The 72,089-nt window shown below is 35.6% G+C and overlaps 2 protein-coding genes across 2 annotated transcripts; both read right to left on the bottom strand.

Moving 5' to 3' along the window:
* Positions 1–7,451: 7,451 nt before the first annotated feature.
* Positions 7,452–12,563, bottom strand: LOC135157970 (uncharacterized). Its single transcript, XM_064115185.1, has 6 exons — positions 12,554–12,563; positions 11,286–11,486; positions 10,498–10,692; positions 9,734–9,931; positions 9,010–9,142; positions 7,452–7,692 (listed from the first exon to the last, which is right to left on the bottom strand). The coding sequence occupies exons 1-6, from the start codon at positions 12,561–12,563 to the stop codon at positions 7,521–7,523; spliced, it is 909 nt and encodes a 302-aa protein (XP_063971255.1). The 3' UTR covers positions 7,452–7,520.
* A 30,162-nt stretch (positions 12,564–42,725) lies between these two features.
* LOC129282847 (uncharacterized) lies at positions 42,726–70,429 on the bottom strand. The gene is made up of 8 exons (XM_064115184.1): positions 70,396–70,429; positions 70,027–70,131; positions 68,887–69,081; positions 46,796–46,996; positions 45,773–45,967; positions 45,011–45,208; positions 44,281–44,413; positions 42,726–42,966 (listed from the first exon to the last, which is right to left on the bottom strand). Exons 1-8 carry the CDS (start codon positions 70,427–70,429, stop codon positions 42,795–42,797), a joined length of 1,233 nt encoding a protein of 410 aa, XP_063971254.1. The 3' UTR covers positions 42,726–42,794.
* Between the last annotated feature and the right edge of the window lie 1,660 nt (positions 70,430–72,089).

Raw genomic sequence — 72,089 nt, 5'->3', positions numbered from 1 at the left:
ACACCATTTCCCCCTTTTAAACAGACCTGTTCTGTTAAATTGCAGAAAAATCCAGTTTTATGAATTTACAGAATGATTCTGTTATTGCTTTCTGCAAAATCTTCCTTTTTTCTGTAAAATCAGTTTTTTTTTAGTGTACGATATCATTACAAATAATTCATGAAAAAGCACTACAAAAGAAACTGTAGTCATCAGCTAGTCTTCGCCCAGGATTCAGACAGTGATGTATTGTTTTATAAACGAGCAAAAAAAAAATGAATCAAGTGGCCCATCAGCTATCAAATACATCATCAGTTTTGTCTCCTTCTTTGCATGATTGTGATCTAGTGAAGGATTGGGTAAAACATGTGAGATTAGATTATTGACGGATCGGTTTCCAAACCGAATATAGTTTGTAATCCCGGAGTGTCCTTCCCCAATAAGGACATTAATTCTTACACGAACTTTAAATCCGCCATTGAAGTCATCAATGATGGATTACCTTTTGTTGGAGGAACTGGGCAGGATACGTCTGGTCCACTCCACAAGCCTTTATTGTGACATTGCAGAGTGAAGCTAGATTGGTCTGCGTCGCAAGTCACAGTCACTCTGTCCCTGAATTGGTAGTTCAGGCGAGGATTTTGGATTCTGGCGTGGTTTGGAACGTATGGTGAACTACACTTCAGATGGCCTGCCGAATGTAGAATAAAACTTAGTAACAGGGTTAGCGATTCGAACATAATTGAAGAAGATACTGGAGATCTTAAATGCTTTTCTGCAACATTTTGTTATAGTTCTTTCGCGAGATATCAATATGTATATATTATTGCATTTAAGATGAAGAGGTTTTACAGGCTCGCGTCCCGACTCATCGACTGACACTCCGTTTTGTTGACAATCAGCCATGCATGAAGTCTTTTGTTATCCGTGCGATATAAAAGTTGTGTGGGAAACCGGTGATAACACGATTATTTAATGAAATTATGGAAATACAAGCATTGTTTCGAGGGAACATACATTTTTTACTTCTCGATGAAATGGTCAAGAACATTAAATAAAAAAATGTATTAAATAGGGAAATGCATTAATGATGAAATTACATAAGCTCTCAATCAAAATGAGCTATAAGCCCAATAGGTCGTGCATTACAAAATTAAGATATAAGTATGTTAATAATTATGTAGGTTGTATGTCTATCCCCGACGACTACGACTTTGTAATTTCATTTTGGTTTTAAGAGAGCAACCATGATCTTGCTGTCACCTTGCTGAACACCCCCCTGCACTATTCATGTGATTTCGGTTAAAAAGTTTACTATACGAGAAAAACAAACACTCCGATTTATCATGCCATTAGTCAGAGCATGGACCTATTACAAATAATAATTAATTTTAATAGGTCCATGGTCAGAGTGAAGCAAACTTGTACGTTTGACAGTTGAAGTTGATTGTGCGGCTGTGCACAGAAAAAAAGGTATATACTGTTGGAAAATTTGAACGATATGTAGCGCGCGCAATTCCCAGACCTTACTTATTCACGTTTTTAGCTCTCTTGAAGTCGCCAGTGCTTGAACACCACTAACTAACACTAACACATGATGCAACCGTCTCACCTGGTTTGTGGCATCCGAAGAATACTATATTTGTCACTGAAGTATACGTGCAGCTTCGGTGGTAGCAAATCTGTAAGCACATCTTTTGTGTTACTTTGGTCATACCGACCGAGCCGGGAAATTTAAATCAAGATCCAACCATTGCGCTTCATTTCTAGCATTGACGAGTACGTATACTTTGATTCTTACGGATGTTTACTCATTCTTACGGATGTTTACGGATTCTTACGGATGTTTACGGATTCTTACGGATGTTTACGGATTCTTACGGATTTTTTACGGATTCTTACGGATGTTTACGGATTCTTACGGATTTTTACGGATTCTTACGGATGTTTACGGATTCTTACGGATTCTTACTCATTCTTACTCATTCTTACTCATTCTTACGGATTCTTACGGATGTTTACGGATGTTTACGGATTTTTTACGGATTCTTACGGATGTTTACGGATCCTTACGGATCCACGTTGGAATGGTCATTCTAGCGTGGATGAACATATTTTCCTTGACATTATATGAAAGCATTGATTAATCCGTAAAAATCCGTAAACATCCGTAAGAATCCGTAAGAATGAGTAAGAATGAGTAAGAATGAGTAAGAATCCGTAAGAATCCGTAAACATCCGTAAGAATCCGTAAAAAATCCGTAAGAATCCGTAAACATCCGTAAGAATCCGTAAAAAATCCGTAAGAATCCGTAAACATCCGTAAGAATCCGTAAACATCCGTAAGAATCCGTAAACATCCGTAAGAATGAGTAAGAATGAGTATAAGAATGAGTAAGAATCCGTAAGAATGAGTAAGAATGAGTAAGAATGAGTAAGAATCCGTAAGAATCCGTAAAAATCCGTAAGAATGAGTAAACATCCGTAAGAATCAAAGTACCTTCGCGCGCGTTTCATGATTACGTATAATTACAAGTTTGAACGTTAATTTTCTTCATTTCCCAACAAATAATCATCGAGTCAGCATGAATACATTGGATATGTCCAACCGTTACGCTTGTTCACGATGCGATAAAACTTTTAGTAGGAAATATAACATGCAGAGGCATGAACAAATTGAGCATGATACTGGAGAAGAAACGAGTGAAGATGAAGAATCCGACCCATCCTCTCAAATGCAAAGAGTTGAAGAATCCAACGGCGATTCCGAAACGAGCGTATCAGAAAGCGATGGACACGAATCGTCAATGACAGCAAACATGGAAGAAACTGAAGACAACCTCGCTTATCGAGGATGGTTAGAGCAAGCCATGACGGCCACCAAGGACTTGAGAGACGAAAAATATCAGAAATACATCTCAGAAGGAATGGAAGAAGAAGACGCTAAAGCAAAGGCTCACGTGAAACTAATGTGGGCAGTCAAACGCATCTTTTTCGATCTGTACTCTCAGTTCTTGCAGCAGAACGTGTACCTCGAAGACGCTGACATCAATCGTGAAATCGTGTCCGATCTCACGGGAAGATTAGAGAATGGCATGGAATTCCGGAAAGCCGTACAGAGAGTGTTAGCCAGGCATGGTTCACAATTCGATGGTTTATTCCAGTATCAAGGTGACGATGACGATAATGATGATGGTGGAGAAGAAACGGAGGGTGAAGATGGAACCTACAACTAAAGGCACAAACATCAGCTTGTCGAATAATCCAAGAAAACGCCGTCAACATAAATGACAGTTTGAACTTCATTGTGTTCATATTTTCTGAATGCCATCCATAGACATGTGTTACAATCCATTAAGTTAAGCGAAGAAATAGAAAAACGAGAACTTCACTTTAATATTAACAATGAACAGTTAATTATTTTGTTGTGACAACGTAATTTGAGAACATATCTTACATTATTTTTACCTTTGTATCAAAATCTGCTGTTTATACACTATCTGAACCTATCTACATTGAAATGGAATAGAATAAATGATAGTAATAATAAAGAATCATCCTTGACTGTATAGTGTTTCATGTTATCACCATCTGTACTGCGGATGAATGAAGTTGATTGAAAGGAGTCGTCTACGGGTTTCAATATAGTATACTTTTGCGAGTCAGAGAGCCGTGCAGGTCATGTGAGTTAAAATGAAAAGTATGGAAGTATGTACAAAACAGTATGGAAAAGTCAGAGAGTTTTGATGGGGGAAAGTCTGGAATGAATAGAGCTTGAGATGTCGCTGTTATCAGGATTATAATCACATGTTGGATTACCGATAATTGTTGTAATACGAGACAGAGAGAGCCGGCTTTCACCTTGAATAGGATATCCCAAGTTCAATGACGCGTTGGCCGTGCATGGGGTGATCGATTCGTGAACAGCGAGGCATTTGAAATATCTGCTGGTAGGCGGAGAAAGATAACTTTTTCAATAGGAAACTGTGTAGAAATCATACGTCTGTTTCGTGCATCGTATCCTATACGTTGCGATTGCGCCACGGTGGTGCAATACCGGGTAAAGGGTAATTCCCTGGGATATGACATCACGGTGCTTGCGTAACTGTGTCGTAATACCATTTCATATGGCTGGCCGGAAGTCTGGGTCAACCATCGGGTCGTGTGGTCAAAGGCTGACCGGGCCAAGCGCTTCATTATCCAATTAAGATGGCGTCCCCACGCGGAGTCATTATCCAATTAAAATCGCGTCCCACGTTTCATTATCCAATTAAAATCGCGTCCCCACGCGGAGTCATTATCCAATTAAAATCGCGTCCCGCGCTTCATTATCCAATTAAGATGGCGTCCCCACGCGGAGTCATTATCCAATTAAAATCGCGTCCCGCGCTTCATTATCCAATTAAGATGGCGTCCCCACGCGGAGTCATTATCCAATTAAAATCGCGTCCCGCGCTTCATTATCCAATTAAGATGGCGTCCCCACGCGGAGTCATTATCCAATTAAAATCGCGTCCCCACGCGGAGTCATTATCCAATTAAAATCGCGTCCCGCGCTTCATTATCCAATTAAGATGGCGTCCCCACGCGGAGTCATTATCCAATTTCCTGTTTACCGCGTACCCAAAGGTCAAAGGTCATGATTGACCGGAAGGTGGGGTCACGGGGTCAACAGTGACCGGAAGTTGGGGTCAAAGGTCAAAGGTCAAAGGTCAAGTGAGCCCAGGTCTATCCATTAACTACTGACTTAATTGGACATTGTCGCACCATATCTGTTCATCAGAACTGTAATATCATTTGCGATTGGAAAATATTATAGTTTACACATTTTTATTATTTCAATATACGATATTCCGATGTATTGTTTTCCTATCGAAACCTTCAATGTATAGCCCCTTTGCCACTAAAAAAATAAAGTAGCATTAAGAAATGTCTACTATTACATCCATAGTGACGCCGCCGACGCACTTGGAATGATAACATGTCGGAGGATACCAAAAGTTAAGCTTTAATAACGTAATTTAAACAATTAAACGCCTTTTATTCTAATAAGCCTGGGGGTGAGTTGTTCGGAGCACATGGCTTTATCATATCAAATAAACATGCATTTGTCCTCCTTACAAATCATTGGATGAACTTTTTAAATTGCATATGTGTAGGAGTGAGTAAGTTTTCATCAGAATGAATATATTTTGTAGTAGGTTCTTATTTAAACAAAGACTCAAATAATGAAGAGATGCTTACAAATTCGTTCATCAAATAATTTTATTTTGTGTTGCAAGAAGATTACAGACATACTGATTTAAATCGTAAGTATCTTTACAAATAGCCTACGCCTAAGTACATTACTGATTTATAAAATCTAAATGCGTTTTCTTCTGCGTATTGTATTATTTTCCTCTTCTTTGTCTTACCACTAGAGTTCGTAATTTCCGATAAATATGTTAAGTTCATTCGGGGAAAGAAAGCGCAAGAAGATAAATATCTGGAGCAAAATAACCAATGGGATTATTCGGCTATGCGAAATAATGGGGTGTTTTTAAATTATATATTAACTACAAATTCATTACCATTGATATCATTGATATTATTTCAAGAAAAATATACATTGCTCTGACATCATATTGATTAGAATTACTACGTACTAATAACAATTTTGTGATCCATATTTTGAATAATAATAAAAATTTCCACTGTCACATTACACAAAAAGAAAAGAAAAAGATAATGAAATAAGATAAAATAATGAAAGTACTAAACATAATGATAATAATATATCGTTCTAGCATATTGCATTGACTGATTTATAACACAAACTAGAATACAAGAATATTTCAAAAGGAAGTTCACGAGTTCCGAATAATCAGAAGTGTGACTGCTTTTTGTGGAATGTTTCAAATCTCCAGTTTTATTCCATTTGTGTAATTAAATCAACTTTGAAGAAGTAATAATTTGCCTTCCAGGTTCGGTATTATTTGTTTTATATTTCCTGTATATTACCCCTTTAGTACATCAGATCTTTCCCACTTTTCCCCACTTCTGTTTTCTGTTATATTGTTTTCGTTTTTTGTTTAATTTATTGTGCCTTTGTTATATCATCTCCTCATTTGATAATTTTTTTTTCATTTTCGTTTTGTGTACATCATAATGGATTTTTGCTGATATATAGATATAATTAATTGAATTAATAACTTGTATGAACTAAAGTATACTATTTGAACAAATTTTTATGTTGTGAACAATGCGTTTGCCAAGACCAAAATACATGGTTTCAAAAGAATGTAAGGCTGTATTCAGTGGCGTACTTTGTTTCTCCCCAGATACCGACACTTCAGTAGTCAACCGGGATATCAAACGAAAAAAAAATCGAAAATAATCCCAATACTTAATTCGACATTGCTTGTTGAGATGCCTATTTGAAAAATGATTTAATACAAAAAAGGTATGAAAAATTACCATATCCAACGTACAGTGCGCCACAGAAAAAAATGAAACCGGAATTCCCATGTTTTTATTTTTTATTCAAAGGAAAGTTAAGTATGATATTTCACGAATCTTCGTTTCTTATGTAATCTTTGTTAAGTTCTCTCATTGATCTCTGAAATGAGAGTGGATTTAGATTCACACGCGAGTTTCTGCGCAAATCACTTTGACATGCCTAATCTTTTATCGTTTGCAACCTGCAATGCGCGAACGATGTGCTCAGATATTGGACTTTAATTAAAGATGGGATTCCACTTTCGCAATAAATATTGAATTTATAATAAACACATATTGATTAATTGTGAAATCTGTTTCTGAAAACGGGTTTCCTTTTTGGGGATGCACTGTATATACAATCAAAACAATTCATGACAAACCGTAGTTTTTTTTCAATATAAGTATTACATTATTCTCACGTATTTAATTTGTAATGAATTACTTTCACAATAACAAAGTAGTAGTGAAAATATCAAACCACTGTGTATCCACTTGTATACATTACATATACCTACATTTATTAAGCCCCGCGTGGCTGATATATCAACATGATCAATATGTTAGCTTAGTTGCAGTAATCGTAGAAAATTTATTTTCATTATCAAATCCGGTTACCATGGTTACAATTAAATAAACTTGAATTACAGTCATCATACGCCATTCACAAGAAGTAATTCAAAGTTTTGATACATGGTATGCATGTTATACACACCTGAAGTTTGTTATCCGTAAATTTTTACAGAATTGAATAAGTATCATATTTTATAAAACACATTCAATGACAACGGGTGAGAGTGTAGTTCCAAGGGCTATTGCACTGTAAAGAATGAAGTGCCAATTTAGTACTTCGTTTAAAGTGCTTGTACAGTGACTGCACTACGAGTGCTGATTTTCTAGTTTAAATTTGAACTAAAAATCAGCTCTCGTAGTGCAGTCACTATGCAAGTGCTGAATTAGCACTTCATTGTTTACAGTGTGGTTGGGTATTAGACTTCAACATTTCAACTTTCCTGATCGAAGATTCCGGTTTCTAGTTTCTTACAACATAATAGTATCGTCAATTACATTGGCTTTTCGTAGGTCTCATATCCATGTGGAATGCTGCTTGGTTTTAAGTATGGTTCGGTGTACAGAGACTTTTCTCCTACAAGATAGTCCGCGTATCCTCCAGGAACATCCGGGAGTGGTCCTCGGTCGGCGTTTTTATCATCTTTGGCTGATCCCGAGTGCCACCTGTAATTAAGACGTTTGCAAAAAAGCTTCATATCTTGATGAATATGTACAGTGTAAGAAATAATTCACTGCATATTGTGAATTACTGATAACATTAATGTGACCATAAAGCCATTTTCCGAATTGGTCAAGAGATGGGGCGCATGATAGTATAATTGAGAGCTGAAAATGCAACTAAAAAGAACGGGGAATTACAATGTTGCACGAAAAGTTGGTGAAGTTAGTTCATTCAGATACCAAATGGCCTTTGCGTTGTTAACTACTAATCTGGATGGAAAGTTAACATTTGTTTTTAAAACAAAAATAAAATGCATGAGGGTGATAAAAGTGAACATTATGCAGATTAACAGAAAGGAGTTATGTAAAGAATATTTTCCAACTTGGAATTTCTTGGAATTACTTGGAATTTCAATCGTTTTTGCTATACACAGCCAGACATAAGGGCGTTCCACAGTTTAAAGTAAAATCCATGTAATTTTTACAAAACTTCGCTCGTAGATACTTTAGCACCTGAATATTCAAAAAATGCAGAAATTAACATGGGTCCATGTGCTTGATCTTTTGCTATAGAGCTTTAAAGTTCACCCAAAATGGATGGTCATAAGAACTGTGCATTAAAAAAGATAAGGAATGTTTAGACCCCACGAGATCAAAACGAGTTTAAACCTCTATTACTCAGTCAAAATCCGTGACAATTTCATTAAATTTCGCAATGTACAGTAGAAAATAATACTTAAGATGAAGAATCTATTTATATCGCTATGTGTTTGCTGTTTAAAGTCCAACAGCACTGTCAGTTCTTAAATATGGTCAGATGGTGTGAAAGATAATGGAAAACCCAGTCTAAAAAAATGTGAAATAAAAAAAAAAAATTGAGAAGTACAATAAATGCTGCACTTTATCCAAAACCCATGTCATTGTCACCAAATTTTGCAAGGTTGTAGAGGAAGGTATACCTGATAGGTGTAAATGTTAAGCAATAGGGGTTTCATGTGCTTGTTTTCAAACTATCAGCAATTTTATTAGAGCAAATGCATTTTTTAAACGCGCCAAATGCCTGATATGTATGCAGGGGAAATATCCAAACCACTCTACCATTTATTCAACTTCGGGGTCATATTTGTCATACTTTGGAGCACTGCCGAGTAAAGTATTTTGAAATTGTAGAGGTATTAAAAAAAAAACGGTCCATTGACTAATTCCAGTTAATTATCTTCATAAAACAACACATCCATTGTGACGTCAGCGCGCAGAGAGTAAAATATGCGCAGATCATGATGCGCACAAACATGTATGAAAGGGGGGCGTTCTTCTTACCCTTTGAAAGATATGGAGAAGGCCACCATGGACATCAGTACTAGGACAAACATTATCACTGCTGCTACTAGGAGACCAGTAGTTATCAAATCTCGTCCGTGCCACTTTTCTACAGGCTTTTCTCCAACTCTCCCTGCATAGAAATTGGCAAGAAGGATTTTCATGTCACAATGTAATTCACATTTTGTTCATGAACAGGTGAACGTTTGTTACGCAATAATGTTTCATTTCTTTTTTAAAAAAAACTTGGCCATTTCCCTAAACCGTTTTAGAGCGTCAGGGCAATTTGGCGGATTTTTCATTCAGGACAAATTGGAGATTGACAAAAGTACCACACTGTCGAAAACTGCCCTTCTTCACCATTTTCCTTGTTTACTTTATATCAAGCATGCCAACTGCACGATCTCTTTCTTTTTATTTCAATTCAATTCGGCAGGAGCTGGAGGGGCGACTTTCAGGATGAATATTCCTTACATTGTAAAAATATTACATATTTTTTATGACATTAAATTGAAATCATAAGTTTGGATAGAATAAAGGCTACTGTGCTATATTTTGAAGAATATTGTGTTGCTTACCAGTTACTATGGATGAAAATTTGCATTTATTATCCATTGGCAATATTACACATCAATTTCATCGACTTGCTTTTTGTCTCATACATACATGTAAAATGCTGCAAATACTTTAGTATGATCAGTGTGGAAAGTATGCCCATACACACCTGCAGCATCACCGGATGATATAGGTTGAGAGACAGGGCAGCGAATCTCTGGTCCGCGCCACTGACCATCTTTTTGGCATTCCCAAAGAATGGAATCAAGGGATGTTTGACATGTGATGTTAACCACCTCGTCGACCTTGTAATGAGACCTGTAGGTGCCCAGCGATGAAACGGCGGGTATGATTGGTTGGTTGCAGTCTGTTGATCGTAGAACAGCCAAAAATTACGAATAAATAAATAATGCAGAAAATGGGTCCCCGAATTAACTTCGAGCTAATCACGAGAAGTAGCCTAGGTATTTATGAATTTCGATTTTTTTTTTCATTTATATTTGTTTTACATTTGATATACATTACAGACCTGTAGAATTCTCTTCCACAGAGTTTGAAAACCCAGACTTCGGTGACCACCTTCAGGAGCAGCCTGAAAACATACCTGCCTACATGTAAAAGTGTTTTTTGATAGACATCGACTTATTGTTCAAACATGTATTACATGTAAATTGTTTTAGTTGTTGTTCTTCCCTGAAGCAGCTTCAGCATCTAATCAAGATGTAAAGTGCGCTATACAAGTATTATCCTTATCATTATTATATGTATTATATCTTTATATTTAAATTCATTGGGTAAAAAGAAAAGGGAAAGCAGATCCCAGTGGTTTCATGAGATGCCAATACCTTTAAGACATAAAGATATTTTTCCTATGAATATACCTAATAAATTATACAATATAATGTAGACTGTGATATGTCAATATGTAATTACCTATGGTGGGCTTTGGGCAGACAATATTCTGTCCGATCCATATTCCGTCAGAACATTCCAAAGGGTACCATCCAGAACCCTCGTTACATGTTACGTTGATATTGTCACCTTCTTTGTATGAGAGACGTGTGTTCTGATTGGTTGAGTGAGGTGGTACGGCTGGGGCACTGCAGTAGGCGTGGCGATGGGCGGTAACTGCAACGAAATCATTAAACGGGTGCTATAATTACAGAAGCTACAACTGGGCGTTGTGGCGTGCGCCTGTAATCCAAGCTATGCGGGGAAGTTACAATTTGATGCAGAGGTTCGAGCCCTGGTCACGTCTTTCGGATGGTGACGTTAAAGGTCGGTCCCAGACGTAAATAATCATATCTGATTGATACACGTCTGACAAAACTCAAATACACACTTTAAAATGATTGAGGATGTTACTTTTCAAACATGTTTTCGAAAATGATTCAGGTCACACTCTTTAAATGTCAATACATTGTACATCTAGTAAGCAAAAAGAGTATATATGTTGATAATTACAATTACGAAGATGGTGATGATGATGATAATTACATATAAGGCCTCCAGCAGGAGAGATAGTAATTACAATAACACTACCACCGACAGTAGCAAAAACAATGATAATGTAAAAATAAAATAATAAAAATAATATTAACGACAGTAATTCTGATCATCAGAAATTAATGATAACAATTTGAAACTAAAGCCAATGATGTTAACAGAAAATGCAATAGGACAGAAATGCTGATGAAAAGGGGTAAATAAATCAAGAGTACCTGCAGCGGGTATTGTTACGTTGGACCTTGGACAGGAAACGACGGGTCCGCTCCACAAGCCTTTGTTATGACATTGAAGAGTAAAGTATTCATCACTTGCATCACAGGTCACATTAATTCTGTCACCAAATGCATAGTTGAGACGAAGATGTTCCACCGATGCATCGTGAGGAATGTATGGAGCGCTGCAATTGATAGCTCCTATAAAGGGTGTAAACAAAATAAGTAGGGGTTCGTGAAATATAAAGAAAAATCGCATGTTTCAACACAGAAATAACATTAGAAAATAAATAAACTGAATAGAATAAACGAAGGAATGACATGGGTATTCCCGTGGATCGGGGATAATATAACGCCGTACACTATGCAGTATAATTATACATGTAACTTCCTGCATTACATTTTCTTCTTTTTGTTGGATTGGGTTGCATTACATTTTCACGTTATGGTTTTAGTTATGGCTTTATTTAGAACTTTTGATTACTGATCATAAAGAGACCTACCCTCGGAGAGTTGGCTGACTAAATAGTACTTTCACTTTTTTCATCAAACTCTGAGAATTTCTGAAGTATTTATTCTTTTATTACATTTTTTAAATCAGGTAATTAATTATATGGTCAGTTTCCGCTATATACAAATGTCTTCATTAAGCGTCTGAGCAATATCTTTATTATATTTATTTTTATTGATCATCATCTTAATTATTATCCTCCCTGCTCATGGCATGGTGGAGAACCCGGCAATTAAGATTTAACAAAACCAACAATTAGTTGATAACATTCATACACATTACACCATACTACACAAACACTACATGTATATATCCAACGCACATTTTACAAGAAGTAATGGATGGGGATATACCGTACACAGGCAACAAAACTTCAATGGAGAATGGTATTAAAATGTTAAAGCAGTTTGATGAGTTAAGTTTTGTTCGCACGAAAACCTCCTGCCTGTTCACTTCGCTCCCTTGCCACAATAACTCACCCCTACACAAACCTCATGTCATTATAACGCACGGTTACATGTAAACCCACTGAATGAGAGTATGTTTTTATATTTTGTCCTCATACCAGCCGATTTAAAAGGGGAAAATGGTAAGGTCAAGGGTTACTTTAAGTACATTAATATAATTGTGTCAAGGTGACAAAAAGGTAACTTCATCTATTGACATATAGCTTTAGGGGGGGGGGGGACAAAATCGAAAATTGTCTCCTCTATAATAAATAGGGCAAATACAGTTGGGGTGGTGATACTCATCCAACCTTGAGGCATTTTGCTACATATATATAATCCACTTACTGCACATACAAATGCTCTATAAGAGGGGTAAACATCTGACAAATAAAATGAAGTGATGAAAGGATTGTACGACTACGTATTTTAGTGAAGAAAAGAAAATGAACACAATATCTTTAGGATATTTCCACTTTTTGTTGTAGGACCAGGAAGTTACACTCTCGAAAATCTTACATGTGACGCGACAAGTAAACCCCGTTCTTAATGGTAATTAAAAAACTCTCTACCGATAACATGGATTATGTTTTAAATCCGAATGCCGCTACTCGAAAAGTGTTGTATTGTTTAAACAGCAATCATTACCACTTTTTTTTGGCGCTAAAGCATTTAAGTGGTTCCTTTCAACCAGGTACCCATTTATTACACCCTGGTCATGCTGGTTGAGAGTGGTAAATGGTAGATAAACCTCTCGCCAGAAAAAAAAAAAACGGTCATTATCTTCATTGTTCCCCAATATTTAACCAGACGTCTCACCTGGTTTGTGGCACTAGTTCAATGCTTGGTATTGCTTGGTATATGGAGAAAATGAACATATTTTTGGAGTTCCGAAATAATAGGGAACTCTGCACCATGGTCATAGTTAATGAGTTTGTATGTTTTCAGTGAAATGAAGTAAATAATATCGACTAAGTTTAGATGAACCAAATCTTAAGTGCTCATTGCCAATATCCTTTTGTTAGTATGTTTTTTCATCCAAGTATTTATTATTATAATTATTTCGGCAGATAATACAAAAATATATTTCAGTATAAACAATACAAAATATGAAATACCGACCATTGGAACGCCAGGGACGGAAAAAGTTAACTAAATTACTGTGGCATGAAGCCTCCTGTCCCAATTCAAATGGTTGATTTACAATATATATTAATAGCTAAACAATAAGAAAGTACTCGTAACATAAAGGGGGATCACCCAAGTGACATTGGTGATCATTTTCTACCTGGCTTCTTTAATACACCCGACTCGGATTATGTCTGCAAACGAAATAAATGTTAAACTGTATTGCTAGTATTTATGAATATTGTTTTAAATTTTAAAAGAATACAGACGTGAAATATTAAATGAGTTGATTTTCAATTACATGCATATTCATCACGTCATTGTAGCGGACTATATGAAGAATTATCCAACATTGACTAGTAGTGGGGGGGGGGGGGGGTAGTGGTAAGTACTAGCATTAGTAGTAGTATTAGTAGTAACAAAATTGATAGTATCAAGAGTTGTGGTGGTAAAATGCAGTCGTGGTATTAACAGTATAAGTAGTGGTAGTAGCAGAAGAAGTATCAACCTCGTTATAAGAAATGAACATGCGGACCCAAGATAATGGATGGTAGTAGTAGTAGAAGTGGTTGAAGTAAAAGTGGTAGTAGTAGTAGTGGTGGTAGAGGTGGTGGTAGTAGTGGCGGTGGTGGTGGTGATGGTGGTAGAAGTAGTAGTAGCAGAATTGTATCAGCAAAAATAGTGGTAGTAGAAGTAGTAGAAGTTGGATGAGGAGGAGGAGGAGTGGTAGCAGGGGGAGAAGAAGAAAAAAAGTAATAATAGCAGTAGTAGAACTAGTCATAATTATACTAGTCACAGGCTACACCGCCCACACATCCCTCGCCGGCCATCCACCCCTTGAAATAGATTTCTATAAAGTAACATTGCATGGGAACTCAATAAGAAAGCAGGCGAGTTAAGCTCTTGTACATGATTTCATATCCTTGGTTATTGATGAGATATTAATAGCTGCGAAGACAGGTAAAGTGTTAATTAAATCTTCAAGTGTATACGGAAATATGATGCTTTAGCTGGCTGAACGCGTTTGAGAGTTGGATGTTAGACAAACAAATGCAGCTCTGGCATTGGTTGTTCTCCTTTGCCGCCGTAATACAATAGGCAGGTTCTAGAATATTTGTAATTGATCATGTTGATAAAGTACTTTTTTCCGTGACTGATTATCTAGTAAAGAAATGATCGGTAAGCACATCCACCCACCATTCGAATATATTGACTTCCTTCCTTTTTCGTAAACTCATTTCTAATTGAAAACTCGGCAGAGTACAAGCACGTAGCTAATTAATCACAGACTGTTTGGTTTGAGGAGCAGCAATTTTGGAAAACGGTAATTATAAACCTTACTGAATATTGCTCAAAGTTTGTAAGTATGATTTTTTTGCCGAAATTGAAACTTTAATAAAAATTATGATTATTACCTTACCTAAAGCCTGACTTAGATTTTGAATCTTTGAACAGAAACCGTTCCGTAGAATCAAGTAGACAGTAATTCATATTACATTCATAGTATTTAACCCATCATCGAACCTTGTATAAATTAAAGCATATTCATATCTTTTTCAAGAGTTTGATCAATCTCACCTGGTTTGTGGCATCTAACGAATGCTTGATATGTGTTTCAGATTGGATTATACGTGCATAATTGATGCCTGTGTTGCTTACGTTAACAGCAAAATTGTACACAATTGTCATAGTGATCGGGCTGAAATTTACATGTATCTTATCATTTTTTTTGCGAGGCTTCATTTTTCTTCTACATATTGATAAATCATCTCTAAACCTAGATCAGTCAATATCACTCCAGGTTAAATAGTGATCAGTTTGCGGAAGAGATTCGGATTGAACCAAGAATAATTAAACTTAAGTTCAGCAACTTATCAACACAGAAGGTGTAGGATGGAACGAAACCCTCATCATTGACTTTGAAAGTAGCCCGTGACAGCAAAAGGATTGGAGAGAGTCTCTATGGATGAATAATATTGAATCTTTGATGTATTGGCTAATACTGACATCAGGAAAGTGAAAAGAATCGAAACGATCAACTGTCATGAAAACATGACTGCAGGTCAGTATAATCTTGAATATTGTATTATCATTATTTATAAGGCAGTAAGAGGCAAGAAACAATAATGTATCATTTCCTAATGTTGGGAAAGTATAATATTAATACATGTGGACAATGCGCAATTTACTCGAGACAGGCTTTTAAACCCAACCACGATCACTTCCCAAGTACCAAGAACTAAGCAAGAAAAACATAATGATAATAATAATAATGATAATAATAATAATAATAATAAAATATAATATTATAACATAGAATTGCAATATCATTGCCACCAACTTTGGGGAGGGGGAGATAACCCTTCAAATTCTAACAATTTTAGAACAACCACGATTGGTTCAGCGTGTTAACTTTCACCACCGCCCCCCCCCCCCCGCTCGTCAGTGCAACATATATGTATGTAATTACAGCTGGTTATTAATCAATCTTTGAACCTACAAAACTTGACATGACACCACTGTCCGTGAAAGCTATAAAATTAATGATCCAAGATAGTCGCATATTTAGAGGGGTAGCCACTTGTTTGCTCCTGTTTTTCTTCATCAAATTACTCCTCACCTGGTTTGTGACACCCGAAGAATCCTTGGTATGTTTTTGTTAGGATGCGGGAAGAGCAGCCTCGGGGGTGTGGAAAGTTACAGTTACTACTCATACTGCGAGAGGTGATGTACTAAATCGGCAAGCAATTTTTGTGTGTGGAGGGGGGGGGGGGGTGCACGCTATGCAATTTTGACAGACGTCTGTCAAGCAAATCTGAATATTTACGTCTGTGACTGACCTGTAACGTCACATCAGCCCTTGCTCGGTTTAGGTTCGAAAAGTGCAATGTCTATGCCAAAGTTCATTACATGTGGAACTAAGTTTCAAACCTCGGGCTGTGATGTGTCAAAGAGCTGAATAAATGAAAAAAAAAAGCAGGCTGGGAGGATTTTTTTTAGACTCGCCAGCACAAAGTAACTCACTTCGAACATGCAAGCATTAAAGAGGATGTTCGTTTATAGGTCTTTAAACATCATAAAACCTGTTAAGAGTGTACGAGCTGGGATTGTCGATAACCTCGTCAACCAAAAGAACATTGTCTTTTCGCCATATTTTATACTTTTTCTCAGAGATATGACAAAATCGGTATTCTGGGGGGCATTTCATGAAAGGACTTGTCGGACGTTTTATCCGACAAGTCCCATTTTATCCGACAGTTACCATAGTAACAGTACCTCTCAGCCAATCAACATCAGAGAAAGATGTCAGATCTGACAACTTGTCGGATGAAAATGTTGATGAAACACTCCCCCGGTAGATGTCCTAACTTTTGTCACAAAAATTGTCATAAATTTCGTTTCTCTTTAGCGCGCACCAAAAAATACGCGGCTTTAAATGCGCGTAATCATTTTATACAAGCAAAAGATATGACAAAAGTTATGAGAGGGGGGGGTAGCAGTCATAAATTCTGTCATATCTTTTAGTACCAAATATCTCGCTACCCTGCCGACTGAATAACAAGCATATAATGATATTATTTAGATTAGATTGTGGTATTAGTTTCACTCATCATCCATGACAATTTTCAAAATAATTTTTTCATGCTACAATTAGTTAGGTCCCACATATCTATTCCTCCCTTTTTTTCTCTGTTTTCCTTCTTTTTCTACTTCTCCTCTAAAATCCTTCATAGCTCCCTGTCTCTCTTTGTAATTAAGCGCATCAACATTCGCGTAGTTGCGCGATGCCAACAACTGTATTGGGGATACGCCCTACATGTCACGGGGCCTTCGTATTGGCTAGAAGGGCTCCCACTGGGAACTAACGATGATTTTGATTGGTTTGCTTCTGAAAAGATGGGCGGGAACTTATAGAGATATGACAGGGAAAATACAATGTTCAGAATACCGATTTGTGACAATCATAGCGGTGTCACATCTCGGAGAGAAATGACAAAATTTATGACAAAAGTTATGACAGTGTTTCAGAATACCACCCCTTGATTATAAGTTTGGTCACATTGTTTTTTCTGACTTGATGCGTTATACCGACGGACTCGCATGACGGACCTTTTGATATGTGTAAGTAAATGACTCTTTTGTTATATTGTATTAAATTAGCATACCAAGTGTTCCACTCTTGGGGATGGTACCAGCATAGGTGATTACAGTGGCTTGTACAATGCAGTGGGAGGGTGCTGACGGCGCGTATTTTTTTTATTGTGCCACTAATTTATTGTTACTACTAACTTTTTTGGAGAGGGGGGGGGGGGGTAAAAAAATTACGATCGGATAAATAATTTTGATTTTATGTGTGCGTGTCCTTTTTTTGAGATTTAAAAGCTCTTGTAAGGTGTGCACCTCTGATGATTATCCATATTCACATCTTAAATCAATATACAAGTAAAGTGAAAAAAAGGCAAAAAATTACATTTTTTTAAGAAAACAAAAACAATAGCTAATCGAAGAGAAAAAAAGTCAATGAAAATTAAATATTTTTCGTACCCCCCATAAAGAACTCCTACAGTTAAAGTAGAAGTTAACATATAAATGCCTTACTAACACACAGTTGGTATATTTTGAAGGATACGCCTAAACATTTTGGACATTTAAAGACCCTTTACCGATAAAGGGAATCACTTTATTGTAATCGAAGTATCTACGATATCGTAAAGAATAATATATAGTAACCGGTGTGTTGGCTCAGTTGGTAGAGCGTCCGCCTCACAACCGGGAGGTCGGAGGTTCAAACCCCGGCCGTGTCAGACCAAAAGACGTTAAAAGATGGGAGTTGTTCCTACCCTGTTTGGTGTTTAACGATTAAAGGATATAGCCTCGTCGATCTGGCGCTGCACAGTGGCTGCCGGGCCCACGATCAATTGGGCAAAGCAAATTTTCGGAGTATTCCATTTCATGTCTATTTCGAACAAAAATATGGATTTTCATTAAAAAAATAGGTTGGTATCATAACGGTCAAAATTCCCTGCTTACATAAATTATACTATGTCCATATTTGCAATATCGAAGAAGTAATGTTTGGTTAGGTACGCACCGTATTCATGATTACAAACATTGCTTAGAATGACCAAATCTTAGGTCAAAATATAAAAAAAAATTATGCTCGCGCTTCGCTCTTGCGTCAAATGATTAGGAAGATGGTCTCCTTATTCATGTTTATATCCTGTTTATAATTTCCAAAAGCGCTTACAATGTCTAAATTTTTAGTTCAGCTCCTGATTTTCTCTGGCATCAATCGTTTAATTAAAATTTTCAAGTTTAAGTTAAAAATACCCCAATAATATACCTCGCATTATTTGATTCGGCCTTGTGAAAAAAAAAAACTCTTTAGCGTGTGTGTCAGAATAAAGCTAAGATAATGATTACCCGTTAGTCTTTAGTAAGGACTACAACCTCAAAAACAACAACAATAATATCAGTTTTTAACGGCCGATCGGAAAAAACAAATATATTTGAAAATATTGTTTCGCCCCCCCCCCCCTCCTATTTGCGAAAGCTGGATCCGCCCTGATTTCAACTAATGAATTTTACATTTACCATAGCTTGCGCAAGATGGGCAAGATGACAATTTCTGATGATAACAATGACAGCCACCTATTCTATTTTGTCTTATTAATGTCCTGACAGGTTTTAAATCAGACCTTACATAATAAAGGGGATACTTCTTTGTTAATCGTCTCGTGAAAGGGCCTTTGACAATTATTATGCAGCTGCAACAAAAAAGTAACAATGAAAGATGGAAATAAAACTTTTACGTAGCACGAATTTTGTTAATATTACATAACGAATCTCGGTATCTTTCGACCTAATATCGTAAAAAAAAACAACACATCCAACCCTAATTGTATTGAATTTTACAGCGGATCACCTGGTTTTAGGCATCCGACGAATGTTTGATATAGGGTTTGCATTGTAGAAAACCGGCAGCTTTGGTGGTCGACGATTTCGTAAACGCAATGGTACACTTTTGCCATAGTGGTCGAGCTGAGGTATGGAATATATTTTCTTCGAACCAACGGAAATGTCATTATGGGCTTAACTAATATTTCAATAAAAGTTGAACAAACTCTATTCAGTAGTTTTCCTCCATCTTGCAGCATTTAATAACCCCCATCTCCTCTGGGGATTGATGAAATTATTTTCAGTATTTTTTCCTTATTCATTGCCCTTTTGAAGAACAAAAAATAACTTTGCCATTAACGAGCTTTAAGATGACTGCATTCTCACTGCGTAATTGAACCACTATTATTGCATTTAACATAAAATAGATACTTCATACTTTTCTGTCATTTTCATGACAAAAAATGGTAGCAAAAATAGTGTCTTATTATTGATTACACATACTCCTCCAGCATGTCCAACCTCTTTGGCATTTTGACGTAATAAGGTTGATAAGGTTCTAAAAAAAGATGGATATCGCGCAGAGTCAAAAGAAATGGTCTTTGATAGGAATGTGATTATTAGTTTCCCCTAGTAAATCAGGCTTGCCATTAGTATTTTTCCACACCTCAGCCAACGTTTTTTTTTCCTTTAGTTGTTCGTCCATTTTGTATTCGTTATTTCAAACGTCTCACCTGGTTTGTGGCATTCGACGAATATTTGATATTGACTGAGATGCAAAATGTGTTGATTCTGGTTTATCAAAACACCGAATAAAAGATACATCTTAGTCATACTGAGCGTGGTGTGATGTAAATATAGATTCTACTAGGTTTGCTACCATTATCATCCATGTATATGCTCTTGAAATAATGTATATCAAAGTCTATAGGAGTACAGATTCCTCTAAAAGTACATTGCACGCCAACTGCCACTTGACGTATTGACCTTTACCGTCCACGCCCCTCCCTTTTTATTATAATCCTTTAAGAAAACAAGCATTCAGTTTTACGATCCCTTTGAACTAATTATTTACTGTAAATGAAGAGCTCACTTGCAATAGGGGTTAGGTCCATTTTTCATCATATTTTATTTTTTGTCTCAATGTATAGATTTTTAGTAGCTCTATAAGATGATACCAAAGAAAAGTTGGAGTTCCCATTAAAAAGTGATTTAAAATGGCAAAGAAAATCAATTTTATGTTCACATGATAGGGTAGTACATCATGTCAATTTAGTTTGTCATAAGAATATTGCAGTAAGTGAGAATTAAAAAAATGGTTTCCAAAGTGGACCTAACCCCTTTTGCAACTAAATTCTTCAAATAGAGCACTTGATTTCTATTAAACACAGAAAATGCAATATGTGAAACAAACAAACGCAATTCAGTAGATGTATCTTAAAAGAATAAGGTTTTTTCTGGGTTTTTCAGAAAATTTAACCTAGCACACTTAACCAAGAACAACATTAATTCAAATATTTTACGAACGATCTAGCATATGTATCATGGCGCCATACATACTGTACTCTTATTATCGAAATAAAGGTGATTGGTTCCGCACAACAATTGGTGTGTACCAGGGATGCCCCCTTTCACCCACCCTTCTTGGAGAGGAAAAATGGAAGTTGCAATTGAATATCACGAATGTATTCATTGGAGGAAGATCACTAATGTTACTAATCTGAGATAGGCAGATGGCACTGATGGACTTGATGGTGAGAAAGTCAACCCGTCAGCTTTGATCCATAACTAAATAAAACATCCACAGCATATTGAATGTACATAAAATTAACGGGACTACATGAAAGGAAGTAAAGTCCTTGAAATATAAATGATCCGCTATCTCAGACGAAGACCGAAGGCATGGGCCTTGCAAGACAAAAACAAATGAAAATAAAGATTACCTTCATCATGACTGTAGTGAAAGCATTTTTTCTTCTTTTTTGGCCTTTCAAATTCCATGTGACCAATTTGACCTCCATTTTCAGGTGAACTCCCCCCCCTCCCGCTTTTCAAATTTCTTGGGACCGATTAGAGTTCCATTTTGCAGCGAAAACCTTTTTTTGTTGGCTTGTTAAATTAACAACAGCACCCCAACTGTCCCCCCAAAAGAAAGGGCCCTGGTTGAAGGTCTGAGATCTTAATAAAAATGGCTTAAACAGCAAATGTACCGGCAAAACTTAAAATTATTCGGAGAGACACAAATATCACGTTGCGCTCCAAGATCAATCTAATGCACTGCCTCGCTACCATTTTTTTCTATATGCCTGTAAAACGTGGACACCCACAGCAAAACAACATAGAAAGATCCTTGCTACTGAAATGAGGTGCTACGGGAAAATTCTCAAGATAAACGACACAGACCATGTGACTAACGAAGGGATGGGCATTTACATACCATGCCGGGTGAATACCCAATGACATTCACCCGCAGGTTCTCTGTCAAACAAGTTGTCTACAAACATTTGCTCGAAACTATAGATTTCTATGACAATGGCCTGGCCACTTAGCAATAGACAAACCGACACATTTAAAATCACAGGAAGTAAATTCTTCGGATACTGTTTTTTTTTTCTTCTACTTGGAGAGGGTGTGATTGACTAAATTTGCATTCTCGATGTATATTTATCGGTCTTTCCTAGGTTTTATGAAACATTTCCCTTCCAAACCCCTTCCAGCAAAAAAAAAAAAAAAAAAAATGAGTGGATTACACGGCCGAATCTATTGCGGATAGCTTCAAGGGAGTTACCAAAATAATGTTGATTCTGTTTTCTGCGTTAACTTCCTTTCGTCATTAAACATTAAACGTCTCACCTGGTTTCTGTCATCCGAAGAATATTTTGGGATGTTGTAGATGATGACTGTGTAGATTTGGAGATTATCAAGGAGTAATCGCAATTAAACACGAATGTTATGTCGTACGAGCTGGTATATTTGAAAGACATCCCACTGTTATGTTCACCGTATCTAATTTGATGATTTAGTTAAAAGATTGCCTACTTGGAGAGTGTATGCAGACATCACTGAAAACAGAACAGTTCATCAGTTCATTCCAACTACCGTCTGACCACTTGACGTTGATTGATCATTGACTATTTCATTGATATTCGAATAATCTTGCATCATTGAAAACAGTACAGTTCACCGGTTCAATTAAAGTGCCATCTGGACGCTTGACGTTAATTGACTATTTCCTTGATTTTCGAATTAACTTGCCTTAGAGAAAATAAGCACTTTAAATAAAAGTAATCATTTTTTTTTTCAGAGTTTAATAATTAGAGCAAATACGGGTAGATCTGATTATTTCTGTGTAGTTTGATTTTGCTGATTTCTTTCTGTCTTGAAGGAAACTTTTTAGGGAGAAAGTTGATATTTATTTATTATCCTTTATTACTTCGAGGCGAGAGTAATATGATCATTTTGTTCCCATTGACGAGGTTCATAAATAAATAAATTGATTAATTGATTAATTAATCAAGTAAATTAGTGGAGTTGGGCGTTGACACATGTAAGAGATTTCTGGTTAAGATGTCAAAATATTAGAATCTTTTTTTAAAAGTAGAAAAGGTCAATAATCTCCCTTGCTCGCTTTGCTCCCTCGTGAGTATTTGTATACATCCCTCTGTACGTACGCTGTGTCCGTATCCTTCATCTCAGTACTTTATGCCAATGATCCAAGGATCTATTTGGAATTTGCCTGATGGTAAAATGCTATAGAGCTTGTCTTGCTGATTCGGATTATCTTATGTAGCAACTGGAAATAATACTTTCTTATGGTTCTTAAACACGTGTAAGGGATTTTTTTTTAATAAACTTTATGGCCCGTATTCTGAAGTGGGTTTAACTTAGACCATAGTCTAACTCTGCGCTAAAATTATGGGGAGCCAAAAATATGTTTATTGTATATTTCTTATATTTACTATTCCGTTTCATTTTGCTTTCATAATTAAGAAAAATACTTCGGGTATCATTCACAGACAGATATTAACAATTTGAGTGTCAAATGAGATAATTAAGTGAATTTTTAACGTTAGGGATCTGTGCCCAAATTAACTCTCCATAGTTAGACCACATCTTAAAACCACGGTTTAATTTAAATCTGAGTTCAGAATACGAGCCTATGTATTGACGTCATCGCGCAGCCATTTTAGAGGCTGAAGCCACTCGACATCTTGCATTCCCGGGTGATCCGCAGCTAACGCGTCTCCATTTTGTTTCTTCGCATTTCAATAGCTTCTGAGGAATGGCGCCATGAAATGTTAACGTCATACGCATACAAAAAGGCATATTCACATATGAGAGGGGAGTGGGACATTTGATTTCAGGCCTTTTCCACGAGTTGCATACACATATTCTTTCTGGGTACAAACTCACCAAAATGTGTGTTTGTTTATTGCGATGTACTAATTAACGTCGTGTATATAACACTAAAGCATAATGTATCCATATATAACTCGTAAATTACAATAATAAGCAATAAATGATTATGAACAATGGTGCCGTTTTCAATGCTGCAAAATTGATTAAAGTTATTTCTGCTGGGTATAATGCTATTCCATTATTATTGTTATTTTTTTTTTTCAGCTACCTACTTAACCTAACCCGACTGCGGTCTTAGTGAATACCAAATGATATTACTTAAGCTATATATTATATTGCTGGAGATTGAACCAAGAGTGTTCCTCTTACTTGTTCACGATCACAACATCATCTTTAAACGTCTCACCTGGTTTGTGGCATCCGACGAATATTTTGGTATCTTTTTGTTGTAGATAATGTGTAGATTCGGAGATGCGCAATCCCGTAAGCACAACTGAACACTTTAGTCATATCAATCGAGGTGGTATATTTCAAGGTATTCCATCATTGAGTTTACTGAATCCAAGCTGATGATATGGTAATGTGATTTCACTGGGGCTTAGATGTTAAAGAATAGAACAGTTGATTCCAACTGCCGTCTGACAGCTTGACCTTCAGTTCGTAAAAAAAAAAGATGAACTGCAACACCGTCAAAGTTGTAACACACGAACGGGTTTTGTTAAAGTGAAAAACATGCACACACAAAAGACGCCTGCAAAAATACGCCAAAATGGGATGAGAAAATACAGGTAGGAAATTGCGTTTAAGTCTTTGAGCGCGCTATGAGTATATGGCATAATCAATATATGGTTTGTCTTCGTTGTATTTTACTTTTTTTTTTGGGGGGGGGTGCGTGAAAGATAGGAGGGGGAGATTAATAAGGTAGACAATTTTCATAACAATATTCTTTTCATCAATGCAATTTTATATTTCTGTATCAACTGGGTTTCTCCGAGTCATAGCTGACAAGGAAATTTTGAGGCTTTTGCAACTTGATGATTCATAATCTGCCGGCTTGGAAGTGAAGAAACGGGAAATAAATAAATATTTATGATTTCAAATAATTTAAGAACATAATTTATAATTTGATTATTGTTCAAATGCAGTTATGATTCAGGGAATATAAATTTCATTCATCAACACACAATTTTCATTGCCATTTATAATTGCAGGGATTCATGAGGACAACTTTTGATTAAAGTTAAACAGACATGAAAGAAGGAAAAAGTAATTATTAATAATTATAAAATATCCTTATTGCCATTTGTTAGCTTGACCTGAACCCAACCTGAATACTTATCAGGACCGTTGACGAGTTTAATGCCCGCCTCACTTTGTTTCTGAACACATTCAAATTAGGTCCCAGATTAACCCGAAAACTTTGTCACAATTAAATTATAGTCTCACTCCATTTGTTTGCTTGACCCCGACCAAGCCTGAATAATATCTGGGCTCTACACGAGTATGGTGCACTTTTCCCTTTGAACTTGCAAAGTTTGGTTTGCATGCTCATTTCCAATTCATGGATTGAACCTAGATTATAAGACTTATAATAGAAAAATAGACATAGCTGAAGAAACAACATTGTTCACCAATCACGATGACGTATCCTAAATGTCATATGTTATCTTGACCTGGACCAAGCCTGAATAGTTATCAAGTCCGTTGGCGAGTTGCATGCCCGATAAACTTGGTATATTGAACAGATCTAAATTCTATTCTGAAGCTCTTTTTGTCACGCTTTAATTGTGTCATTACAGTCTCACTGCCATTTGTTCTCTTGACCCGGACCTAGCCAAAATATGTATAAGTGATCACCAATTATCATAAAATATCCTTACTGCCATTTGTTAGCTTGACACGGACCGAGTCTGAATACTTATCAGGTCCATAGATGACTATGGTACCATTTTCACTTAAAACTTGTAAGTTTGATTGGCACGATGATTTTTAATTTCATGAATGAACGATAACGTTTTTTGTAGTTATGCAGTGCTTCCAGAACAGATAGGTGTACGCAATAAATTATTTTAATGATATAGATTTATCTCAGACGAACAGACATAAGAGAAGAAACAATATTGATCACCAATTATGGCTATAACGTATCTAATTGCCAATTGTTAGCTTGACCTGCACCCAGCCTGAATACTTATCAGGTCCGTAGGTGAGCTTAATGCCTGCTTTACTTGGTATGGTTTGATGTACTTTACGCTGCATCACTTGAATTTGAACTAACAATGTGAAAGTGGGGTAAACATGTTTGGTTGGGTAGAATAGTGCTACTAAGCGAAATTGTTTAGTTGGGTATCACAATTGGTATACAATAATGGTAGAGACAGAATAGTTAAGCACAGAGTTTCAGCTCTCTCCCAGATAATAGGTGATTTTACAGTGACTACATGAAAACAAAAAATCAAAATTTTGGCAGGTAATAAATTATTGCATACCAACATTGAATAATACAAAATATGGGAATGCATTTTCCCGCCATTTTCATTGCAATCTAAATTTTACCTCAAACGCAATCTACTTTTCAACTTATTAACGTTGAAGACAACACGAAGGTTATCTTTCCACGTTTTGCCAAGAAATGCTAAGCTGAATATTTAGCTGATGCATCAATCAGTTTCGTGTTTTTGTCACTGAGCATGGCCACTTTTAATAGCCTCGACCTGGCAGCCCATCCCAACCCCCAAAACAGGAGGAATTTTTTACACGATGTCTTTTTTTCTTTGTTTTCTTCTTGTTTTCAGAATGTGTCTGAAGGAAATCATTTTCTTTGGTAGGAGATACGTTATCAGGAACAGGAAGAAAAATCTTACTTTTGGTTGCTGAATCCCTTTATTTTTCCTTGGTAATATAAATAAATAAACAAACAAACAAATCTGCTCACAGACTATCGTCATGAAAAGGGTGTATTAGTGTACATCGGAAAAAGAGAAAGTAGCGAATTAAGGTGATTTTAATATGCATTCAATTTATTCTATATATTCTTCACGTAAGTGTGACAAAATTGTTAATAGGTATATCTTCCCCTTTTAGCTAACAATATATACAATGCTTTGCTTTGTGTTGCCATATATTCTGAGTATCTTAGTATAAATACATGTATAATACATAATATTTTCAAACAATAAAATCATGACAAAATCAACTTTTAAGTTCTGATAAGGAATGTCATATTGAAATACGTACAACACTCTTTGTTTAGAATAGATACCTATGCACCAGTTAACCAGTAGACCACATATACGGGTTTGTGGCCAGGGCGATCCCGTCATTCTTTTCTTTCACAATACAGTGCGTCCCACAAAAAACGAAACCGAGATTTATCGATGATTTATCATAACTTAGTCACAAACACGATAGACAAATTACGTATCATTGTAAAGCTTAGAATCTCTTCTTTCATCTGATATTACTTAGATTATTTCTCATTCACGCATGAGTGAGCAAAAACAATTTGAAGAGGGGATACCAAAAAGTCATTTGGCGGGCTGTATCTGGGTTCAAAAAGAAAACCACATTTTCAAAAGGTTCAATTTCTGCTCTTTAATTTGATACCTCAATTACAGAAAATGGTCAAGAAATATCAAAGTTCTGGTTATTTGAAATAAGGCTTGAATTTCAATAATTTCATAAAATGAAGACGTTTTACAGGCTAGCGTTCAAACTCACTCGACACTCCTTTTGTTGACGATCAGCCATGCATTAAGTCTTTTGTTAACCATTTGATTTTGATTTGATTTGATTTGATTTATTCACCAACGATAACAACATATTTACAGATGTTTACATATTACATTATTATGTCATGCATATAAATATTACAGAAATGAAACATACATGTATATGTTAAGAGCTGATAAAAGGGACCAGAAAATAGCACAAGTGCTAGTCGAGCCTGGCCCCTACACATATTAGTAATATAGGCGAATATTGAACTTTAAAGTATGTTTTTTTTTTAAACACAACAAAAACAACAACTACAAAAAAACAAAATAAAATTATGAGTGTAACATTTTATGTTACACACAGAGCAATATGATAAGTTATTGATTTAATAAATGATTTTGTAATGAATTCCTGAAATCGTTTCTGGATACTTTTAGTTTGATGGCTAATGGTACATTATTCCAGTAATCACTTCCTAAGAAAGATAGAGAGAATTGTCCTTGAGTAGTCCGTAATTTTGGTAAATGTACTTGTCGACCTTCTTTTTGTCTTGTTGGGTATCTATGCTCTATTACATCGCAATAATCTACTAAAGAGTGAGGTAAGTTATTATTACCCAGGTCATACATGAAGGTACATATAGATAAATTGTGCATTTCAAATACATTTAGGATCTTTAAATTCTGAAATAATGCGATAGCTTCTGTGGGAAACCGGTGAAAACACGTTTATTTAATGAAATTATGGAAATACAAGCATTGTTTCGAGGGAACATAACTTTTTTACTTTTTGACCATTTTTTGTGATTAAGGTATCAAATAAAAGAGCAGATATTGAACTTTTTAAGCATGTGATTTTCTTTTTGAAATTCAGATACCCCCCGCCAAATGAGTTTTTGGTATCCTTTTTTCAAATTGTTTTTGCTCACTCATGCGTGAATGAGGAATAATCTAAGTAATATCATATGAAAGAGGAGATTCTAAGCTTTACATTGGTAGGTCATTTGTCTATTGTATTTGTGATTAAGTTATGATAAATCATCGTTTAATCTCGGTTTCGTTTTTTTCTGGGACGCACTGTATATTACATGAATAGCCAGGACTGCAGACAGATTATTAGCAACAACTCACTCATAATCATCAGGTAAACTTGCTTGCATATTTTTATAATTTACATTTCATATTTATTCTGGTGCATGTTTATATCTTGTTCACACAAACATCTCTTTAGTAATGATACAGAAATATTCTATCAAATAACTTATGAAATTCCAATAGTAACCACGGAGGTTTCTTTTTCATGCTATCAAAGTTTGATATTCAAAGGCACACAAAGAGTCTTCCTCTACGACATCTTTCCATATCCTAGGTTGTATTTAAAATATAGTTGCTATGAATATTGAAAGAAGGTTGGCAATCTACTGTAAGAATAAAAGGAAATGTTGTACTCCATTATCTTTTAAAATGCTACAAACCAATAACATCAACTAATACACGGCGAGGTATCAAAAAATCTTCCTAAATTTAGTTTTATTTGAAATCATTATCCTTACAAGGAAAACAAGCTTTAACGATACTGAAATAAGTAAAATAAACAAAGCAATTTAAAAAAATAATTTTTCCAATACTGTAGAAGATGATCAAGACGCTATTACCAACACGGAAACTGTCACATCAAACCAAATGTATTCTTTACTTAAAAAAAAAAAAATAAGTTTTACAAGAAACATACTGTATATTAAAAAAACACACCTCAAATCGTTAGCTTCATTATTGGCCGAGGTGTCTAGCATAATGCAAAGTCTAATATTAACATTAGGAACTAAAAGCAGTAGGGGATTCATTTAATGCCTCTCTGTATTGATATGCACAAATCGAATTCTGCTTGGTGTCCTTATACATTTTTCAACAAGAGAATAAGGTCGATCAAATGTTTCAAACTGGTTATTTGTAGACTTCGTAGGTGGAACTCGTGTCTCCATTTTGTTTGAGATAAGGTTCAACGTAGAGGGATTGTTCGTCAGCAACATAATTCGCAAATCCTTCCGGAACATCAGGTAGAGGTCCTCGAACATTCTCACTGAGAGCTTCTTTTGATGCCAAGCCATATCCACGACTGAATTATACGAATTAAAAGAAATAATGGAAGAAATATAATTTCTTTTCAAACAATAGAGCTGTTTTTAAGTTAAGCACACAATTTCGGACGGCTGGCGAAAATGTCCTCAATTAAATTCTGGATTTCTTCCCATAAGCCGGGGGTGAAACCTGATCGTTATGGATTAACATTTTTATTTGCAGCAGCCGAATGTTTGGATGATTTATTCGTTTTGAAAGCCTGAGTAAAATGGAAGAAAGTGCACTCAAATTTGATGAGGTTTGAAGGTTTGCACGGTGGTATGAGCAGTCGTAGAAGAGATTAACGGTACACTATGTATAAATCCTGGAAGGACTGAGATAAGAAAAGTGGAGTGAATTGGAGGTGAATTGGAAAGGCGAGAAAAAGGAAGTTTGAAAGTAGAGTATTCTTTTCGAAATGAGTGTAGTCCTTAAAAGGATTGTAAACCAGAAGGAGTGGAAAGCTGAGTGGTAGGTAGGTATGAGTAGGAGAGATAAGGCTGGCTTGAGTCGGCGAGTTGAGTGGTAGCACTCCTGCTCCTGCTACCATTCTACTAGCCGACTCAAGCCAGCCTTCTCTCACCTACCCAAACCTGCCTACTACCTTGACTATTCAGCTTTCCTCTCCTTCTGGTTTACAGCCTAAAGGACTAAACTCGTTTCGAAAAGAATAATCTACTTTCAAACCTCCATTTTCTCGCCTTTCCAATTCATCTCCAATTCTATCCACTTTTTTTTCTCAGTTCTTCCAGGACTTTACACATGGCATACCGTAAACCTCTCCCGCGATTGCACTCAAATTTTGATAAAAAAAAGGAATTGTGCGCTGCGAAAAGATGAAGTAATGAATCATATATTTTAAAAATGTATTCCTATCACTTGCAGGGCTAAAAAGAATACGTGTCTAGCTTTGTTGATTACCCAAAGTGGTGAAATTCACCATTTTTGGTTCTCATAGAGTGCTAATTAAGCTTCTATTTGTTTTTATAGTGTAATACACGAAAATGATCACCAGTCGTTTATATTTGTGTCACAGTCAGCATGCTTGAGGATCTCGATGGAGATATATAACAAGAAATACTATACAGCACATCACATCTTTATGTCTTGTACCTTGCTTGTACACTTCTATTGATAAGCATTCACTGTAAAAAATGAAGTGCGAATTTAGCACTAACAGTGCTTGTACAGTGACTGCACTACGAGTGCTGATTTTCTAGTTCAAATTTAAACTAGAAAATCAGCACTCGTATTGCAGTCACTATACAAGCGCCGTAAGTGCTAAATTAGAACATCCTTTTTTTTTTACAGTGTTCGTTGTTATTCTAAAAAAGGTGGCAAATTATCTGAACGAAAAATACTTTTATTGGTAATAATTCAACAATGATATAATATGGTTATATTCTACACTGTAAAATGAAGTGCTAATTTAGCACTTAAAGTGCTTGTATACTGACTGCACTACGAGTGCTGATTTTCTAGTTTAAATTTGAACAAAAAATCATCTGTCCTAGTGCAGTCACCATGCAAGCACTGTAAGTGCTAAATTAGCACTTCATTTTTTTTACAGTGTAACAATGTAAACTACGTTCTAGGGCTTTAGAGGAAAGAGACAGTACGCTGCAAACGATGCTAAAATCTTAAATACTTTGTTCAAACCCGTCACTCTAACGACTGTGGTTTTTTAGAGTTTAAAACAGGTTGTTTACATGTTTGAACAAGTAACATTATTTTGTTTCTTCCATCAGTATTTGATATTGTACGCATATAACAAGCTCGGGGCAAGGTTCATATATCGGTCATAAGATTTAGTGAGAAGAAGAAGAAGAAAGATAAGAAGAGGAAAAAACTCACCTTCTAACGAAAATGAAGAACATCGCCAGACTCATTAAAACCAGAACGAATAAAATGATAGCTACTACAAGTAGGCCGGTGATAAAATACTCTCTGCCATTGACTTCCTTTGGTAGTATTATCATTGGCACAGGAGGTCCGATGTTTTGTCCTATGCAGGTTGGAATAAGCAAAAACGAAGTAATTAATTGAATTAACATCTTGCAATCTACATGTTGAAATTTGTATTAATGTGCCAATACAATCTTCATGAGTCAGCATTACTACACAAAATTATCTTTCAGCAGTTAAAGGAAGCCTCAGGGCACGAAGATAAATACGACCGCATATGATATGTTAAGGATAAAGACATCTAAAACATGATTTATTGAGGTACGTTTTTCAGTTTGATTATACTGTTCATGTCTTTAATAATATTCATTCAGCATTACCCATCATTAAAAGCTTGCATTACGTAAATTTGAGCTAATTCAATAATGCCCCCACCGAACGCTGCAGCCCCTCTCCCAGACGATCAGTTTCTACTGTTTTTTACTTTCTAACAGTTCATATCAATTGTTTTAAGATATATTAAATAACCTGAATCAACTTATTTGTTACTTTTACTTTTTTCGCAATAATGGTAAAGACCATTTTGTCGTTAAGAAAAAAAAAATGATGTTACTTAGATTTAAACGTTGTTTGTTTAGATTAAATCGTTGTAAAATCTATATAACAATTCATTTTATTCGCATGATTAAATCTGAGAATGACGGTATGTCTACAATAGTTGAAATATAAATTCAATAGAAGGATATACAAAAATAACAAGGAACAAATAAATAAAAATAACCTCGAAAAAAAAATCATTTTCAATGCTTTTCCTTACCCATAACAGCATTATTGATCAAAACTCTTGCTAAATTTCAAAATATTCTGTAGATTAAGGCCCGTATTCTAAAGTCAGGTTTAACTTAGACCATGGTCTAACTCTGTGCTAAATTTATGGGAAGCCAAAAGTGTCAAAATTTCTATTTAGTTGTATGTTTCATATGTCTACTGTGCTCTTTCCTGATTCATCGATGGTGAAGACAATCATCTATTTATACTTCCTACACAATTATGAATGGTTTGAGAGTCAAATGAGGTGAAATATTATATCTCCACTGTTAGTGATTATGTAACAATTGGCTGTCCACAGTTAAACCACAACTTTAAACCTGAGTTTAAGTTAAACCCGACTTCAGAATACAGGCCACATGGTTTTACTTTGTGTAATTACCTGCAACTGGTGTTACATTGAACGCACATTTGATGTTCCTTCCTCGCCACAAACCATCTTCGTGGCATTCCCAGACGAACTGATCAGAATTATCGTTACATGTAATATTCACTTGGTCTCCATTCTTGTAGCGTGGTTTCACACCTTCAACGTATGAGATTGGATGAATGTTCGGCGGACTGCACGCTGTGGATTACGTAAATTGAAATTGTCGTGTCACTGTTGGGCCGTATTATATACCGTATGATTGTGTAATATTAAAGAAATTTCGGGAAAGAAGCAACTTAAAATTGCTTAAAATGTATGTTTTAAGGAAAAAAAAGATAAACCCTTGATGATTTTGCCAGATTATTAATTAAAAAGGTTAAGTAACGATCAAGGTTACATGATATCATAACTAAAATGAAATTGAGAAGCCCAATATATTTTACCCAAAACTGTTCTGTGGGGTCTTTCAAAAATGTTCTCCCAGCGGTTTCTTTTTAATAGGATGATGTTAATATCAACCCGCCTTCAACTGGGCTGCCTACGCGCTCAATCATTTAACGAATTTTCTTCCTCCCGAGTACCCACGAACTACACCTTGTTGGAGAGTGGACAGGGGCGTCGATCTATTTTTCAGATTGGGGGGGGGGGGGGGCAAAATCATTAATCAACTTTCCAAATAAGGCGCTCGATCACACAAACAAACAAACTCACATATGCATATATATATATATATATATATATATGACTCACGAGGTGGAGACATGCACATATCCCACCAACCAATTAATGCGAATGCGAAGCGCGAGCTGAAATTTCTTTATATTCTGACCTGAAAGCTTGATATTCTAAGCATTTTTGTTACCAAAAGCTAAGATGGTTATCTAAAAAAAACACTAGATGCGAGCACGAAGCGCGAGCTGAAAATTTTGTTATTTCGATCTGAAAAAAATTGAGTTTAATGGACGTTTTTAATAAAGAACAAGATATAAATATCCAACAAAAGATTATTGCAAATCGAAGCGGGAGTTCTTTTGAGGTTTAGAACTGAAAACGGGACATTCTATTCACCTATTTAATCATGAAAAGTATGGGATTTTTGCTACAGAAAAGATGCGAGCGCGAAGCGCGAGCTGAATTTTTTTTATATTCCAATCTGAAAAGCGGACATTTTGAGCACGATTTTAATTAAAGAACGAGTTGTGTATCTCAATCTCGCTTGCTGATTTCTGTGTAACATTACAATCTTATTTTATTTTTTGCACATGTGGAATTATTGGGGGGGGGGGGGGGCAAAACGATATGTTTGCCCCCCCCCAATATTTTCATTGGTGGGGCGATCGCCCCCCCCCCCCCAGGATCGACGCCTCTGAGAGTGGAATATGTACACGAACACCTTGCCAAAGAGCATGAGTGCTGCGATGGGATTCGAACTCCAAACCTATTGGTTGATAGTCCGGAGACATGTCCAGTCAGCCCCAGCACCTCTGTGTGTATGTTCGTAGGGGTGTGTGTCTGTGTGTGCATGTATATTCCGAAGTAAGGAGTGTTATTTTCAGGTAAGAACTTACCTTGGGCGGGGGAATTACACACTGCATTCTGTCCTGTCCATAAGCCATCGACGCATTCCAGTGTGACCGGCTCTCCCCCTACATCACACGTGACATTCAATCTGTCCCCGGGTTTGTAGGATAGGCGAAGATTCCCAATGGTGGCGTAGGGAGGCACTACTGGGGCATTGCAGTAGAGTACTGTTTATCGGTAAAAGATGTTTAAGCATCAAAGTAAGTATGGCTCTATACGATATCATTACAAATAATTCATGAAAAAGCAATAAAAAAGAAACTAGTCATCAGCTAGTCGTCGCCCATGATTCAGACAGTAATGTATAGTTTTTTAAAGGAGACACAAACAAAGAGTATATCAGGTGGCACATCAACCATCAAATACATAATAAGTTCTGTCTCCTTCTTTGCATGAGTGTGGTTCTAGCGAAGGATTGGGTAAATAATTTAAGATTAAATTATTGACGGATCGGTTTCCCAACCGGATATAATTTCTAATCCTGGAGTGACCTTCCCCAATACTACTAAGGACATTAATTCTTACACGAATTTTAAATCCGCCATTTAGGTCATCAAGGATTACCTTTTGCTGGAGGAACTGGGCAGGATACGTCTGGTCCGCTCCACAAGCCTTTATTGTGACATTGCAGAGTAAAGCTAGATTGGTTTGCGTCGCAAGTCACAGTCACTCTGTCCCTGAATTGGTAGTTCAGGCGAGGATTTTGGATTCTGGCGTGGTTTGGAACGTATGGTGAACTACACTTCAGATGACCTGCCGAATGTAAAATAAAACTTAGTTACAAGGTTGGCGATTCGAACATAATCGAAGAAGATACTGGAGATCTTAAATGCTTCTCTGCAACATTTTGTTATATTTCTTTCGCGAGATATCAATATCAATATATATATCATTACATTTAAAATGAAGAGGCTTTTCAGGCTCTTGTCCAGACTCACTCGACTGACACTCCGTTTTGTTGACGATCAGCCATGCATGAAGTCTTTTGTTAACCGTGCGATATAAAAGTTATGTGGGAAACCGGTGAAAACACGTTTATTTAATGAAATTATGGAAATACAAGCATTGTTTCGAGGGAACATACCTTTTTATTTGTCGATAATATGGTCAAGAACATCAAATAAAAAAATGTAATAAATAGGGATATACATTAATGATGACATTAAAGAAGCCCTCAATCGAAATGAGCTATAAGCCCAATAGGTCGTGCATTTCAAAATTAAGACATAATTGTGTAAATATGTAAATTGTATGTTTTCCCCCGACAACTACGACTTTGTAATTTCATTTTGGTTTTAAGAGAGCAACCGGGATCTCGTTGCCACCCTGCTGAACCCCCCCCCCAATATTCATGCGATTTCGGTTTAACAAAAAGTTTACTATGCGCGGTTCTATGAAGAAAAATAAACTCAGATTTATCACGCCATTGGCCATAGTGAAGCAAACTTGTACGTTTCACAGTTCAAGTTGATTGTGCGGCTGCGCACAGAAAACTTTCTGGTTTACAATTTAACCTATATATATATATATATATATATAGGTTCAAACAAAGAAAAGTATGAAAACTCCGTGGACAATAAATTTTTACGAATTTTCGCCCATAGGGCCTTGTCAAGTTATGACAAATTTATTAGATTGCGTCAAAATAATGCATCATAAAGATGCGTGTATCCAAAATAGTGAGCTAAAGTGCACAAAGGATGACGAAAAGGATACGTCATAAAGGGGAAAGGAAAGAAAATTAAAATTAAAACTTATTGTCCACGGAGTTTTGATACTTTTCTTTGTTTGAACCTACTTATAATCTCCGAGCAGATCCATTGACTTTATATATATATATATATATATATATATATATATATATATATATATATAGGAGTTCAGTGAGGAGATCAAACAATGTCTCATCCCTGTAAAAGAAGGTATCCAGCACATACAGGAATGTGACAATTTCCCATGCGACTCTCTCTCAGGCTCTCTCTCTCTCTCTATATATATATAAAACATCACCTCTCCGGGGGAAAGCTGTGTGATGACCAGTGTAGATTTGTTACTTATATGTAATCTTTTGTTAGGTATATATTGGAAAATTTGAAATAGCGCACGCGATTTCTAGGCTTAACGTTTTCGCTCTCTTGAAGTCACCACTTGAACACCACTAACATGTAATGATGCATACGTCTCACCTGGTTTGTGGCATCCGAAGAATACTATATTTGTCACTGAAGTATACGTGCAGCTTCGGTGCTAGCAAATCTGTAAGCACATCTTTTGTGTTACTTTGGTCATACCGACCGAGCCGGGAAATTTAAATCAAGATCCAACCATTGCGCTTCATTTCTAGCATTGACGAGTACGTCGGATGCTAATATAATCCTATAAACAATATACATATTACCTTATAGGGATATTACATATTACCTGCCACTCTTACCTTGCCTACAACAAAACCTGCGTTTTGATCAGGAATATCCTCATTATCTATACTGTTCTCGTTTATCACTGTGTTCTACAAATAGTCCTACTTTATATATTTCGTGTTTTTTGTTCTCTGTATGTGGATTCTCCAGTCTGTTATGAATACATTTTACCAGTAAATGAAAATTAATATATAGATTTCGGGATCCATCTATGTCACAAATACATAAGATACATTGTATTTGATTGATTTTATTTTATGTATTGGATATTGACCATTTTGCACGACATAAAGAAAATACTCGAAAGTACAAGCATTGCAAGATAAACCAACAACAATGTATAGCATGTGTTGAAGACGATAAGTAAAATATTGTACTGAAAGACTAGGCTTGTGTGATGAAGAATTCCCTGGACCTTTAGAAAGATAAAAAACACCTCAAGACCATTATTGCCCCTCCAACATTTTATGGTCACCCACTTCTAAAAAAAATGGGGAGGAGATAAGATATGTTAAGTATGATTTTTTTTTCAGCGTGACAATAGATAGCCTTCACACGCGTTGATAGGGGAAGAGGGAAGCCAAGCCAAGGAGCCCAAAAACAGAGACAGTGGCAGCCATATTTATTGATAGTTAGAGGAAAGGAGATTGAACATGATAAAATTTAGCAAAAAAAAAAAAAAAAAAAAAGGACGAGATGATTAATTATATTTCATTATTAGAGTTTAATCCATAAGTGTTAATGCAAACGTATCACCTGGTTTGTGGCATCCGAGGAATGTTATATATAATTGGTTGTCAATGGAGCATACGTGTAGATTTTATACTTCGTAAGCGCAATTAGTCGCTTTGGTCATACCGAACGCACTGGCATATTGAAAAAGAGCTTCATCAACAATGATCTCCAAACGACATTAATGATGAAAGAACACGAGAGGCTTGGCTAAGAAGTAGGCAGATTTTCAGTTTTATATTTCACTTTCAGTTTTATTTTCAAAATTCATGAAAACTGATCACGACAACTTTTATTGTCGGGTTAAAATTTTTTGAGCACACCCGGAATTCAAGTACCATATTCAACGATCAGATCAACATGGTAGATATTAGGTTGGTTTGTAACAGACATTTTAAGGAGGGGTGATGCATTATTAAGAAGAATCTCAAAGGCAAGTGCAATTTTTCCACGTGTAAGCCATCTTTAGATTTATAAAACATAATAGTTAATGTTACAAATGTTATTTATCTTTTAGGCTGCCTATTTCTTTTTTTTTGCAAGAAGAGATAAGGAAGAAACGAAAAGGTAAATAAGTAGATTGATGAACTCACATTCAAAATTGTAATTTTAAAAATTTAACAATCGGATTACAAATCTCAAACATGTTAGATTGAGTGAATTCGAGTATAAGCTTAGTCTACTTGATAATATCACACACTTTACCAGACAAAACATGAAGATCTTTTTGTGTTTTTTTCAAAGGAAGGAGAGGCAGTGATATGGCTTACAATAAGCCTGCAGTTTTCAAACCTCACTAATACATTAATTCACACCGACTAAATATAAATTTCCCTCATAAAATTCTTGTCTTTATTTCAGTTTTTTTTTTGTAGAAGTGACGAATGTGTTTGAGCGACAGAGTTATACATTATGATTCATTTTATTTGTGAAATAATGAAGCGGCATTTCTGCCAAAAAGATCCCTCTCATTGAGAATATCGATTGCAACTTTAGTCTCTAAGTAAAAGGAATACGGATATCCAATATAAAGCCGCCCCCCCCCAACACACAAGTTGTTGACAAGAAATAGAGGTAAAAAATGGAAAGAAAAACTAGACTTCCTTGATTGGATAGTCATCTGTTTGCTGTAGAGTAACATAATCGTCTCAAATATCCTAATTTCGTTGATATGACAGCCACTATTAAAGTCAAGGCGCGTTAAATTCATATAATTTCAGTAGTGCAAACGTCTCACTTGGTTTACACAAGGTTTATGGCATTTGATGAAAATGTTGGAATCTGTTTGACAGTGAAGTGAACGTGCAGCTTTGAGTTGTCCGCAATTCCGTAAGCGCAAGTGATCACTTTGGTCAGACTAATTGAGCTGGGATGTACATATTTATTAATGATTTGCTTCAGTTTTATATTTGCAATATACAGTGCGTATGAAAACAAACGGGACAGTTTTGAAAAGTCTCTAAAAAAATTGTGTCAAATTATGATATCTACATTTTGATGTGAATAGATGCTCTGAAATCTTATCTTTGAAATACAATTTAAAAGTATTTTTTGTTCATGCTTCAGCGAACACGGGACGTTTTTTTTTTTTGTGTGTGTGTGTGTGGGGGGGGGGTTCAAAAAGAGGCTTGGGCCCAAATGGCAGAATATGAGTAATGACAATCAGACTTCTTGCTAATCAGCAGACGTCCTCTTAACTTTTTTTTTAATCTGTGCCATAAGTTTCGAATTATGCTGCCAAAATGAAACTTTATTTACATGTTTATTTATTTACTTCAATTGTTTCAAAACTTCTTTTACCTTTGAATTTTCCTTCATAAGTAAGAATAGAAGACTTGTTGTCAACCCAAGCAAGTATATTTGCATTATTAATTGGGAAAACTTGTAATTATTGAAATCCTTTTCTTACATGTATGTGAAACAAATTATGTTATAGTACCTTTAAAAGACATGAATCCATCTTCAAGGGGTTATTGATTCCTTGACTAAGTTTGATTACATGCTTGTCAGGACACACAGGAAGGGGTTCATGTATTTCATTGGCAATTGAGTATTGAGTCAATTTTGAAGGAGCTAGATATGGCAGATCGGGTAAAATGTATTAAAACGTTGTGAGCGAGCGAAGCGAGCACACAAATATTCCTACTTTTTTACTACAATATCAAATTTTGTGATAGAATTTGACATAATATTAGAAAATAATATATTTTACTTTCTATCTTTCCTTTTATTTCATTTGCACTTTTTTCTTGGTCATGATTTTCTTTTAATTGAGGGGGGGGGGGGCATCCCCGAGCCCCCGATCATATGTATTGCACTGTTCAAAAGGCACCATAACCTTTGTAGCACACAATGAATGGATTTGAAAAAAAAATACACGTTTAATAAGCATTCAACAGTTTGTTTCAATTGTGTCGAGCATTTTTATACTTAAACGTCTTACCTGATTTGTGGCATCCGACGACTGCTAAGTATACATTTGTGATTGTAGAATACGAGCAGATACTGGAGTTTCAGGAAGTATTAAAGTGCAACGCTCCACTTCGGTCATAATAACCATGCTGCTATATTCTAACCAGCCGATATGTTGATGTAACCGTAACTCGACTGCATGTTGGCTTGGGTAATCAATGCATCAATCCAAACTAAATGAAATACAGTTTACCCCAACCGCCATTTGCAAGATTGACTTAATTGGACATTGTCGCACCATATCTGTTCATCAAAACTGTAATATCATTTGCGATTGGAAAATATAACAGTTTACACATTTTTATTATTTCAATACATGATATTCCGATGTATTGTTTTCATATCGAAACCTTCAATGTATAGCCCCTTTGCCACTAAAAAATAAAGTAGCATTAAGAAATGTCTACTATTACATCCATAGTGACGCCGCCGACGCACTTGGAATGATAACATGTCGGAGGATACCAAAAGTTAAGCTTTAATAACGTAATTTAAACAATTAAACGCCTTTTATTCTAATAAGCCTGGGGGTGAGTTGTTCGGAGCACATGGCTTTATCATATCAAATAAACATGCATTTGTCCTCCTTACAAATCATTGGATGAACTTCTTAAATTGCATATGTGTAGGAGTGAGTAAGTTTTCATCAGAATGAATATATTTTGTAGTAGGTTCTTATTTAAACAAAGACTCAAATAATGAAGAGATGCTTACAAATTCGTTCATCAAATAATTTTATTTTGTGTTGCAAGAAGATTACAGACATACTGATTTAAATCGTAAGTATCTTTACAAATAGCCTACGCCTAAGTACATTACTGATTTATAAAATCTAAATGCGTTTTCTTCTGCGTATTGTATTATTTTCCTCTTCTTTGTCTTACCACTAGAGTTCGTAATTTCCGATAAATATGTTAAGTTCATTCGGGGAAAGAAAGCGCAAGAAGATAAATATCTGGAGCAAAATAACCAATGAGATTATTCGGCTATGCGAAATAATGGGGTGTTTTTAATTATATATTAACTACAAATTCATTACCATTGATATCATTGATATTATTTCAAGAAAAATATACATTGCTCTGACATCATATTGATTAGAATTACTACGTACTAATAACAATTTTTTGATCCATATTTTGAATAATAATAAAAATTTCCACTGTCACATTACACAAAAAGAAAAGAAAAAGATAATGAAATAAGATAAAATAATGAAAGTACTAAACATAATGATAATAATATATCGTTCTAGCATATTGCATTGACTGATTTATAACACAAACTAGAATACAAGAATATTTCAAAAGGAAGTTCACGAGTTCCGAATAATCAGAAGTGTGACTGCTTTTTGTGGAATGTTTCAAATCTCCAGTTTTATTCCATTTGTGTAATTAAATCAACTTTGAAGAAGTAATAATTTGCCTTCCAGGTTCGGTATTATTTGTTTTATATTTCCTGTATATTACCCCTTTAGTACATCAGATCTTTCCCACTTTTCCCCCTTCTCTTGTCCCCACTTCTGTTTTCTGTTATATTGTTTTCGTTTTTTGTTTAATTTATTGTGCCTTTGTTATATCATCTCCTCATTTGATAATTTCTTTTTCATTTTCGTTTTGTGTACATCATAATGGATTTTTGCTGATATATAGATATAATTAATTGAATTAATAACTTGTATGAACTAAAGTATACTATTTGAACCAATTTTTATGTTGTGAACAATGCGTTTGCCAAGACCAAAATACATGGTTTCAAAAGAATGTAAGGCTGTATTCAGTGGCGTACTTTGTTTCTCCCCAGATACCGACACTTCAGTAGTCAACCGGGATATCAAACGAAAAAAAAATCGAAAATAATCCCAATACTTAATACGACATTGCTTGTTGAGATGCCTATTTGAAAAATGATTTAATACAAAAAAGGTATGAAAAATTACCATATCCAACGTACAGTGCGCCACAGAAAAAAATGAAACCGGAATTCCCATGTTTTTATTTTTTATTCAAAGGAAAGTTAAGTATGATATTTCACGAATCTTCGTTTCTTATGTAATCTTTGTTAAGTTATCTCATTGATCTCTGAAATGAGAGTGGATTTAGATTCACACGCGAGTTTCTGCGCAAATCACTTTGACATGCCTAATCTTTTATCGTTTGCAACCTGCAATGCGCGAACGATGTGCTCAGATGTTGGACTTTAATTAAAGATGGGATTCCACTTTCGCAATAAATATTGAATTTATAATAAACACATATTGATTAATTGTGAAATCTGTTTCTGAAAACGGGTTTCCTTTTTGGGGATGCACTGTATATACAATCAAAACAATTCATGACAAACCGTAGTTTTTTTTTCAATATAAGTATTACATTATTCTCACGTATTTAATTTGTAATGAATTACTTTCACAATAACAAAGTAGTAGTGCAAATATCAAACCACTGTGTATCCACTTGTATACATTACATATACCTACATTTATTAAGCCCCGCGTGGCTGATATATCAACATGATCAATATGTTAGCTTAGTTGCAGTAATCGTAGAAAATTTATTTTCATTATCAAATCCGGTTACCATGGTTACAATTAAATAAACTTGAATTACAGTCATCATACGCCATTCACAAGAAGTAATTCAAAGTTTTGATACATGGTATGCATGTTATACACACCTGAAGTTTGTTATCCGTAAATTTTTACAGAATTGAATAAGTATCATATTTTATAAAACACATTCAATGACAACGGGTGAGAGTGTAGTTCCAAGGGCTATTGCACTGTAAAGAATGAAGTGCCAATTTAGTACTTCATTTAAAGTGCTTGTACAGTGACTGCACTACGAGTGCTGATTTTCTAGTTTAAATTTGAACTAAAAATCAGCTCTCGTAGTGCAGTCACTATGCAAGTGCTGAATTAGCACTTCATTGTTTACAGTGTGGTTGGGTATTAGACTTCAACATTTCAACTTTCCTGATCGAAGATTCCGGTTTCTAGTTTCTTACAACATAATAGTATCGTCAATTACATTGGCTTTTCGTAGGTCTCATATCCATGTGGAATGCTGCTTGGTTTTAAGTATGGTTCGGTGTACAGAGACTTTTCTCCTACAAGATAGTCCGCGTATCCTCCAGGAACATCCGGGAGTGGTCCTCGGTCGGCGTTTTTATCATCTTTGGCTGATCCCGAGTGCCACCTGTAATTAAGACGTTTGCAAAAAAGCTTCATATCTTGATGAATATGTACAGTGTAAGAAATAATTAACTGCATATTGTGAATTACTGATAACATTAATGTGACCATAAAGCCATTTTCCGAATTGGTCAAGAGATGGGGCGCATGATAGTATAATTGAGAGCTGAAAATGCAACTAAAAAGAACGGGGAATTACAATGTTGCACGAAAAGTTGGTGAAGTTAGTTCATTCAGATACCAAATGGCCTTTGCGTTGTTAACTACTAATCTGGAAGGAAAGTTAACATTTGTTTTTAAAACAAAAATAAAATGCATGAGGGTGATAAAAGTGAACATTATGCAGATTAACAGAAAGGAGTTATGTAAAGAATATTTTCCAACTTGGAATTTCTTGGAATTACTTGGAATTTCACTCGTTTTTGCTATACACAGCCATACATAAGGGCGTTCCACAGTTTAAAGTAAAATCCATGTAATTTTTACAAAACTTCGCTCGTAGATACTTTAGCACCTGAATATTAAAAAAATACAGAAATTAACATGGGTCCATGTGCTTGATCTTTTGCTATAGAGCTTTAAAGTTCACCCAAAATGGATGGTCATAAGAACTGTGCATTAAAAAAGATAAGGAATGTTTAGACCCCACGAGATCAAAACGAGTTTAAACCTCTATTACTCAGTCAAAATCCGTGACAATTTCATTAAATTTCGCAATGTACAGTAGAAAATAATACTTAAGATGAAGAATCTATTTATATCGCTATGTGTTTGCTGTTTAAAGTCCAACAGCACTGTCAGTTCTTAAATATGGTCAGATGGTGTGAAAGATAATGGAAAACCCAGTCTAAAAAAATGTGAAATTGAAAAAAAATTGAGAAGTACAATAAATGCTGCACTTTATCCAAAACCCATGTCATTGTCACCAAATTTTGCAAGGTTGTAGAGGAAGGTATACCTGATAGGTGTAAATGTTAAGCAATAGGGGTTTCATGTGCTTGTTTTCAAACTATCAGCAATTTTATTAGAGCAAATGCATTTTTTAAACGCGCCAAATGCCTGATATGTATGCAGGGGAAATATCCAAACCACTCTACCATTTATTCAACTTCGGGGTCATATTTGTCATACTTTGGAGCACTGCCGAGTAAAGTATTTTGAAATTGTAGAGGTATTAAAAAAAACCGGTCCATTGACTAATTCCAGTTAATTATCTTCATAAAACAACACATCCATTGTGACGTCAGCGCGCAGAGAGTAAAATATGCGCAGATCATGATGCGCACAAACATGTATGAAAGGGGGGCGTTCTTCTTACCCTTTGAAAGATATGGAGAAGGCCACCATGGACATCAGTACTAGGACAAACATTATCACTGCTGCTACTAGGAGACCAGTAGTTATCAAATCTCGTCCGTGCCACTTTTCTACAGGCTTTTCTCCAACTCTCCCTGCATAGAAATTGGCAAGAAGGATTTTCATGTCACAATGTAATTCACATTTTGTTCATGAACAGGTGAACGTTTGTTACGCAATAATGTTTCATTTCTTTTTTAAACAACTTGGCCATTTCCCTAAACCGTTTTAGAGCGTCAGGGCAATTTGGCGGATTTTTCATTCAGGACAAATTGGAGATTGACAAAAGTACCACACTGTCGAAAACTGCCCTTCTTCACCATTTTCCTTGTTTACTTTATATCAAGCATGCCAACTGCACGAACTCTTTCTTTTTATTTCAATTCAATTCGGCAGGAGCTGGAGGGGCGACTTTCAGGATGAATATTCCTTACATTGTAAAAATATTACATATTTTCTATGACATTAAATTGAAATCATAAGTTTGGATAGAATAAAGGCTACTGTGCTATATTTTGAAGAATATTGTGTTGCTTACCAGTTACTATGGATGACTGTTGATAAATTTGCATTTATTATCCATTGGCAATATTACACATCAATTTCATCGACTTGCTTTTTGTCTCATACATACATGTAAAATGCTGCAAATACTTTAGTATGATCAGTGTGGAAAGTATGCCCATACACACCTGCAGCATCACCGGATGATATAGGTTGAGAGACGGGGCAGCGAATCTCTGGTCCGCGCCACTGACCATCTTTTTGGCATTCCCAAAGAATGGAATCAAGGGATGTTTGACATGTGATGTTAACCACCTCGTCGACCTTGTAATGAGACCTGTAGGTGCCCAGCGATGAAACGGCGGGTATGATTGGTTGGTTGCAGTCTGTTGATCGTAGAACAGCCAAAAATTACGAATAAATAAATAATTCAGAAAATGGGTCCTCGAATTAACTTCGAGCTAATCACAAGAAGTAGCCTAGGTATTTATGAATTTCTATTTTTTTAATTTATATTTGTTTTACATTTGATATACATTACAGACCTGTAGAATTCTCTTCCACAGAGTTTGAAAACCTAGACTTCGGTGACCACCTTCAGGAGCAACCTGAAAACATACCTGCCTTACATGTAAGAGTGTTTATTGACAGACATCGACTTATTGTTCAAACGTGTATTATATGTAAATTGTTTTAGTTGTTGTTCTTCCCTGAAGCAGCTTCAGCATCTAATCAAGATGTAAAGTGCGCTATACAAGTCTTATCATTATCATTATTATATGTATTATATCTTTATATTTAAATTCATCGGGTAAAAAGAAAAGGGAAAACCGATCCCAGTGGTTTCATGAGATGCCAATACCTTTAAAACATAAAGATATTTTTCCTATGAATATACCTAATATATTATACGATATCATGTAGACTGTGATATGTCAATATGTAATTACCTATGGTGGGCTTTGGGCAGACAATATTCTGTCCGATCCATATTCCGTCAGAACATTCCAAAGGGTACCATCCAGAACCCTCGTTACATGTTACGTTGATATTGTCACCTTCTTTGTATGAGAGACGTGTGTTCTGATTGGTTGAGTGAGGTGGTACGGCTGGGGCACTGCAGTAGGCGTGGCGATGGACGGTTACTGCAACGAAATCATTAAACGGGTGCTATAATTACAGAAGCCAGATTGCTTTAAAATGATTGAGGATGTTACTTTTCAAACATGTTTTCGAAAATACACATACACAAAAAGAAAAGGAAAGGAAAGAAAATAAAATAAAAGAAAGAAAAAATAACAGAAAAACACAGAACTTGGTACTAAGGAGCAATAACAGCTCCTAATAGGATTGCAAGGGAATTATTGTAAGCAAAACTCACTTTTTTTCAATGTTATAATACATTACTTACTGAATCTATCTTAATAACAGTAATAATAATATAATGAAAATATTAATTATGGTGATAAAATAATGATTACACTAATAATGATAATATTACTACTAATAATAATGATAACAAAAACAACAACATCAGCAATACTACTACAACTAATAATAATGATAATACTCATAATAATGACAATAATCATAATGATAATATAATTCCAGAGTTCCAACCGTGGACCTAGATCATTAATGATTCAGGTCACACTCATTAAATGTCAATACATTGTACATCTAGTAAGCAAAAAGAGTATATATGTTGATAATTACAATTACGAAGATGGTGATGATGAGGATAATTACATATAAGGCCTCCAGCACGAGAGGTAGTAATCACAATAACACTACCACCGACAGTAGCAAAAACAATGATAATGTAAAAATAAAATAATAAAAATAATATTAACGAGAGTAATTCTGATCATCAGAAATTAATGATAACAATTTGAAACTAAAGCCAATGATGTTAACAGAAAATGCAATAGGAAAGAAATGCTGATGAAAAGGGGTAAATAAATCAAGAGTACCTGCAGCGGGTATTGTTACGTTGGACCTTGGACAGGAAACGACGGGTCCGCTCCACAAGCCTTTGTTATGACATTGAAGAGTAAAGTATTCATCACTTGCATCACATGTCACATTAATTCTGTCACCAAATGCATAGTTGAGACGAAGATGTTCCACCGATGCATCGTGAGGAATGTATGGAGCGCTGCAATTGATAGCTCCTATAAAGGGTGTAAACAAAATAAGTAGGGGTTCGTGAAATATAAAGAAAAATCGCATGTTTCAACACAGAAATAACATTAGAAAATAAATAAACTGAATAGAATAAACGAGGGAATGACATGGGTATTCCCGTGGATCGGGGATAATATAATGCCGTACACTATGCAGTATAATTATACATGTAACTTCCTGCATTACATTTTCTTCTTTTTGTTGCATTGGCTTGCATTACATTTTCACGTTATGGTTTTAGTCACTCACCGTTACCAACCCAAATGGCATCCCAGATTCCCTTTATTTAGAACTTTTAATTACTGATCATAAAGAGACCTACCCTCGGAGAGTTGGCTGACTAAATTGTACTTTCACTTTTTTTTCATCAAACTCTGAGAATTTCTGAAGTATTTATTATTTTATTACAATTTTTAAATCAGGTAATTAATGACATGGTCAGTTTCCGCTATATACAAATGTCTTCATTAAGCGTCTGAACAATATCTTTATTATATTTATTTTGATTGATCATCATCTGAATTATTATCCTCCCTGCTCATGGCATGGTGGAGAACCCGGCAATTAAGATTTAACAAAACCAACAATTAGTTGATAACATTCATACACATTACAACATACTACACAAACACTACATGTATATCCAACGCACATTTTACAAGAAGTCATGGATGGGGATATACCGTACACAGGCTACAAAACTTCAATGAAGAATGGCATTAAAATGTTAAAGCAGTTTGATGAGTTAAGTTTTGTTCGCACGAAAACCTCCTGCCTGTTCACTTCGCTCCCTTGCCGCAATAACTCACCCCCTACATAAACCTCATGTCATTATAACACATGGTTACATGTAAACCCACTGCATGAGAGTATGTTTTATATTTTGTCCTCATACCAGCCGATTTAAAAGGGGAAAAGGCTAAGGTCAAGGGTTACTTTAAGTACATTAATATAATTGTGTCAAGGTGACACAAACGTAACTTCATCCATTGACATATAGCTTTAGGTGGGGGGGGGGACAAAATCTAAAATTGCCTCTTCTATAATTGATTTAAGGGCAAATACAGTTGGGGTGGTGATACTCATCCTACCTTGAGGTATTTTGCTAAATATATATAATCCACTTACTGCACATACAATTGCTCTGTAAGAGGGGTAAACATCTGACAAATAAAAGGAAGTGATGAAAGGATTGTACGACTACGTATTTAGTGAATAAAAGAAAATGAACACAAATTAAATGTAGGATAGTTTCACTTTTCATGTAGGACTAGGAAGTTACACTCGTGAAAATCCTACATGTGACGCGACAAGTAAATCTCGCTCTTGATGGAAATTCGAAAAAAAATTATACGATAACACGGATTCTGTTCTAAACCCGGATTCCGCTACTCGAAAAGTGCTGCATTGTTTAAACAGCAATCAAGATCACTCTTTTTGGTGCTAAAGCATATAAGTGGTTCCTTTCAACCGGGAACCCATTTATTACACCCTGGTTGAGAGTGGTAAATGGTAGATAAACCTCTCGCCAGAAAATTGGCGATCATTATCTGCATTGTGCGCAAATATCAACCAGACGTCTCACCTGGGGCCCGTACATGGTAACACAAAATTTAGCAATGGTCGTAGAATAATTTTCTACGATTGATTCCATTGACTACAATGTACAATCAATCGTTAAAATCAAGCGTACGATCAATCGCAAAACTTTGTTTTAGGGGACCCTGGTTTGTGGTACTAGTTCAATGCTTGGTATTCAGATTCCTGGAGTTCCGAAATAATAGGGCAACTCTACACCATGGTCATAGTTAATGAGCTTGCATGTTTTCAGTGAAATGAATTGAATAATATCGATCAATTTTAGATAAACCATTTTTTTTAGATACTTTTCTTTGTATATTTTTTTCATCCAAGTATTTATTATTATTATTAGTATTATTAATTCTGCAAAATAATAATACAAAAATATGTTTCAGTATAAATAATACAAAATAAGAAATATCAACCATTGTAACACCAGGGACAGAAACAGTTAACTGAATTACTGTGGCATGAAGCCTCCTGTCCCAATTCCAATGGTTGATTTACAATATATGTTAATAACTAAACAATAATAAAGTACTCGTAATATAAAGGGGGTCAATCAAGCGACATTGGTGATCATTTTCTTTCTCGCTTCTTTAATACCCCCGACTCGGATTATATCTGCAAACAAAATAAATGTTAAACTTTATTAGTATCTATGAAGTTTGTTTTTAATTAGAAAATAATACAAATGTGAAATAAAGAGTTCTTCTTCAATAACATGTATATTGATCACGTCATTGTAGCAGACCATATGAAGAATTATCTAACATTGACTAGTAGTGTGTGTGAGGGTGTGTGTGTGAGAGGGTGAGGGTGGGTGTGTGTGGGGGGATAATGGTAAGTACTTGCATTGGTAGTAGTATTAGTAGTAACAACATTGATAGTATCAGGAGTTGTGGTGGTAAAATGCAGTCGTGGTATTAAGCAGTAGAAGTTGTGGTAGTAGCAGAAGTAGTATCAACCTCATTATAAGAAATGAACATGCGGACCCAAGATAATGGATGGTAGTAGTAGTAGAAGTGGTTGAAGTAAAAGTGGTAGTAGTAGTGGTAGTAGAGCTGGTGGTAGTAGTGGCGGTGGTGGTGGTGATGGTGGTAGAAGTAGTAGTAGCAGAATTGTGTCAGCAAAAATAGTGGTAGTAGAAGTAGTAGAAGTTGGATGAGGAGGAGGAATGGTCGCAGGGGGAGAAGAAGAAAAAAAGTAATAATAGCAGTAGTAGAACTAGTCATAATTATACGAGTCACGTGCTACACCGCCCACACATCCCTCGCCGGCCCTCCACCCCATGAAATATATTTCTATAAAGTAACATTGCATGGGAACTCAATAAGAAAGCAGGCGAGTTAAGCTCTTGTAAATTATTTTATATCCTTGGTTATTGATGAGATATTAATAGCTGCGTAGACAGGTAAAGTGTTAATTAAATCTTCAAGTGTATATGGAAATATGATGCTTTAGCCGGCTAAACGCGTTTGAGAGTTGGATGTTAGACAAACAAATGCAGCTCTGGCATTGGTTGTTCTCCTTTGCCGCCGTAATACAATAGGCAGGTTCTAGAATATTTGTAATTGATCATGTTGATAAAGTACTTTTTTCCGTGACTGATTATCTAGTAAAGAAATGATCGGTAAGCACATCCACCCACCATTCGATTATATTGACTTCCTTCCTTTTTCGTAAGCTCATTTTTAATTGAAAACTCGGCAGAGTACAAGCACGTAGCTAATTAATCACAGACTGTTTGGTTTGAGGAGCAGCAATTTTGGAAAACGGTAATTATAAACCTTACTGAATATTGCTCAAAGTTTGTAAGCATGATTTTTTTGCCGAAATTGAAACTTTAATAAAAATTATGATTATTACCTTACCTAAAGCCTGACTTAGATTTTGAATCTTTGAACAGAAACCGTTCCGTAGAATCAAGTAGACAGTAATTCATATTACATTAATAGTATTTAACCCATCATCGAACCTTGTATAAATTAAAGCATATTCATATCTTTTTCAAGAGTTTGATCAATCTCACCTGGTTTGTGGCATCTAACGAATGCTTGGTATATGTTTGACATTGTATCATACGTGCATAATCGATGCATGTGTTGCGTTCGTTAAAAGCAAAATTGTACACAATTGTCATAGTGATCGGGCTGAAATTTACATGTATCTTATATTTTTTGTAAGGCTTCATTTTTCTTCTACATATTGATGAATTGTCTCCAAACCTAGATCAGTCAATATTACTCCAAGTTAAATAGTTATCAGTTTGGGGAAGAGCTTCGGATTGAACTAAGTATCATTTAACTTAAGTTGAGCAACTTATCAACACAGAAGGTGAAGGATGGAACAAAACCCTCATCATTGATTTTGAAAGTAGCCCGTGACAGCAAAAGGATTGGAGAGAGTCTCTATGGATGAATAAGATTGAATCTTTGATGGATTGGCTAATACTGACATCAGGAAAGTGAAAAGAATCGAAACGATCCACTGTCATGAAAACATGACTGCAGGTCAGTATAATCTTGAAGATTGTATTATCATTATTTATGTGGCAGTAAAGAGGCAAGGAACAATAATGTATCATTTCCTAATGTTGGGAAAGTATAATATTAATACATGTGGACAATGCGCAATTTACTCGAGACAGGATTTTTAAACCCAACCTCGATCAATTCCCAAGTACCAAGAACTACGCAAGAAAAACGTAATAATAATAATAATAATAATATTACTGATAATAGTACTAATACTACTAATAATAGTGATAATAATAGTAATAATAATAAAATACAATATTATGACATAGAATTGCAATATCATTGCTTTCAACTTAGGGGAGGGAGAGATAACCCTTCAAATTCTAACAATTTTAGAACAACCACGATTGGTTCAGCGTGTTAACTTTCACCACCAACCCCCCCCCCCCCGCTCGTCAGTGCAACATATATGTATGTAATTACAGCTGGTTATTAATCAATCTTTGAACCTACAAAACTTTGACATAAGACCACTGTCCGTGAAAGCTTTAAAATGAATGATCCAAGATATTCGCATATTTAGAGGGGTATATAGCCACCTGTTTGCTCCTGGTTTTTTTCTTCAAATTACTCCTCACCTGGTTTGTGACATCCGAAGAATACTTGGTATTTTTTGTTAGGGTACGGGAAGAGCAGCCTCGGGGGTGTGAAAAGCTACAGTTGCTAGTCAGCTAGTCATACTGCGAGAGGTGATGTACTAAATTGGCAAGCAATTGGGAAGGCATGGAGAAGCGCGAGTGTGTGTGTGTGTGTGGGGGGGGGGTGCGCGCTATGCAATTTTGACAGACGTGTCTCAAGCATATCTCATTATTTACGTCTGGGACCGACCTGTAACGTCACCATCAGCCCTTGCTCGGTTTAAGTTCGAAAATTGCAATGTCTATGCCAAAGGTCATTACATACAGTATGGCACTACGTTTCAAATTTCAGGCTGTGTTGTGTCAATCAAAGAGTTGAATTAATGAACAAGGAGGGGTGATTTTTTATACTCGCCAGCACAAAGTAACTGACTTCGAATAGAGCTGGGATTGTCGATAACCTCGTCAACTGAAAGGGAACCTTGATTCCGAGTTTGGTCACATTGGTTGTTTTGACTTTGTAATGCATTAGACCGACGGACTCGCATGGCGGACCTTTTGATATGTGTAATTAAATGACTTTCTTGTCATTTTTATACAATTAGGATATCAAGTGTACCACTCTTGGGAATAGTACCAGCAGTTGTGATTACAGAGGCCTGTACAAGGCAGTAGGGATGGTGCTGACGGCGCGTATTTTTTTATCAGTATCTAAAAGATTGTCTAACAGTTTTTTTTATTAATGTGCCACTAATTCATTGTTACTTCTATCTTTGTTGGAGGGGAGGGGGTAAAACAATTACGATCGAATTTAGAAATAGTTTTAATTTTATGTGTGCGTGTCCCTATTTCAGACTACAAAGCTCTTGTAAGGTTTGCATATCTGATGATTATCTATATTCACATCTTGAATGAATTTACAAATAAAGTGAAAAATTGTCATAAATCACATTTTTAAAAGAAAATAAAAGAAAAGCAATACCCAACCCAAGATAAAAAAAAGTTATTGAAAATTAAATATTTTTCTTGCCCCTCAAGTTCAAGTGGAAGTTAACATACAAATGTCTTACTGATACACAGTTGGTATATTTTGAAGGATAAGCTTAAACATTTTGGACATTTAAAGACCCTTTACCGAAAGAAGGAATTATTTGTTGGAATCGAAGTACGAAAGAGGATGGTATCATGTTATACTATGTCCATATTTGCAATATCGAATAAGTATTATTTGGTTAGGTACGCACCTTATTCATGATTACAAACTTTGCTTAGAATGACCAAATCTTAGGTCAAAATATCAAAAATCTTGAGCTCGCGCTTTGCTCTTGCGTCAAATGATTAAGAAGATGGCCACCTTATTCATGATTATCAAAAGTACGTATAATGTCCAAGTCTTAGGTCAGAATGTCCACTATTTTCAGCTTGCACTTCTCGCTCGCATCAATTGTTCAGATAGATACCCATCTTGTTCATGGCTACATAAAGCGCTTAGAATGTCCAGTTTTTGGTCGGAATACCACAAATTTTCCACTCGCGCTTCGCCATCGCATTAAATTTTTATTCCAATACCCATCCTCTTCATAATTATCAAAGGGGCTTAGCACGTCTAAGTTTTTGGTTCAGCTCCTGCTTTTCTCTGGCATCAATCGTGTAATTAAAATTTTCAGGTTTAAATTAGAAAATACCCCAATAATTCAGTTCGTGTTTAGCTTGCATCATTTTTTTTGGCCTTATGGAAAAAAAATCTTCCCAAGATTGTGTATAAGAATAAAGCTAAGATTATGATAACCCGTTAGTCTTTAGTAAGGACTCCAACCTCAAAAACAACAACATTAATATCAGCTTTTAACGGCCGATCGGAAAAAAAATATATTTGAAAATATTTGTTCCGCCCCCCCCCCCTATTTGCGAAAGCCGGTTCCGCCCTTGATTTCAACCAATGAATTTTTAATTTACCATAGCTTGAGCAAAATGCGCAAGATGGCAATTACTGTTTAATGATAGCAACCTATTCAATTTTGTCTTATTAATGTCCTGACAGGTTTAGAATCAGACCCTACATAATTTGGGGGATATTTCTTTGTTAATCGTCTCGTCAAAGGGCCTTTGACAAACATTATAACAATAACATTCTTGATGAAGCTGCATTAAAAAGTAACAATGAAAGTTTGAAAGAAAACTATAACGTTGCACTATCTTTTTTAATTTTACATAACGAATCTCGGTATTTTCCAACCTAATATCGTGAATAAAACAACACATCCAACCCTAATTGTATTAAATTCTACAGCGCATCACCTGGTTTTAGGCATCCGACGAATGTTTGATATAAAGTTTGCATTGTAGAAAACCGGCAGCTTTGTGGTCGACGATTTCGTAAGCGCAATCGTACATTTTTGTCATAGTGGTCGAGCTGAGGTATGAAATGTATTTTCTTCGAACCAACGGGAATTTTATCATGGGCTTAACTAATATTTTGATAAAGGTTAAACAAACTCTATTCAGTAATTACGTGCGTGAGGAAATTTTCCTCCATCTTGCAGCATTTTATTTCTTTTCCTTATTCATTGCCCTTTTGAAGAATAAAATGCAACTTTACAATTAACGAGTTTTAACATGGCTGCATTCTCACTGCGTAATTGAACCACTATTATTCCATTTAACATAAAATGGATACATTCATGTTTTAATGCCATTTTCATGACAAAAATGGTAGCGACATTAGTGTCGTATTATTGCTTACTCATACTCCTCCAACCTCTTTGGCATTTTGACGTTACATGGTTAAAAAACAACAACAAAGTATCGGATATAGCGTAGAGTCAAAAGAAACAGTCTTTAATAGGAATGTGATTATTATTTACCCCCAGTAATCAGGCTTGCCATTATTTTTTCCCCACATTTCAGCGAACTGTTTTGTTTCTTTCTTTAGTTGTTCATCCATTTTATATTCGTTATTTCAAACGTCTCACCTGGTTTGTGGCATTCGACGAAGATTTGATATTTGGCTGAGATGCAAAATGTGTTGATTCTGGTTTATCAAAATACTGAATAAAAGACACATCTTAGTCATACTGAGCGTGTTGTGATGTAAATAGAGATCCTACTAGGTTTGCTACCATTATCATATATGCTCTTGAAATATTTTGTATCAAAGTCTAGGAGTACAGATTCCTGTAAAAGTACAGTGCACGCTAACTGCCACTTGACGTATTGACCTTTACCGTCCACGCCCCCTCCCTTTTCATTATAGCCCTTTAAGACAACAAGCATTCAGTCTTACGATATTTTGAACTAATTAAGTGTTAATAGAGCAATTGATTTCTATAAAACACAAACACTAAAACACATGTCAAACAAACAACGCAATTCAGTACATTTTTTTTGAGAGAATGCCATTTTTTCAGAAAATTTAACATTGCACATTTAATCAAGAACAACATTAATTCCAATATTATCCGAATGATCTCCAGCAGACGTATGATAGCGCCATGCGTACTGTATTCTTACATGGAAGTAAAAGTGACTGGTTCCGCACAACAATTGGTGTGTGCCAGGGATGTCTCTTTGCACCCACCCTACTCTTCTTGGAGAGGATAATGTTAAATGCGATTCAAGATCACGTAGGTACAGTATTCATTGGAGGAAGACAAATTATGATATGAGATTTGCGCATGACATTGACGGACTTGATGGGGAGAAGGTCAACTCGTCAGCTTAGTAACTAACACAAGTAAATAAAGCATCCACAGCATATGGAATGCCCAACAATCAATGGGACAGCATGAGAGGAAGTAAGTCCTTCAAATATGAATGATCCATTATTAGTCCAGTCAATATAGGGTTTGACCCACCACTAATTGCAACACGAGATATTCCACTGCAATGCTTTCAAGGAAGGTCCCCTAAACAACATACTAAAAGTCCCAAGAAATCCAAGCAGTGGAAATTTATGAAATTTGCATATTATGCAAATTAGCCATAAAAAGTTAGAAAAATAAGGAAAATAGCCCAAAGATTACAAATTGAGTGTCCAAAACAATTCAATTTGAGCGAGAATTCATGATAAATAACTGTATTCAATGTTTTTTGTCAAACGTGCAAAAAAATCTACCTCATTTGCATAATATGCAAATAAGCATCCTTATATGGAAAAATGTAAAGGTATTGTGATTTTTCTCTCATTATCTGCTTGAAAATTTCATTAATGTTGGAATTTACATGCTGCTATCACTAAGGACGTTGAATACATTTGTATTTAGCTTAGTGTCTGTAGTGTAATTTGCATATTATGCAAATAAAAGTATCTAACATGTTATAAATATTCAAGAAAACACTCTGGTGATACATCCCTCAAAAATTGCAAGTATTTTATCTATTGATATTGAAATATGGCAATACCTTACAGGAAGGTTTCCTAAACACCATATTAAAGGTCCTTAAATATACAATCATATAGGAAAATCACAAAATTTGCATTTTATGCAAATTAGCCATAATAAATTACAAATAAGGAAAATAATCAAAATATTGGAAATCAAGTGCAGAAATCAATACGAATTGAACTGAAGCCCATGATAAGTTTTACAAATTTATTTATTTTTTAAATAAAAAATCGTAAATAAATCTACCTCATTTGCATATATGAGCATCTTTATATGGAAAAAAATCCAGAAATTTTGATTTTTCTCACAAAAACAGTTATGAAAACATTTCAGTCTGGATCAATATGATGTGATCACTAAGAATGGCAAATACATTAATAATCAGCTTAATATCCGAAGTGTAATTTACATATTATGCAAATAAGCATCCGACATTTAATAAATATTCAAGGAACACATAAGTGATACTTTCCTCTAAAATTCCATATAGATTATGTGTATTAACCATGATGACCTTCCCTACACTTCTTGCTTGGTTGATGTTGACTTTTGTCATGAGCAGTTACCCCACTCATATTGTACAATGATGAGTCCATTCTACATAGATCCCACTGCTTGAATGCTTCATTATTTCCATCCAAGTCTTGCTCTCTTCTTGACTTTGTAGAGACTTTGCGTTTCTTGCGAGTATAGTCCACGCTAGCAACTCCTGGATTGCCAAGTGATCAGCACAAGATGTCACACCCGTACAAATAAAAGCCCAGTAGCTTCGAATATTTGGTCTTTGTAGCCATGGACCTATTGTTATAGGTCCATGTTGTAGCACACCATTAGCTTATCAACTTGGGGTCCTTGTATTTAAAGCGTTTAACGATAAATCTCCACCCTACATCTCAGAGCTCTTATCTCAGCATAGACCAACACGCAGTCTCAGATCAGCAGCTCAAGCATTGCTGAGGGAATCTCTCAGCCACACAACCTGGGGTGACAGAGCCTTCTACATCTCTGGACCAAAGTTGTGGAATAGCCTTCCCCAATTTATCAGGAGAGCAGAGACCCAATCAACTTTTGAGTCTTACCTGAAGACCTTTCTGTTCCCCACTCCAACATTATCCCAATACAAGAATAACTCACTTGTAGCATTACTAGGACAGTACTTGAACTGAATGATGATCCTAAGCACTGTTTGAAGACATTGAAATTTGTGAGATATTTCCTATTTTTGAGCAAGCGCCATGAGCGCCCAGCTGTGGCGGATACCGGCGTTTACAAGAACCCATCATCATCATCACTTGTCTTGGTGGTGAATATGAGTACTTGCTTTGATCACAAGATCTCTGGGCATGCTTAATAAGAGTAACAATGGGCATTTGCCTATACGAGCGACATGAAAGCCATAAATTCATGATGAAGGCCTAAAGTGCATTATAGGCATCTTTCTCAGATACAGGAATCGAGATTAGACGTTCTTGCTGAATCCAGTTGCTGCTTCATGATGAAGCATCCATGTTCTGTTCATTCCTCTTTGATAAATCTCCTATGGCATCCATCTCCAAATATTAAAGCTATAGTTTCTAAGTAAGTCCTGATATTTATGATAAACAGAAATTCCTCAGTGAGACAATGAACAAACCAGATGGAGGACTAAGCCAGATTATTGCCTTTCCAACAAGAGGACACAACATAATGGAACATCCTTAACATCACCATCAAATACCATCCAACATTGATTACACAGTGTGTACCACTTCCAGGATTTATTTGCCACAATGTGCTACTCATGGGTATACTGTGAGGTTATCCAGAGGAATAAACATTTTATGGTACGACTAAGGATGTTCTTCTGGAGGAATGCTGACTTTAATCACGTTAATAGTGTCATGCAGATGTACTTTGTACAGTCATACAACTCTCTGTACTGAAATCCGACAAGTCGAGCATAGGAGACTGTATGCCAATCAAGAGGACTTTAACAAGAACACACCGTCAACCATGTCTTCTTCCGACACAAGTTGCCTCAATGAAACAATGGACATAAGTTGTGTCGGAAGATGTCAAGAGTTTTAGAGAAAGGCTAGGAAGGCTTGCACATTTTAGAGCTCCAAAAGCATCAGTAAGGTAAAGCTCAGAATTGCTACAATGCATTAAAGAGGACCATAAGAGGGTTTGTAGACAAGCCTATAATACATAATTTGTTGACCGGGTTGACAATGATCCAGGCTGTAACAATTAGCATGTTGGGAGCCCTTAATATCAATAGCTATGACTACATTGGAATATCATTATTAAAGGAAGGCAAAGATTTTTAGTCTTAGTATTCACCACTGATCATGATGATGATGACGCTGAAGTCCTGGGACCCAGTCCTGACCCAGATATGGCCAGATAACATATTGTTTAGTCAAGCAGGTGTAGCCAGACTACTGAATAAATTGTTAAAGAAAACAACCTGCATGAAGCTACTAGGCCAGACGGAATCTCTGCTGCACTTCTTAATGAGACTACTCATCAGATCTTACCTGCCATAAGTTTGCTTTTCCTGGCCTCCTTTTATCATGTTTATGCGGTGAAATTTCAAGAAAGTCTAAGTCGTTCCCAACCATATATGAAAGGGTTGTCAACTCTAACAAACTACGCACCAATTCAAACACTGTGCTTTGTTCTTGCCAATCCCATCATCTTGTCAGACTAACGCTTAGGAAGCAAAGAATATATTTCCAGTATTTTTCCTTGAATATAAATCATATTAGGATAGATTTGAATGCTTAGTGATAGCAGCATATTAATTTGAAAAACTGAAATGTTTTCACTGCAGTCAATGTGATAAAAATCAAAATTTCTTGACATTTTCCATATAAGGTTACTTATTTGCATAATATGCAAATGAGGCAGATTAGCTAGCTTTCTTAAATAAAGACATTGAACTTATTTATTCATCATGAACTTTTGTTCAAAATTACTTGCTGTGGACATTTAATTTAAGTAATCTTTGGAATAATTTCCTCATTTTCTTTTTTTTTAAAATGGCTAATTTGCATAATATGCAAATTAATTTTCAGGCATTGTGATGAATTATCATGCTTAGTGATATAGTAGCATATTAATGTCAACATTAATGAAATGTTTTCAAGCAGTCTATATGAGAAAAATCACAATATTTTGACATTTTTTCCATATAAGGATGCTTATTTGCATAATATGTAAATGAGGTAGAAATTTTTGCACTTTTGATTAAAAACATTGAATTCAGTTATTTATCATGAATTTCCATTCAAATTAAATTGTTTTGGACATTTAATTTGTAATCTTTGGACTATTTCCCTTCTTTTTCTAATTTTTCATGGCTAATTTGCATAATATGCAAATTTCATAAATTTCCACTACTTGGATTTCTTGGGACTTTTAGTATGTTGTTACGGGGACCTTCCTGGAAAGCATTTCAGTGGAATATCTCGTGTTGCAATTAGTGGTGGGTTACCCCCCTATTCTGGCTAGATTGACTGGACTATATCACAGACGAAGGTTGAAGGCATGGCCCTGGGAAGGAAAAAAAAATCGTTGGGGGTACTGCGTGTATCATTCTCCATATCCATATATAGGAAGCATCCCCAGGTATTCTTGAATATGTGTAAATATTGAACAAAAATGTAATGAGATTCCCTTCATTATATGTAGTAAAACCTTTTTTGGCCTTTCAAATTTCTTATGACAAATTTGACCTCCATTTTGAGGTGAAAACACTTTTCCCCGCTTTTCAAATTTCTCGGGACCGATTTGACTTCCATTTAAGTGAAAACCTTTTCTTTTTGGCTTTTCAAACTTACATCAGCACCCCACCAACCCCCAAAAAAGGCACTGGTTGAAAGTCTGAGATCTTAGTAAAAATGGCTCAATCAAGAACTGTATCGGCAAAACTGAAAATTATCCGGAAAGACAAAAATATCGCGTTGCACTCCAAGATCAATTTATTGCACTGTCTCTCACTCATTTTTCTGTATTCCTGTTAAACGTGGACACTCACAGTAAAACAACATACAATGATCCTTGCTACTGAAATGAGATGCTACGGGAATATTCTCACGATAAAACTACACAGATCATGTGACTAACGAAGGGACGGGGCATTTCATATCATGCCGCTCACGGGAAACGTCACGCTTCACCCTAGGGTAAATGCGGGTGGGTTTGCGGGTAAAGGGAGACGGTATACATGCGGGCGAATACCCGAGGATAATAACCCGCACGTTCTTCGGTCAAACAAGTAGTCTAGAAACATTCGCTCGAAACTATATGATATTTCTATGACAATGGGCTGGCCACTTAGCAATAGACAAACCGACACATTTAAAATTGCAGGAAGTAAATTCTTCGGATACTATTTTTTTTGTCTTCTCGGAGGGGGTGTGATTTACTAAAAATTGCATCCTCGACGTACATTTATTGGTCTCTTTGAGGTTATATGGAACATTTCCCTTTAACCCCCCCCAAAAAAAAAAAAAAAAAAAAAAAAAAAACTCGAGTGGATTACACGGCCGAATCTATTGCGGATAGCTTCAAGGGAGTTGCGTAAGTAATTTTGATTCTGTTTTCTGCGTTAACTACATTTCGTCATTAAACATTTAATGTCTCACCTGGTTTGTGACATCCGACGAATATTTTGGGATGTTGTAGATGATGACTGTGTAGATTTGGAGATTAGGAAGGAGTAAGCACAATTGAGCACGAATGTCATGTCGTACGAGTTGGTATATTTGAAAGAGATCCCACCATTCTGCTCACCGTATCCAATTTGATGAAGAAGTTAATAGATAGCTTACTTGGAGTGTGTATGCAGACATCATTGAAAACAGAACAGTTCATTCCAACGGCCTTTTGACCGTTTTGACGTTGATTGGCTCTTTCATTGATATTCGAGTTATCTTGCATCATTGAAGACAGAACAGTTCACCAGTTCATTTGAACTGCAATCTGGCCGCTTGACGTTAATTGACTATTTCATTGATCATTGAATTAACTTGCCTAATAATGTGCAGAGAAAATAATCACTTTAAATAAAAGTAATAATTTTTTTTTCAGAGTTTAATGATTAGAGCAAATAAGGGTAGATCTGATTGTTTCTGGGTTGTTCAATTTTGCCGATTCCTTTCTTTCTTGAAGGAAAATCTTTAGGGGGAATGTAAATATTTATTTTCTTGTCCTTTATTACTTCGAGGCGAGAGAAAAATGATCATTTGTCCTTATTTGAGGAGGTTAATAAATAAATAACTTAATTAATTGACTAATAAATAAGTAGTAGTAGTAATATCAGTAGTAGAACTAGTCATAATTATACGAGTCACAGTCTACCCCACACCCCTTGCCGGCCCTCGACCCCATGAAATATATTTCTGTAAGTACCATTGCATGGGAACTAAATGCATACTAGTATGTTATCTTCCCGTCCATAAAAAAACATGAAAGTTATGTTCTTGTAAATGATTTAACTTCCTTGGTTATTAATGAGATATTAATAGCTGCGTAGACAGGTAAAGTGTTGATCAAATCTTCAAGTGTATATCGAAATATGATGCTTTAGCCGGCTGAACGCGTTTGAGAGTTGGATGTTAGACAAACAAATGCAGCTCTGGCATTGGTTGTTCTCCTTTGCCGCCGTAATACAATAGGCAGGTTCTGGAATATTTGTAATTGATCCTGTTGATAATGTACTTTCTTTCCGTGACTGATTATCTAGTAAAGAAATGATCGGTAAGCACATCCACCCACCATTCGTTTATATTTACTTCCTTCCTTTTTCGTAAGCTCATTTTTAATTGAAAACTCGGCAGAGTACAAGCACGTAGCTAATTCATCACAGGATGTTTGGTTTGAGGAGCAGCAATTTTGGAAAACGGTAAATATAAACCCTGCTGAATATTGCTCAAAGTTTGCAAGTATGAATTATTGTTTTCAAAATTGAAACTTTAATACAAATTATGAGTATTACATTACCTAAAGCCTGACTTAGATTTTGAATCTTTGAACAGAAACCGTTCCGTAGAATCACGTAGAATCACGTAGACAGTAATTCATATTACATTAGAAGTATGTAACCCATCATTGAACCTTGTATAAATTAAAGCATATTCATATCTTTTTCGAGAGTTTGATCAATCTCACCTGGTTTGTGGCATCTAACGAATGCTTGGTATGTGTTTGACATTGTATCATACGTGCATAATCGATGCATGTGTTACGTTCGTTAAAAGCAAAATTGTACACAATTGTCATAGTGATCGCGCTGAAATTAACATGTATCTTATATTTTTTGTGAGGCTTCATTTTTCTTCTACATATTGATGAATTGTGTTTAAACCTAGATCAGTCAATATCACTCCAAGTTAAATAGTTATCAGTTTTGGGAAGAGCTTCGGATTGAACTAAGTATCATTTAACTTAAGTTGAGCAACTTATCAACACAAAAGGTGAAGGATGGAACAAAACCTTCATCATTGACTTTGAAAGTAGCCCGTGACAGCAAAAGGATTGGAGAGAGTCTCTATGGATGAATAAGATTGAATCTTTGATGGATTGGCTAATACTGACATCAGGAAAGTGAAAAGAATCGAAACGATCAACTGTCATGAAAACATGAATGCGGGTCAGTATAATCTTGAATATTGTATTATCATCATTATTATGAGGTGCGGTGTACCGCAAGGTTCTATATTGGGTCCATTATTATTTCTGATTTATATTAATGATATTTGTTTGGTATCAAACACATTGAATTTATTTGCTGATGACACAAGTGTTTTCCTATCACACCATGATATTGATATCTTAGAAAACACCATTAATGTCGAACTTAATATTATGACATAGAATTGCAATATCATTGCCACCAACTTTGGGGAGGGGGAGATAACCCTTCAAATTTTAACAATTTTAGAACAACCACGATTGGTTCAGCGTGTTAACTTTCACCACCACCCCTCCCATGATTCATCCCCACCACTCGTTAGTGCAACATATATGTATGTAATTACAGCTGGTTATTAATCAATCTTTGAACCTACAAAACTTTGACATGAGACCACTGTCCGTGAAAGCTTTAAAATGAATGATCCAAGTTATTCGCATATTTAGAGGGGTAGCCACCTGTTTGCTCGTGTTTTTTTCCTTCAAATTACTCCTCACCTGGTTTGTGACATCCAAAGAATACTTGGTATTTTTTGTTAGGGTACGGGAAGAGCAGCCTCGGGGGTGTGAAAAGCTACAGTTACTAGTCAGCCAGTCATACTGCGAGAGGTGATGTACTAAATTGGCAAGCAATTGGGAAGGCATGGAGAAGCGCGAGTGTGTGTGTGTGGGGGGGGGGGGGGTGCGCGCTATGCAATTTTGACAGACGTGTCTCAAGCATATCTCAATATTTACGTCTGGGACCGACCTGTAACATCACCATCAGCCCTTGCTCGGTTTAAGTTCGAAAATTGCAACGTCTCTGACTATAAAGTTCATTACATATGGCACTAAGTTTCAAATTTCGGGCTGTGATGTGTCAATCAAAGAGTTGAATTAATGAATAAGCAGGGATGATTTTTTAGACTCGCCAGCACAAAGTAACTCATTTCGAACATGCAAGCATAATAGAGGATGTTCGTTTATAGGTCTTTAAAAATCATAAAACCTGTTGAGAGTGTAGGTGCTGGGATTGTCGGTAACCATGTCAACCGAAAGGAAACCTTTATTCTGAATTTGGTCACATTGGTTTTTCTGACTTTGTAATGCATTAGACGGACGGACTCGCATGACGGACCTTTTGATATGTGTAAGCAAAGGACTTTCTTCATTAAAAAAAATATATAATTAGGATATCAAGTGTTCCACTATTGGGGATGGTACCGGCAGAGGTAATTACAGTGGCCTGTGCAAGGCAGTGGGAGGGTGCTGATGGCGCTTGTTCTTTAACAATATCAAAAATGTCTAATTATTATTGTTTTTATTGTGCCACGAATTTATTGTTACTAGTATATCTTTTTTGGAGGGGGAGGGGTCAAAATAATTATAATTGGATTCAAGAATAATTCTAATTTTATGTGTGTGTCCCTTTTTAAGATTCCAAAGCTGTTGCAAGATTTGCATTTCTGAAGATGATCCATATTCATATCTTAAATCAATATACAAATAAAGTAAAAAAGTGTCATAAATCACATTACTGTAAGAAAACAAAACAAAAACAATACCTAACCCAAGAGAAAAAAAAGTTTATTGAAATTAAAATATTTTTCGTACCTCCCTCAAAAAAATCCCAAAGTTTAAGTGGAAGTTAACATATAAATGCCTTACTAAAACACAGTTGGTATATTTTGAAGGATAAGCTTACAAATTTTGGACATTAGTTTAAAGACCCTTTACCAAAAGAGGGAATCATTTTTGGGGAACCGAAGTATCTACGATATCGTAAAGAATAATGTAGAAGTTGGAATCATTACGGTCAAAATCCTTTGTTTACATATTATACTATGTCCATATTTGCAATATCGAATAAGTAATGTTTGGTTAGGTACGCATCTTATTCATGATTACAAACATTGCTTAGAATGATCAAATCTTAGGTCAAAATATCAAACATTTTAAGCTCGCGCTTCGCTCTTGCTTCAAATGTTTAGGTAGATGCCTACCTTATTCATGATTATCCAAAGTACTTATAATGTCCAAATTTTAGGTCAGAATGTCCACCATTTTCAGCTTGCGCTTCTTGCTGGAATCAATTGTTCTAATAGATGCTCATTTTGTTCATGGCTACATAAAGTGCTTAGAATGTCCAGTTTTTGGTCGCAGTATCACAAATTTTCAACTCGCGCTTTGCCCTCGCATTAGATGTTTACTTAAATACCCACTCTGTTCATAATTACCAAAAGTGCTTAGTAGTTAGTATGTCTAAGTTTTTGGTTCAGCTCCTGCTTTACTCTGGCATCAATCGTTTAATTGAAATATTCAGTTTAAATGCAAAAATACCCCAATAATTAAGTTCGTATTTAGCTCGCATTATTTTATTTGGCCTTATGAAAAAAAATACTTTCCTAGCTTGTGTGTAAGAATGAATCTAAGATTATGATAACCCGTAAGTCTTTAGTAAGGACTACAACCTCAAAACGATAACAATAATATCAGCTTTTAACAGCCGATCGGAAAAAATATGCATGAAAATGTATTGTCCCCCCCCCCCCCTCCTTTGGCGAAAGCTGGTTCCGCCCCTGATTTCAACTTATGAATTTTACATTTACCATAGCTTGAGCCAGATGTGCAAGATGGCAATTTTTTATAACAACAATGATAGCCACCTATTCTATTTTGTCTTAGTAATTTCCTGACAGGTTTAAAATCAGATCTTATATAATAAGGGGGATATTTCTTTGTTAATCGTCTCGTGACAGGGCCTTTGACAATCATTATGACAATACCATTCTTGATGAAGCTGCATAAAAAAGTAACAATTAAAAATGGAAATAAAACTATTACGTATCACGATTTGTAAAATTTTACATAACGAAATAATCTCGGTATTTTCCGACCTAATATCGTGAATAAAACAACACATCCAACCCTAATTATATTAAATTATACAGCGCATCACCTGGTTTTAGGCATCCGACGAATGTTTGATATGGGGTTTGCATTGTAGAAAACCGGCAGCTTTGTGGTCGACGATTTCGTTAGCGCAATTGTACACTTTTGCCATAGTGGTCGAGCCGAGGTATGAAATGTATTTACTTCGAACCAACGGAAATTTTATTGTTGGCTTAACTGATATTTCAATAAAAGTTGAACAAATTATATTCAATAGTTTTGTGCGTGAGGAAATTTTCCTCCATCTTGCAGCATTTTAATAACCCCCATCCTCTCTAGGGATTAATGAAATTATTCAAAATATTGTTTTTCCTTATTAATTGCCCTTTTGAAGAACAAATGCAACTTTATCATTAACGAGTTTTAAAATGGCTGCATTTCACTACGTAATTGAACCACTATTATTTCATTTAACATAAAATGGATACATTCATATTTTAATGTCATTTTCATGACAAAAATGGTAGCGACGATAGTGTCGTATAATTGCTTACACATACTCCTCCAACCTCTTTGGCATTTTGACGTAAAAAGGTTTCAAAAAAAAAAAATATCGGATATCGCATAGAGTCAAAATAAACAGTCTTTAATAGGAATGTGAGTATTATTTTCCCCCAGTAAATCAGGCTTGCCATAATTTTTTTTCTTCACATTTCAGCCCCCCTTTTTTTTCTTTAGTTGTTCGTCCATTTTATATTCGTTATTTCAAACGTCTCACCTGGTTTGTGGCATTCGACGAAGATTTGATATTTGGCTGAGATGCAAAATGTGTTGATTCTGGTTTATCAAAATCCTGAATAAAAGACACATCTTAGTCATACTGAGCGTGTTGTGATGTAAATAGAGATCCTACTAGGTTTGCTACCATTATCATATATGCTCTTGAAATATTTTGTATCAAAGTCTAGGAGTACAGATTCCTGTAAAAGTACAGTGCACGCTAACTGCCACTTGACGTATTGACCTTTACCGTCCACGCCCCCTCCCTTTTCATTATAGCCCTTTAAGACAACAAGCATTCAGTCTTACGATATTTTGAACTAATTAAGTGTTAATAGAGCAATTGATTTCTATAAAACACAAACACTAAAACACATGTCAAACAAACAACGCAATTCAGTACATTTTTTTTGAGTGAATGTCATTTTTTCAGAAAATTTAACATTGCACATTTAATCAAGAACAACATTAATTCCAATATTATCCGAATGATCTCCAGCAGACGTATGATAGCGCCATGCGTACTGTATTCTTACAGGGAAGTAAAAGTGACTGGTTCCGCACAACAATTGGTGTGTACCAGGGATGCCTTCTTTCACCCACTCTTCTCTTCTTGGAGAGGATAATGGAAAATGCAATTCAAGATCACATAGGTACAGTATTCATTGGAGGAAGACAAATTATGATATGAGATTTGCGCATGACATTGACGGACTTGATGGGGAGAAGGTCAACTCGTCAGCTTAGTAACTAACACAAGTAAATAAAGCATCCACAGCATATAGAATGCCCAACAATAAATGGGACAGCATGAGAGGAAGTAAGTCCTTCAAATATGAATGATCCATTATCAATATATAGGAAGCATCCCCAGGTATTCTTGAATATGTGTAAATATTAAAAAAAAAATGTAATGAGATTCCCTTCATTATATGTAGTAAAACTTTTTTTTGGGCCTTTCCAAATTTCTTGTGACCAATTTGACCTCCGTTTTGAGGTGAAAACACTTTCCCCGCTTTTCAAATTTCTCGGGACCGATTTGACTTCCATTTTGTAGTGGAAACCTTTCCTTTTTTCCTTTTAAAACTTACATCAGTACCCCACTAACCCCAAAAAGGGCACTGGTTGAAGATCTGAGATCTTAGTAAAAATGGCTTAATCAGCAACTGTATCGGCAAAATCTGGAAAGACACAAATATCAAGTTGCGCTCCAAGATCAATTTACTGCACTGCCTCTCAATATCATTTTTTCTGTATGCCTGTAAAACGTGGACACTCACAGTAAAACAACATACAATGATCCTTGCTACAAAAATGAGGTGCTACGTGAATATTTTCACAATAAAACTACACAGATCATGTGACTAACGAAGGGAATGGCATTACATATCATGCCGCTCACGGGAAACGTCACGCTTCACCCTAGGGTGAATGCAGTTGGGTTTTTCAGGTAGAGGGCGACGGTATACCTGCGGGCGAATATCCGAGGTGAAACAAGTTGTCTATAAACATTTGCTCGAAACTATAGGCGATTTCTCTGACATTAGACAAACCGAAATATTTAAAATCAAAGGGATAAAATCTTTCGGCTACTGGTTTTTTGTCGTCTTCTTGGAGGGGGTGTGATTACTAAAATTGCATCCTCAACGTATATTTATCGGTGTTTTTTAGGTTATATGGAACATTTTCCTGCAAACCCCCTACTAGCACCCCCCAAAAAAAAGGACTTGAGTGGATTACACGGCCGAATCTATTGCGGATAGCTTCAAGGGAGTTACGTAAGTAATTTTGATTCTGTTTTCTGCGTTAACTAAATTTCGTCATTAAACATTTAACGTCTCACCTGGTTTGTGACATCCGACGAATATTTTGGGATGTTGTAGATGATGACTGTGTAGATTTGGAGATTAGGAAGGAGTAAGCGCAATTAAGCTCGAATGTCGTGTCGTACGAGCTGGTATATTTTAAAGAGGTCCCACCATTTTGCTCACCGTATCCAATTTGATAAAGAAAATTTTGTTTTATTTATATTTGTTTTACATTTGATATACATTACAGACCTGTAGAATTCTCTTCCACAGAGTTTGAAAACCCAGACTTCGGTGACCACCTTCAGGAGCAGCCTGAAAACATACCTGCCTACATGTAAAAGTGTTTTTTGATAGACATCGACTTATTATTCAAACATGTATTACATGTAAATTGTTTTAGTTGTTGTTCTTCCCTGAAGCAGCTTCAGCATCTAATCAAGATGTAAAGTGCGCTATACAAGTTTTATCATTATCATTATTATATGTATTATATCTTTATATTTAAATTCATCGGGTAAAAAGAAAAGGGAAAACCGATCCCAGTGGTTTCATGAGATGCCAATACCTTTAAGACATAAAGATATTTTTCCTATGAATATACCTAATAAATTATACGATATAATGTAGACTGTGATATGTCAATATGTAATTACCTATGGTGGGCTTTGGGCAGACACTATTCTGTCCGATCCATATTCCGTCAGAACATTCCAAAGGGTACCATCCAGAACCCTCGTTACATGTTACGTTGATATTGTCACCTTCTTTGTATGAGAGACGTGGGTTCTGATTGGTTGAGTTAGGTGGTACGGCTGGGGCACTGCAGTAGGCGTGGCGATGGGCGGTTACTGCAACGAAATCATTAAACGGGTGCTATAATTCCAAAAGCCAGATTGATTGAAAATGATTGAGAATGTTATTTTTCAACATTTTTTCGAAATCGCACTTACACAAACAGAAAATAAAAGAAAAAAGGGGGAAAAACAGAAAACCCCCAGGAAAAAAGAAGAAGAAGAAAAAACACCGAATTTTTAATTTAGGATTGCATAGGAAGTGTAGTAAGCAAAGCTAAAGAATTATAATGTTATCTTGCATCACTTAATCTTAATACCAGTAATAATGATAGTAATAATAATGATAATACAGATAATAATAATAATGATAATAATTATGGTGATAAAATAATGATAACACTAATGATGATAATAATGAAAACATTACTACTACTAATATTAATGATAATAACAACAGCAATACTACTACTACTAATAATAATCATAATAATAATAGTAATTATAACGATACTAAAATCCCAAAGTCCCAACCCTGGACTTAGCTCACTGAAAATTCAGGCCACACTCTTTAAATGCGAATGAATTGTAAATATAGTGATCAAAATAAGAATGATGTTGATAATTACAATTATGTAGATAATGATGATGATGAGGATGATGATGATATTGATACAAACAACACTAGAACATTACGGCAGAAAAAGTAGTTATTACAATAACACCACCAACAACAATGATAATAATAATAATGTTGTAATAATAAAAATAATAACAATAATATTAATGATAATAACTCTGATTAGCAAATTAATGATAACAATGTGAGACAAAAGCCAACGATGTTAATAGAAAGTGCAATAGGAAAGAAATGCTGATGAAAAGGGGTAAATAAATCAAGAGTACCTGCAGCGGGTATTGTTACGTTGGACCTTGGACAGGAAACGACGGGTCCGCTCCACAAGCCTTTGTTATGACATTGAAGAGTAAAGTATTCATCACTTGCATCACATGTCACATTAATTCTGTCACCAAATGCATAGTTGAGACGAAGACGTTCCACCGATGCATCGTGAGGAATGTATGGAGCGCTGCAATTGATAGCTCCTATAAAGGGTGTAAGCAAAATAAGTAGGGGTTCGTGAAATATAAAGAAAAATCGCATGTTTCAACACAGAAATAACATTAGAAAATAAATAAACTGAATAGAATAAACGAAGGAATGACATGGGTATTCCCGTGGATCGGGGATAATATAATACCCTACACTATGCAGTATAATTATACATGTAACTTCCTGCATTACATTTTTTTTTTTTTTTGTTGGATTGGGTTGCATTACATTTTCACGTTATGGTTTTAGTCACTCACCGTTACCAACCCAAATGGCATCCCAGATTCCCATTATTTAGAACTTTTAATTACTGATCATAAAGAGACCTACCCTCGGAGAGTTGGCTGACTAAATAGTACTTTCCCTTTTTTTTAAATCAAACTCTGATAATTTCTGAAGTATTTATTCTTTTATTACATTTTTTAAATCAGGTAATTAATTATATGGTCAGTTTCCGCTATATACTAATGTCTTCATTAAAAGTCTGAACAATATCTTCATTATATTTATTTGTATTGATCATCATCTGAATTATTATCCTCCCTGCTCACGGCATGGTGGAGAACCCGGCAATTAAGATTTAACAAAGCCAACAATTAGTTGATAACATTCATACTGTAACTGAAGACTTGTTTGAGCGTTCAAAAAATAAAAACAAAGGTCTCGACAGGAATATAAAGTTTCATGTCGTGGCTTTAATTCTTCATTTCTTCTTAGCATTTTCTCTATACATCGACATGAAGCAAATTCCGTGAAAACTGTTGGTAGAACAAAATGATAGGAAAGTCATAAGTACAAGAACGATAAAAACTTTACATAATTTATGACTCTGAACATTACTTAAAATTAATCATATGACCTGAATGTAAATCACTATCCAGTTTCAAGATGATCTTATCTGACGTGTTAGCACGGAAAGCCTTTCACTAAATTGTATAAAACCAAAACTTCAGCAGTCAACAGTAAATAACACCTGTGGAATTCTTGTCCTTAATACTAACATATAATTGTCTCTTAGACATCATCAATTAGAATACACTATAGCTTATTGAAGTTTGAATAATGTGTACTTTATAAAAGATATGCAATTGACAAACATACTTTCTGTTATCTTTCTTCACATGTATGCATTAAGCCTGTCATGTAATCAAACTAAGTTAGAATCAGCCTTTCTTGCATTATAACATTCATATTTCTTAAATACATAAATCAATGTTTCTACTGACCTCTTTGCCTCCAGAAATCTTCTTATATAGGGCAATCCCATGTAGGATGCTTTAGAATTATTTTGATTCAAATTGGCTCAAAAGAATCTCCAGAACTGATTTCAATATCACATTACCTCAGCTGACCAAGAGATGGCGCTATTAATAAATTACCTCAGACAAGCCATACATAGCACATATACTATACATGCACAGTGTAAATACATAGAAAATGTGTGTGCTCACTCAAATAGTCTAGCCCTCAGACCCAATGAAATTCTTCAGTTTTAACACATTAAATCATTTGGTGGCTTTTCAGAAAAATTAAATATACAAAATTATCTTCAAAGCAGCTTTCATTACATGGCTCCTTTAAATTATCATTTCTAATTTACCAATATGCTCAGACAGAAAGCTGAACCTTATTAGCTTTAGTAAAGTAAATGTACATTTCATTATTGCTACACTCGCAAAGAACGACGTGAGATATCTTACAGCAGAAACAAATGTTAAATATTGTGCACTGATACTAAAATTTCACCTTTTTTTTTGTTATCAATACAAATTTTATGTTTTCTTTGAATAAAAAAGGCACAAGAAAAATAACTAAATCATCCGGTGCCCAAAGTTAACGTTACTACCAAATTCGGCATTTTATCAAGCCGACAGAATTTTGTTCAAATCAAAACCTGAATCTACGAAACTGTAAGATTCTGTAATTGAAAAGGTGATGACTACACCGTTTA

Source organism: Lytechinus pictus, unplaced genomic scaffold (assembly GCF_037042905.1).
Source record: "Lytechinus pictus isolate F3 Inbred unplaced genomic scaffold, Lp3.0 scaffold_20, whole genome shotgun sequence".
Taxonomy (NCBI): Eukaryota; Metazoa; Echinodermata; class Echinoidea; order Temnopleuroida; family Toxopneustidae; genus Lytechinus; species Lytechinus pictus.
Note: the sequence above shows the minus strand (reverse complement) of the source record. Positions and strands in the feature narration are given on the sequence as shown.

What these genes read in the sequence shown, in the direction of transcription:
- LOC135157970 (XM_064115185.1), bottom strand. An exon ending in ATCATCCGGTGATGCTGCAG is followed by an intron (nt 9,143 to 9,733) that starts GTGTGTATGGGC and finishes ATTTCTATGCAG; the next exon opens with GGAGAGTTGGAGAAAAGCCT. An exon ending in TTCTCCATATCTTTCAAAGG is followed by an intron (nt 7,693 to 9,009) that starts GTAAGAAGAACG and finishes TCTTAATTACAG; the next exon opens with GTGGCACTCGGGATCAGCCA.
- LOC129282847 (XM_064115184.1), bottom strand. Translation starts at nt 70,429, where the DNA reads ATGGGAATCTGGGATGCCATTTGGGTTGGTAACG. An exon ending in TAATGTGACATGTGATGCAA is followed by an intron (nt 69,082 to 70,026) that starts GTGATGAATACT and finishes ATTTCGTTGCAG; the next exon opens with TAACCGCCCATCGCCACGCC. An exon ending in TTCTCCATATCTTTCAAAGG is followed by an intron (nt 42,967 to 44,280) that starts GTAAGAAGAACG and finishes TCTTAATTACAG; the next exon opens with GTGGCACTCGGGATCAGCCA.